The 72,089-nt window shown below is 39.8% G+C and overlaps 3 protein-coding genes across 3 annotated transcripts; all 3 read left to right on the top strand.

The window, feature by feature from the left end:
• The first annotated feature begins 19,470 nt into the window (after window positions 1–19,470).
• LOC139324870 (vomeronasal type-2 receptor 26-like) lies at window positions 19,471–30,324 on the top strand. Its single transcript, XM_070954618.1, has 6 exons — window positions 19,471–19,706; window positions 24,205–24,496; window positions 24,909–25,772; window positions 26,116–26,343; window positions 27,534–27,660; window positions 29,426–30,324. Exons 1-6 carry the CDS (start codon window positions 19,471–19,473, stop codon window positions 30,322–30,324), a joined length of 2,646 nt encoding a protein of 881 aa, XP_070810719.1.
• A 3,901-nt stretch (window positions 30,325–34,225) lies between these two features.
• LOC139324868 (vomeronasal type-2 receptor 26-like) lies at window positions 34,226–40,681 on the top strand. Its single transcript, XM_070954617.1, has 6 exons — window positions 34,226–34,419; window positions 35,011–35,302; window positions 35,698–36,561; window positions 38,864–39,091; window positions 39,525–39,651; window positions 39,783–40,681. Exons 1-6 carry the CDS (start codon window positions 34,226–34,228, stop codon window positions 40,679–40,681), a joined length of 2,604 nt encoding a protein of 867 aa, XP_070810718.1.
• A 6,325-nt stretch (window positions 40,682–47,006) lies between these two features.
• On the top strand, window positions 47,007–66,935 carry LOC139324867 (vomeronasal type-2 receptor 26-like). The gene is made up of 6 exons (XM_070954616.1): window positions 47,007–47,248; window positions 47,963–48,254; window positions 49,755–50,603; window positions 51,798–52,025; window positions 52,809–52,935; window positions 66,037–66,935. The coding sequence occupies exons 1-6, from the start codon at window positions 47,007–47,009 to the stop codon at window positions 66,933–66,935; spliced, it is 2,637 nt and encodes an 878-aa protein (XP_070810717.1).
• Window positions 66,936–72,089: the final 5,154 nt, after the last annotated feature.

Raw genomic sequence — 72,089 nt, 5'->3', positions numbered from 1 at the left:
GGCCATTGCCAGCTTTATTGTGGCTTTTCTTGCCCGTAAATTACCCAACAGCTTTAATGAAGCCAAGTTCATCACCTTCAGCATGTTGGCCTTTTGCAGTGTGTGGATCTCCTTCTTTCCAGCCTATCTGAGCACAAAAGGAAAAGCCATGGTAGCTGTGGAGGTCATCTCCATCTTGGCCTCCAGTGCTGCATTACTGGGATGCATATTCTTGCCAAAATGCTACATCATTGTTTTGCGGCCTGACCTCAACCACAGGGATCAACTGACAAAGAGAAATTAGTGCCAGTGATATTTCTGGCTCAGAGAAATTGCTATAAAAAGCAATAGAAAGAATGCTGTCTAGTCGGAAACATATACTGAATAAAACTATAGGAACATAGAAGTGTTTATTTCTGTCAAAGAACAATTTGTGTATGATATCTATGATTATTAAGATTTATTGCAATTGCCCTTTCCAAAAGAAGTTCATGTTGCTGTGTTATGACGATTTTCCAAGATTCCTTAACCAAATCCTTTCTCTTTTTCAAAACATCTATTGAATCAAATTTTGGTCATCTAGCTTTCTTATTTCTTTCTGCTGACCATCTGTTGAATAGAGTCCTCTTTAACCAATAAATCAGGTTATCTGAACCTTCATGTATGCACCTGTTTTCTTTTTCTTCCTGAGATTAATCTCCGCTCCTAAATTTATTTACTGGGGAGTGAAGTTAGAATTAAATGTTAGGCTCCATTGCCTTTTTTCTCCTTTATCTACTCCATCAACTAAATATCTGTAGTGAATACAGAAATCTTGCATATTAGTTTATGGGATTTTCACTTCTGTTGTGTTCATCAATGACAATAAAATGAAAACTGATACTGAAAGTGAGGAAGGGATGTGTGTGTGTGTGTGTGTGTGTGTGTGTGTGTGTGTGTGTGTGTGTGTGAGAGAGAGAGAGAGAGAGAGAGAGAGAGATGTCAAATAATTTTTTTTTTTTTTTTAATATCAGAACAACTTTGCTCTCTTTGGAAATTTTGAGGAGTAAATGACCACAGATTTTATTATGGAGTTAAATGTCTGCTTGAATTGGTCCACAAAGGGTTTGAAACCCACAGAAAGATCTAAGGCTTCAGTCATTCCCAAATAGAAGAAAAAAATGTATTTCCTGCTCATGGCTAACTCAAGTAAAAATGTCACCTAACCCAACATTGTGAAAACAATAGAGGTGTCCCCAGTGGTGAAATTCAATTTTTTTTACTACCGGTTCTGTGGGTGTGGCTTGGTGGGCATGATGTGGCTTGGTGGGCATGGCAGGGGAAGGATACTGCAAAATCTCCATTCCCACCCTACTCCAGGGAAAGGATACTGCAAAATCTCCATTCCCTTCCCACTACAGGGGAAGGAGAGTGCAAAATCTCCATTTCCTCCCCACTCCTGGGGGAATGATACTGCAAAATCTCCATTTCCTCCCAACTCCTGGGGGAAGGATATTGCAAAATCTCCATTCCCACCCCACTCTGGGATCAGCCAGAGGTGGTATTTGCTGGTTCTCTGAACTACTCAAAATTTCTGCTACAGGTTCTCCAAAACCTGTCAGAGCCTCCTGGATTTCACCCCTGGGTATCCCCCTCCTTTCTAGGGATCTGGAAGGAAATCATACAAAACTGCTTAAAATGAGAGCATGCCAAAATATCTATGCATCTTAATGCTATACAATGGAAGGTGAACTGCATGTATCATTCATTGTAAAAAAAAACCCAAACAAACAAATTTTTAAAAATCCAGTGTATTTTATCTTTATCTTTATTTGATTTGTATACCGCCCTACTCCCAAAGGACTCAGGGCGGTGAACAGCCAAACAGTAAAATACATAAATACAAAATTTAAAAACAGGATTGTAATTTTGTAAATTACAAATTGTAAATAACTCAATTAACTCAAATTGAGTTAGAAAATCAAGGAGTATATGAAATCCCATGCACCGCCTGCCCCACTACATACATCAGACAAACCAACAGACGAATAAGTGCACGTATTGAAGAACACAAGAACTCAGTCAGAAAAGAGGAACCAACTTCTTCCCTGGTCCAACACCTTAAAGCCACAGGACATGATATTGACTTTAAAAAGACCAGAACTATCGCCAAAACTGAACACTTTAACAACAGAATAATCAGAGAAGCCATCGAGATAGAAAAACGCCCACACAGCATGAACAAACGAGACAATACCTCCCGCCTACCAGCCATTTGGAAACCCGCCCTTATTGACAAACGAGTCCCTAACACGACGAATGACACCAAACCCACACTCACGAGAGCCACACAGGATGTCACCACCACACATCCACGCAGAAAGCAGACTCAAACCCACACTGATAATGAGCCACGACCAAGGACCAGAAGCCAGACCGCAGCTGCATCATTAGCCACTTTAAACCCCTCCAATCCATACATGAAGCAGACTGACACCCACCATGAAGAGCTCGCACGGCCACAAACACGAAGCCAAACAACAACAACGCAGCTCACCAGCTCAACCAAGCCCCCACTCAAACAGAACACACCCCCAGCCAATCAGAGCACAACCAACCCCCCATCCAATCAGAGCACAGCCAAGCCCCTAACCAATCAGAACACACCTCCACCCAATCAGAACACAGCCAAGTCCCCACCCAATCAGCTCACACCCCCACTAGCAGTTAAAAGGAAGAGACAGCTGAGATCTCACATTGCTCCTGGAAGCACGAAGCCAAGAACACCAGCCTGAAGATGACGAATGAGACTTCGTCGAAACGTCGCCAAAACACTTCCAATTTTACGTGGGAGAAGACCCGAATAACCAAAGACATACATACATACATACATACATACATACATACATACATACATACATATATATATATATATATATATATATATATATATATATATATATATCAATTACAAAGATAAACATTCGATCTTTCCTTATGCAGTGTGTCATCTGGGTACAAACATCTCTGTGCAACATTGTTCACCATTTGCCACATCATTCACATTCACATTATTTCTCTAAATTTAATATTATAATATTTAAACAGTATAAAGCTCTCCATTTTCTTCTTAATATCTTCTAATGATAATACCCTATTAACATTAAACATCATTATTTTCATATATATATATGAGTTTGAATCCAAATTAAGGGTATGGCTAGCTGATGAGAGCTAAATAGCTTGAAATAGATCTATACTATTATCCCTTTATTTCTTTATCAGCGAAATATAATTTAGATAGATAGATAGATATAGATATAGATATAGATATAGATATAGATATAGATATATGCAAGTTTTGGTGTATTCGGGTCTTTTCCCGTTTATTTATTTATTTATTTATTTATTTATTTATTTATTTATTTACTTCAAATTTATATACCGCCCTTCTCCCTAGGGACTCAGGGCGGTGTACAGCCAAATAAAAACACATAATAAATACATTAAGAACAGATTAAAAGGAAATATCTCAATTTGGCCCAAAATTTAAAAAGACAAACAAATTTAAAATCATTTAAAAGATTTGTTAGGCCAGCCCAGCTTGTTGGAAAAGGTAAGTTTTAAGGGCACGGTGGAAGGCACAGAGGTCATGGATTCTCTTTATCTCTGGGGGCAGCTGATTCCAGAGCATGGGAGCCCCCACAGAGAAGGCCCTCCCCCTGGGGGTAACCAGCCTGCATTGCTTGGCTGATGGCACCCCGAAGAGGCCCTCTCTGTGGGAGCGCATGGGTCGATGGGAGGTCGTTGGTGGCAGAAGGCGGTCTCGAAGATAACTAGGTCCTATGCCATGGAGCGCTTTAAAGGTGGTAACCAACACCTTGAAGCGCACCCGGAAGACCACTGGGAGCCAGTGCAGCTCGCGCAGGAGCATTGTTATGCGGGAGCACCATGCAACTCCCATAATTACCCGCGCGGCTACATTCTGGACCAGTTGGAGCCTCTGGGTGCTCCTCAAGGGAAGCCCCATGTAGAGAGCATTGCAGTAGTCCAGGCGAGAGGTGACTGGGCATGAGTGACTGTGCGCACGGAATCCCGATCAAGAAAGGGGCGCAACTGGCGGATCAGGCGAACCTGACAAAAGGTCCCCCTGGCAGCAGCCGTCAGATGTTCCTCCAAGGACAGCTGCATATCCAGGAGGACACCCAGATTGCGCGCCCTCTCCGCGGGGGCCAAAGACTCACCCCGATAGTCAGCGATGGAGTCAGCTGACTATATCGGGATGCCGGGAACCACAGCCACTCAGTCTTGGAAGGGTTGAGCTTGAGCTTGTTCCTCCCCATCCAGATCCGTACAGCCTCCAGGCACTGGGCCATCACTTCAAGGGCATCGCTGGGGTGGCCTGGGGTGGAGATGTACAGCTGGGTGTCATCAGCGTACTGGTGGTATCTCACCCCAAAGCCACGGATGATCTCGCCCAGCGGCGAGATTGAGAGTATCTTGGTGATGTTTCGGTGAGGTCTCGTCAAAACGAGATTATGAATATATATATATTCATAAATGACTTCATAAATATAGTAAAAGGGGAATTACATTTTATGAAGGTGTATTTAACTTGATATCAAGGGGATATCCTTTTTGGATTGGTCTGGGGTCTTTGAAATGTGAATGTTACAGAGTTTCTGAAATATTTATATAAATATATTTTAAATCATACTCACTCTCTGTTCATCTACCTATTTTCATTTAAGCTATTATTTTAATAATGCAAGAAGAATTAGTGAAGGGGAATGAAATGTATTCTTCCTTCCATCTCATCCTTTACTAGAAGTGTATGCTGGCCAATAACCATCATTAAGAGTGATTTGACTTTTCCTGTTTTAGCTTTATAACTTTTAATTCTTTTAAATAATTGTTATAGAATGGTTTTAAAAGGTAAATGTAGAGGTTCCCCTCACACATATGTATTAGTCATTCCTGACTCTAGGGGGCGATGCTCATCTCCGTTTCGAAGCCGAAGAGCCAGTGCTGTCCAAAGACATCTCCATGGTCATGTGGCCAGCATGACTAAACACCAAAGGCGCACGGAATGCTGTTACCTTCCCCCAAAGGTGGTCCCTATTTCTCTATTTGCATTTTTTACGTGGTTTCAAACGGCTAGGTTGGCAGAAGCTGGGACAAGTAACAGGAGCTCACCCCATTATGTGGCACTAGGGATTCGAACCGGTGAACGGCCGACCTTTCGATCAACAAGCTCAGCATCTTAGCCACTGAACCACCGTGTTAAAATAGTTAATGATTATCTCATGGTATTGGATTTTTGCATGCTGTCGAGAGTCAATTGCCACAAGATGTGCAACTACATAAAGTTGTTAAATTAATAAATTTGTCATTAAAAGATGTTAGATATTTTTGTGGCCTTTGGCAACTGCATGAAATAGAAACCTGGCAATATCCATTAGAAATGGGGATACGATTAAACATAGTTTTATAAAACTGGATTAACATGCAACAACCATCTTTAGAATTGATAAACAAGGTCCTGATGTTTATGTACAATTTGCATCTCAGGATCAACAACCAACAATAAATATCTATGGAGATTCTTGGTCATCCAGATCATCGTTGTCCCAAAAGTAATTTTTCAAAAAGCAACTGGACTTACTTGGTTTTTCCTTTAAGATGTTTCGCTTCTCATCCAAGGAGCTTCTTCAGTTCTGATTCTGACCAAGAACGGAAGAAGATTCTTGGATGAAAAGTAAAATGTGTTTGAGCAAAAACAAAGGAAGTCCAGTTGCCATTTAAAAAGTCACGTTTGGGACAATCAACAATAATGGAACCTGCACTCAGGAAATATGTTGCAGACTATAATTTGCTAAGGTAGCAATGAAAATTTCAGAGAAGACATTCAAATGTCCTCATGTGACAATATACATGATGATAAGGGTTCAATGGAGAACACACAACCTACTGAAACAGAGCCATGGAAATTCTGACAATCACAACCAGCAACCACCATTTTTCTTTTCTTTGAGTATCAGTTCCATATTTTCTACTCTGGTTTGTAGCTTTGGAGTTCCCTGCTCAAAAAGGATTCCTGCATTCTGTCAACATTCTGTGAAATGTCCCTGACCTGCTCTCGAGTTGCTATAGGCAAGGGGGATCAGAAAGCGAACTTTGCAGCTGCACCAAGGAGTTGGTATCTCAGTCCAAACAAAGTCATTCCTACCCATACACCAAGGTCATCTCCATGGAAACACCCAGTGTAAGGAGGAAGTGACTTTTACAACCTGCCAAATTGCTATATTGGAGAATGTGGCTGATGACACATATTGGGGGGGAGGGGGAAACAGGGTCAGAGGCAATGCATGAATTAACTGAGGTCAGAGTTGGCTCCACCTGGTCCATGCCGACATGAAGCTCGTAATAAATAACTGTGTCAACTTCCAAGCTGCCATAAGGAAGGAGAGGAGAGGCTTGAACTTTCACCTACTTAATTCCCCTGAAGAACTGTCTCCACGGAGATGGGATGGGAGGGGGACATTCCTGTGAACTGACAGGGATGGGATGAGTAGAGTGGCTTGGAAGATGGCCAATGAGACGCAGAGAATTGGGAACCGGAAAGAGAGGTTTTTTGGGGGCCAAAGTTCAGTGCTAACTGCGCATTGAGTCAGGGTCAGTTTGTTATGCTCAATAAACAGAAAAATTTCCTCAAAGATCGGGCATTTGGAAATTCATTTATTTGGAGATAACAACGAAGCTTGACAGACAGTTAGCACTGAACTTTGGCCAAAGTGGAACAACTTGCCTGCAGAAGTTGTGAATGCTCCAACACTGGAAATTTTTAAGAAAATGTTGGATAACCATTTGTCTGAAGTGGTGGAGCGATTCCTGCCAGGGCAGGGGGTTGGACTAGAAGAAGGAAGGTCCCTTCCAACTCTGTTATTCTATTCTATTCTATTCTATTCTATTCTATTCTATTCTATTCTATTCTATTCTATTCTATTCTATTCTATTCTACTCTACTCTACTCTACTCTACTCTACTCTACTCTACTCTACTCTATTCTATTATCTTAACTGACATCTTCTCAATATTAAATCATGAGACACTTATTATCTGACCAATAAAATAATTATTTCCTTAGGCCCAAACTTGCTGAGCAAAAGCAAAATTCAACAACAATCAAGATGCAAGCATCTGTTTGCGTATAAAGTACCATATTTTTCGGACTATAAGATGCACCGGAGTATAAGACGCAGTTTTTGCTTTTGAGGAGGAAAATAAGAAAAAAAAAATCTGCTTACCAGTATTCATCTGGCTAGTGTCCTTAGTCTGATCAGTTTCAACACATTACTTTGCTGGTTTTTGCTTGGGGATAAAAAACAGCTTCTAAGGCACAGCTGAGAGAAAGCAGCAATGAGAAAAGCAGGCAAAGCATGGGGTGGTGGTGGTGGAGAGATAGTTAGAAAAAAACTTCTAAAGAACAGCTGAGAATTGGAATAAAGCATGGTGATCACTTCACTTGCTAGAGCCTTGTTAAAGCAGAGAGTCAAGGGACCAGGCAAAGCTGGGAAGATCGCTCACTCGTATCTCATTAGGGCTGAAAAAAAGCTTCGAAAAAGCTACATTTGGAGTATAAGACACACCCAAATCTTCAGCCTCTTTTTTTGGGGGGGGGGAGGGGAAAGGTGTATCTTACACTCTGAAAAATACGGTATCTCTTGAATCACAGGGAAATGGGCACAAGGGGGGAAATGGGCCAGTTGGATTCATTGCTTTAGGGACCCTTCTGCCTCTCCCTTCTGCCAGAATGTCGATTCACATCCCGATGATAGCCAAGATTTGAATTGGCACTGATGGATTTTTGTCATTAAGTGCACTCTCACGCATAAACCTTAGCTCAATCATTGGAGGAATATTGGATTACTTTCCAACAGTAATTTATATTTGGACTCTAGATATTAATAAAATGTGTGTGTGTGTGTGTGTGTGTGTGTGTGTGTGTGTGTGTGTGTGTGTGTGTTGATTTCTATAAACCATTCTGATGTCCTCCAAGCAATTCAATTTTCATGTCAGCAAATTCTAGTTAAAGTTGAAATTATCTCAGCTGTGAAAAGAGCTGTGATGGTTTGTGAGAAACTCTCTTGAGGCCTGCGACTCTCAAAGGCCTGGAAGTGGTCTTGTTCTCAACACTGAGGCTGAGGAAACTTCTAAGGGCAAATTGCAGAGTCATTATTCTGAAAAATAAACAGCAGTATAATAAGATGTCTGTCGAATTGGGTGTTAGTTATCTTACTGTGGCATGCTTATGGCCAGCAGATACGAACATTTATATTTTTAGTTTCTGATTCAACCCAAGAATTAACACAAGCTCTACCAGAAGTGGCATCAGTCAGCCAGCCGGACTGTCTGTGTTGTAATTACACACCAGAGTATCACTTAGTGATGTCTATGGAGATTCTCAATCACCCAGGTTATGGTTGTCCTGAAAGTGCTTTTTCAAAAGGCAGCTAGACTTTGTTTTTCCATGAGGAAAAATGTCTCCCTTGAAAAAGCATCTTTAGGATCACTTAATCATAGAGTTATTAGCGTTCGCAGAAGAACGATTGAAGAAGAAAAGCTGAAAATGCTCACTTGGTAGTTCACCTAATCTCCCCCTTCTTCATATCTAACTTTTCTGATGAGTCAATTAGTGAGCTGCAGTCCTGCTTCTGCTTTTTAAGAAATTATCCTCTCTTTGTTTGTATTGCAGGAATTTTAGTCCTATGTTTTTGAAGTGTCAAAATTCAAACCAAAACAAACACACTAAAACTATTTGAGATTTGAATCCTGAATCATTTAATGACAGTATGTAAACCTTAAGCTGACAAATCCATACAGCATCCCTCCATTCCGTATTATGCAAAGATATATGAGCGCCCTTTTTTATTAAAATAAAATTTGAAATGCAGTCCATTCCACTCCCGAAAACACTGCACAAGCAACTGAAATCTTGATTCTTTCTGTGGGCTTTGAACTTTAATTCAAGTGTGAATTGTTCTGAATCAGAAACTGTAAATGCAGAAGAGGCTAGGATTGTGTCTCCATAGAAAGAAAAACTCAGAGCAGGCTGTGACTTCATGGTCTATCTTCTAATCTGAAAAGGAAATTCTACTTGTTGGTGGGCTATATTGGGTTTTTTTAGATTGAATTTAGGCTTAGCTTAGACTTAAAATGCTAAAAATAAATATTTAGGAAGTTTTGTATACCCGTGGTTTAAAAATTTAGGAAGTTGTGTATATGTGTGGTTCAATACTATTGGATTTTAACTATGATTGTCAGGGTTCCAAGTAATAATGCCATAGAAAGCAGAACTCCAAGGCAGGCAGGCTCCTCAAAGAACAATTTTATTGGAGATATCATATTGGCACAAACTGGTGAAAACCGACTCTGAAAGTTCCCGTGGTTTTCACCTGATTAAAAATTGAAAATCCCCCCTTTTTCCAAACAAGCAGTCCCATTCTCTAATCAAGGTCCTGGTTGCCTGGTTACTTTACTCCTCCTCTCTCCAGCCACCTGTTGAAATGTCCTTGGCTCCCACAAGAAACAAATTCTATGCCACTAGTGACTTGGAAAGTGGTCAGTCCGGTGCTACTGTGTATCACATTATTGTATCCCACTTTGGCATACAATGAGCAGGAAGGCTGATATACTCAGTTACATTAACCATGAATGCACCATTAGGAAACTTGAAAGAATAGGTTAAAGATACAGTTCTGTCCAATCTGTTTGCTGATAGTTCACATAGGATCTTAAATACTGTTCCACCACTGCATTTGCGCATTCTGCTGCCCCATTAGTGCTCGGATGAAATACCGAACTAAGTCCCTGTGAGGACCCAATGGACTTTATGAATTCCCTCCAGAACTTGACTGTGAACTGGATCCCCCTATCGGAGATGATTCTCCGAGGGACACCATGCAGCCTATAAATATGCCTTACGAACAGTTTAGCCAGTTTATGGGAGGATGGGAGACTGGGGCAAGCTATGAAGTGGACTTGTTTCGACAATCGGTTTATTATGGTCCAAATGACTGTATTTCCCCCACTGTCAGGGAACTCTATGATAAAGTCCATGGCAATCACTTCCCACAGCCAGGAATAACTCCATAGAAAGCAGAACTCCAAGGCAGGCAGATTCCTCCTCTCTCCAATATATCTCCAATAATTCTAAGAATTATTCTGTGAAATATTTAGAACATAGAATTACAGAGTTGGAAGGAAATTTGGAGGTCGTCTAGTCCAACTCTCTGCTCAAGCAGGACAATACTATACTATTTCAGATAAATGGCTGTCCAGCTCTTTTTGAAAGCCTCCAGCAATGGGACACCTACAACTTCTGAAGGCAAGCCATTCCATTGGTTGATTGTTCTCACTGTTTGGAAATTTCACCTTAGTTCTAGATTGCTTCTCTCCTTGATTAGTTTCCATCCATTGGTTCCCATCTTGCCTTCTGGTGCTTTGGAAAATAGTTTGCCCCTCTCATCTTTGTGGTAGCCCCTCAAATATTGGATCCTGCTATCATATCCCCCCTAGTTCTTCTTTTCACTAGACCAGACATGCCCAATTCCTGTCACAATTCTTCATACATTTTAGCCTCCGGTCCCCTAATCATCTTTCTTGGTATTCTCTGTGCTTTTTCTAGAGTCTCAATTTCTTGAGTTCTTGTTCCATTAGTGTTTAGATATCCTTTTAGTATATCATAAAAGGCAGATGCTATCTATTTCAACTCCTTTCAACTAACTAGTCAAGAAAATTTGCTGAGCACATTGTAAGCCGCCCTGAGTCTTCGGAGAAGGGCGGCATATAAATCAAATTAAAAAAAAATTGACTTTTTCCCCTCCCACTGTAGGATATCTAGAATTTTCATAAATGATATCATTGGAACTGTAAAATTAAAGATAGCAAGAAAGCAAGATGGAAAGATGATGAAAATATAGATAAACTGATAAAAAGACCCAATGTATAAGTCCTAGAGCAGAACAAGTATGAGTTCCAGGTGTGGTGATGGTGAATTCTCCATTCTTATTTTTTAAAAAAAAACAACAACACATACAAGATAAATGTAAAACGTGTTTTAGTTTATCTTTTCAAAGATCTTGTTTCTTCTTTTTCCCTTTGGGTGGGGGAGTGTCAATGATTTTCTTTTTAACTTTTACTTTTATCTATTTTCCAAAGGATTTTCCAATCAAGACCTGCTAATCTGTACCAGATAGTTGATGTTTGACCATTTCATTCAACATTTTGCAGGGAAATGGATTCTTGATCCATTGATCAAATTAAACTTTTGTCCTGATTTCTAGAATTAGAGCAACATTGTAGCTTCCAACTTCCCAATTCCATTTCTCCACCATTTTCAAAACAGGTGAAGTATCAGTCACTTATGATGTCACTCCAAAGAAGGAAAGTTGTTGATCAGACGTATAAAGAAAACATTGCCATGTTGCCAATGGTTCAGTGGCAATTATGTCCCTTATGAATGACTGCAATCATTCTATTATTCTAGCAGGCCACAATATCAAAAGGTCTGCACAGAAGAGAATAGAAAGTGAGAAAGGATCTATTTATATACCAAGCACAACATGGAGGAAGGAAGTCGTAATGCTGACTCTGTGAGAATCATTTCCACAAAGTTATCTTCCTTCTGTTTTATCTGCCAGATGTTCTCCTTGAAGGTAGACTCAGACATTTTCTCCATATGCAGAAAATCATAAAATTGATCCTCCTGGTGTTCTGGATTTACAAAGCAGTTACTCTGAGCTGTCCTGCAAGTGATGCTTTCCCTGTTCCACATGAGTGGTATCAGCCTGGTGACCTCGTCATTGGTGGGATGATGTCTCACTTGGTTTACCATTTCTATCAAACTCTATTCAAACAACATCCTTTTCTCAACCTTTATGATTCACCAATGTAAAGATTTTCCTTTCAATCATCTGACCTTAGACCCACATAGCAAAAAATCATTTAATAAACTGTTGGTGTAGGAAATGTAGAGTTTTTCATGTAAATGTAAGAATTCTTTGTGTTTTGAAAGTGGTGAGAGAGAAGAGGGAACTTTCTTTGTGTTTCTTTCATGAACAACATTCTCGTAAGGAAAGCATATTTGAGTGTATAGAAATTATCAAAAAGAAGAATGCTAAAAAAAATCAGCTCTGCCACATTTCACAACTCAAAAGGCAACTGAACATTATTGTTTTGGTTTTTTTAAAAAAAACATTTCATTACTTATCCAAGAAGCTTCTTGTTCTGTTTCAGTTTTGTTCAATTCTGGAAGCTTCTTGGATTAGAAGCAAAATACACTGCTCAAAAAAATAAAGGGAACATAAGCAGAAGACATCCAAGATCTGAATGAATGAAATAGCCTTATTAAATACTTTGTTCGTTACATACAGTAGTTTTGTGTTCCCTTTAGATGTTTGAGCAGTGTATAAACTACTATATATAAAGAACAAAGTATTTAATAAGGCTATTTCATTCATTCAGATCTCGGATGTCTTCTGCTTGTGTTCCCTTTATTTTTTTGAGCAGTGTATTTTCAAAGAAATATTCCAGTTGCCTTTTGGAAAAGCACTTTTGGGACAGCCATGAGGAGGATAACTGAGAATTTCCATAGACATAAATATTGGAAGTTAGTTAAATTATTTGCATTCTATTTTACTGAACAGGTAAGGAATGATAGGATAGAATAAATGTGTTTTAATATTTCTCTTGCAGCCAAAGTGGACACACACCTTAGATATTGATTCTGGGGAACTTAGAATTATGAGAAATCATAGAATATTCCTTCAGAACTGAAAAGATTCAGATGAAGATGTATGGGTTTAGAGAGAATCTCATCCTAAATCTACAATTCTTTCTAATTTAGTAAAGTTCCTAGAAAACTAAATCAACAGAGAAAATGAGCCACAACATTCTGGGTTAAACTGAAGGCTGAAGTTAAAACTCCATAAATTAACATAGTATGCTTTATGATGAGTAACTTTCTAGAAAAATATAAAGGAAAAAAATTGTATGCAAAATACATTTGGACTGATAAAAAATTATTTAATACTTCAGTCAGAAACAAGTTTTCTTGTAGTCAGTTACAAACAGTACCATACTAAAATAATTTGCATAATAATAATAATAATAATAATAATAATAATAATAATAATCCTTAATCTATTTGCAGTGTAATAACCAAATTCTACCAACACATCCTTGCCTTGGCCTTTGCTGTGAAGGAGATCAATGAGGACTTCCAGATCTTACCTAACGTCACTCTTGGGTTCCACATCTATGATAGTTATCACAATCCAAGGATGACTTATCGCACCACTCTGGACCTCCTTTTCAAAACCCAAATGATGCCCTTGATGTGATGTCCCGCTGTCTGGAGGCCGTGCGGGTCTGGATGGGGAGAAATAGGCTCAAGCTCAACCCTTCCAAGACTGAGTGGCTGTGGCTCCCGGTGTCCCGGTATAGTCAGCTGGTGCCATCGCTGACTACTGGGGGTGAATCACTGCCCCCCACAGAGAGGGCTCACAATCTGGGTGCCAGCTGCACTGGCTCCCATTGGTCTTCCGAGTGCAATTCAAGGTGTTGGTCACCACCTTTAAAGCGCTTCATGGCATAGGACCAGGATATTTATGCGACCGCCTTCTGCCACAAACAGCCTCCCACCGACCAGTTCGCTCCCACAGAGAGGGACTCCTCAGGGTGCCATCGGCCAAGTTATGTCGGCTGGCGACACCCAGGAGGAGAGCCTTCTCTGTGGGAGCTCCTGCCCTCTAGAATGAATTGCCCCCATATATTCGTAACATCTCTGACCTCCGGGTCTTTCACTGTGCCCTCAAGACCCTACTGTTCTGACAGGCGGGGCTGTCAAATTGAATGACTTTAAATTGGGTTTTAATTTTGGGTTTTAAAATTCGGCCAAAACTATTTAATGATTTTAATTAATTTTAACTAGGATATTGTATATTTGTATATTTGTATTTTAATTCTGACTGTACACCGCCCTGAGTCCTTCGGGAAAATGGGCGGTATATAAATAAAATTATTATTATTATTATTATTATTATTATTATTATTATTATTATTTAATCTTTAGTGAGATTCACAGCCTTTGAGGCTGGTTAATAGCTCAGCAGCTCGAGTCCTAACCAAGGACCTAGGAACTGTTAAGGTATCGTCGGAGGATGTAAGCTGTTCCGAGTAAGGTGGTTTTTTGTAGAGTCAAAATGTTCAAGTCCGGTAAATTTAGAATTTCTAAATAGCGGGGTAGCCCTTTGGGTATTGCTCCAAGGGCTCCAATTACAATCAGGACAACACACAATTTCTTTTTCCAGTCGCTCAACTTCAATTTGCAAATCCCGGTACTTTGTGATTTTTTCTTGCTGCTTATCTTCAATCCATGCATCACCAGGTATTGCAATGTCAATGAACCATACTTTTTTCTTTTCAACTATTGTTATGTCAGGTGTGTTGTGGACCAAGTGCCTGTCAGTCTGAATCCTAAAGTCCCACAAGATCTTGAGTTTCTCATTCTCTAACACTTTCTCAACCTGATGTTCCCAGTGGTTTTTGCTGTACTCAAATCCAAACTTCTGGCACAATTTCCAATGAATGATCTTAGCAACATGGTCATGGCGTTGTAGGTAGTCAGTTTGTGAAATTTTGCTCCACCCACTGATCAGGTGGTCGACTGTCTCATCTTTCTCATTGCAGAGGCGGCATTTGCTGTTGGTGGTAACATGTTGAATTTTTGCCTTCATGCAGTTTGTGGCTAGGGCTTGTTCTTGAGCTGCCAAAATAAAGCTTTCTGTTTCTTTTTTCAGTACTCCTGATTTTAACCAGTTCCAAGTTAGTTTCTGGTCAGCTTTGCCTTCAATACTTTTCAAGTATTGTCCATGCAGAGCTTTGTGTTTCCAATTTTCAGCTCGCTGCTCAGTTACTTCTTTCTTATATTCTGCTTTTGTTTTAGTTGTCTTTAAAAGGCCTCCTTTATTTACTTCCTTAATCATTGGTTCTTCACTTTTCTGGATGTAATCATTCAAGCTGCATTTTTCTTCTTCCACAGTCTGCTTTACTTGTAGGAGTCCTTGACCACCCTCTGCTCTTGGTAAATATAATCGGTCAACATCACTTTTAGGGTGCAAGGCATGATTCATTGTCATAAGCTTCCTTGTTTTTCTGTCCAAATTGTCTAACTCCATCTGGGTCCAGTCAATTATTCCTGCAGAGTATCTAATCACAGGTATAGCCCAGGTATTTATGGCTTTTATGATGTTTCCTCCACTCAATTTGGACATTAATATCTTATGAATTCGCCAAATGTACTTGGCTGAAGTTAATTCCTTGACTTTATTATGCATTAAGTCAGAGGCTTCTAAAATCCCCAAGTACTTGTAGCCTTCTTCTGATTTTACTGCCTTTATCATTTCTTCATTCTCTAGTTCTATTCCATCCTCTTCTATGATCTTGCCTGCTTTGGTTGCTATTGTTTCACATTTGTCAATTCCAAACTGCATACCAATGTCTTGGCTGAATTCTTTTGTGTTTTCAATTAATAAATTCAGTTCAGCTTTTGTTTTATCAAACAGCTTCAAATCATCCATGTACATCAAGTGCGAGATTTTCAATCCTTTCTTTGCAAGTTCGTATCCACAGTTCATCTTTTATTATTATTATTGTTGTTATTGTTATTGTTATTGTTATTGTTATTGTTATTGTTATTGTTATTGTTATTGTTATTGTTGATGTTGATGTTGATGTTGATGTTGATGTTGATGTTGATGTTGTTGTTGTTGTTGTTGTTGTTGTTGTTGTTGTTGTTTCCCCGCCCTATCCCTTCTTCTCATTGTGGCAACGCTGTAGCCTCTAAAATGGCCCCAGCCAGTTTCGGTTCAGAATTTTCAGTTGGACCCCCTTAACGGAAGAGAAGTTCCTAAAAAAGAAGAGAAATCACATGGAGGTTAATTAGCATTCATTCACACACACACCTCTTTCTCGCCCTGGAGGTCCCTTTGGCTTTTGAGGGTACTTCTCATGAAACTGCTTAACCAACCTGTCTGCTTTTACATCCCAGCTTTTTACCCACGTGGCTTCAGACAATGGGTATCCCTTCCACTGTATTAGATACTACAACCTCCCCTTGTACAGCCTGGAATTCTCTTGATCTCATAATGCATTTCTGTTGCACTAAAATTGGTTTTGGGGCTGCCTGATGTACTGGCTTGAGCTGGTAGTCTACCACCAGTTTTAGCAAGCTACTGCGAAAGACTGGATGCACTTTCCCTAGCAAGTGGGGGAGTCTAAACTGTACTGTTACAGGGTTAATTACTCTCACTATGGGGAAGGGCCCTATGAACTTTGATTCTAACTTTTTGCAGGGGAGCTTTAGCCTCAAGTACTTGGTTGGGAGTAAACCTTACTCCTTATTTGGAATGGGCTTTGCCCCCCCCCCCCCCAATGCTTATCGGCTTGCACTTTATGGGTTCTCGCCACTTCCTGAAGGGCTCACTTTGTATTTTCCCAGGCTTTTTTCAGGGATTCCATCCAGTCAGTCAAGGATATGGGTGAAGGTCATTCAATAGGGAGCTTGGGCAAATTCCATTCCACTAGTGACTTGGAAAGGGGTCAGTCTGGTGCTACTGTGCACCACATTGTTGTATGCCATTTTGCAAAAGGCAGCAGTTCTGCCCGATCTGTTGTGCTGAAAGTTCACATAGGATCTTAAATACTGTTCCACCATTGTGTTTGCGCATTCTGCTGCCCCATTAGTGCTGGGATGAAATGCCGAACTAAGTCCCTGGGAGGACCCAATGGACTTTATGAATTCCCTCCAGAACTTGACTGTGAACTGGATCGCCCTATCAGAGATTATTCTCTGAGGGACACCATGAAGCCTATAAATATGGTTTACGAACAGTTTAGCCAGTTTATGGGCAGATGGGAGACTGGGGCAAACTATGAAGTGGGCTTGTTTCAAGAATAGGTCTATTACGGTCCAAATGACTGTATTTCCCCCACTGTCTGGGAGCTCTATGATAAAGTCCATGGCAATCTCTTCCCACAGCCAGGAAGAACTCCATAGAATGCAGAACTCCAAGGCAGGCAGATTCCTCAAAGAAGAATTTTATTGGCAATATCATATTGGCACAAACTGGTGAAAACTGATTCTGAAAGTTCCCTGGTTTTCACCTGATTAAAAAGTGAAAGTTCCCCCTTTCCCCAAACAATCAGTCACATTGTCCAATCAAAGTGGTGGCTGGTTACCTGGTTACTTTGCTCCTCCTTTCTCCAGCCATCTGTTGAAATGTCCTTGGTTCCCACAGGAAACTATTTTGATTTGGCTACAAACACCCCATCTAACTATGCTCCCCCTCCCTATCCCTTCTTCTCATTGTGACAAGCCTGAAACCTCCAAAATGAACCCAGCCAGGTTCACTTCTGAGTTGACAATGATTTTATAATCAAGGATGAAAGGAACAAGAGATTATTCATAGAATATAATTCCAATGATTGAGTGTAGGCCCTGTCAACAGAACTTTCTTCAGTGGTCAATTCTTAACATTTCAGTGATTTGATTGATTGATTGATTGATTGATTGATTGATTGATTGATTATGTGCCACCAAGTTGTTTTCAACTCAGGAACTCCATAGATCAGTGGTCCCCAAATCTTTCTGGATGCAGTGGCAGCGTGGGAGGAGGGGATGATTTTGCATGCACAAAACCTAGATACCACACGTGCATAAATGAAGCTTTGCACACTTGCCTGCTACTTGTGCAACTGGTTCCCAACGGGCTGTTGACTGGTACAGGTACACAGCCTGGGTTGGAGACCTCTGCCATACATAGATTTTTAGCATGATGATGTCACTTTAACTTATTCTTTCAAGTTTCCCAATGGTGCATTCATGGTCAATGTACGTAACTGAGTATATCAGCCTTCCTGCTCATTGTCCTCTTTGTCTCTTTCCTTCGCTCTTTCCCAGCATTACAGCCTTTTCCAGAGGGCTGGGTTTTCATATGAGGTGTCCAAATAGAATAATTTGTGCCTGATCATTTTTGTTTCAAGTAAAACTTCTGAATTGATTTGTTTCATGATCTATCAGTTTCTTTTCTTGGCTGCCAATGGAATTCTCAGGAGTCTTCCCCAACAGCAAAGGTCAAAAGCATCAACATTCTGTTTTAAAATCCCAGTTTAGCTTCTGTAAAGTCTCAGGAAATATTATGGCAGGCATGATTCTTATCTTTGTAGGTATAGACACTTCACAGCATTTTAATACCTTTTTCCAAAGCCTTCACCTGTACTATTATTCTGTGAAATATTTAGAACATAGAATTACAGAGTTGGAAGGAACCCTGGAGGTCGTCTAGTTCAACTCTCTGCTCAAGCAGGACAATACTACACTATTTCAGATAAATGGCTGTCCAGCTCTTTTTGAAGGCCTCTAGCAATGGGGCACCTACAACTTCTGAAGGCAAGCCATTCCATTGGTTGATTGTTCTGACCGTTTGGAAATTTCTCCTTAGTTCTAGATTGCTTCTCTCCTTGATTAGTTTCCATCTATTGGTTCCCATCTTGCCTTTTGGTGCTTTGGAAAATAGTTTGCCCCTCTCATCTTTGTGGTAGCCCCTAAATATTGGAATTCTGCTATCATATCTTCCCTAGTTCTTCTTTTCACTAGACCGGACATGCCCAATTCCTGTCACAATTCTACATACATTTTAGTCTCAGGTCCCCTAATCATCTTTCTTGGTATTCTTTGTGCTTTTTCTAGAGTCTCAATTTCTTGAGTATTTATTCCATTAGTGTTTAGATATCCTTTTAGTATATCATAAAAGGCAGATGCTATCTATTTCAACTCAATTCAATTAACCAGTCAAGAAAATTTGACTTTTTCCCCTGCCACTGTAGGATATCTGGAATTTTCATAAATGATATCATTGGAACTGTAATATTAAAGATAGCAAGATGGAAAGATGATGAAAATATAGATAAACAGATAAAAAGGCCTAATATATAGGTCCTAGAGAAGAAGAAGTATGAGTCCCAGGTGGTGGTGGTGAATTCTCCATTATTATTTAAAAAAAAAAAAACAACACATACAAGATAAATGTAAAACGTGTTTTAGTTTATTTTTTCAAAGATCTTCTTTCTTCTGTCAATGATTTTCTTTTTAACTTTTACTTTTATCTATTTTCCAAAGGATTTTCCAAGCAAGACCTGCTAATCTGTACCAGATAGTTGATGTTTGACCATTTCATCCAACATTTTGCAGGGAAATGGTTTCCTGATCCATTAATTGAGCAAGTTGAGCACCATACCTGCCATTGGAGAGCATTCTGCCCCTTTTGCTCTCCGGAACATGTTATTTTAGGGAGGTATTGGGCCCTCAGTGCTGCGGGAAGGGCAGGTCGGCGGCATCGGCGGCGTGTGGGCGGCAGCTGCAAACCTTGATCGTCCAGCTTCCCTGGCTTGATGGCCTGCCAGACAGCGGCGGTTGGGGCAGTGGCGGCGGCATCGGCGGTGGCATTTTCATCGGCAGAGCCCGGATGCCCGGGTGGAGATGGCAGGCGTCAACGGGAGAAGATCAACGGGAGAAGATCAACAGTGATGGCGGCGTTGCTTGTTGGCAGTGACGAGGTGGTTGCTGAGGTTGCTGGTTCCCGGAGAATGGAAATAGCCCCCGCCCGTATCCATCCTTTATTTCCCTGGTATGCCCACCATGTGAGCCCACGTGGACTGGCCTTATTTTCCATCTTTGCTCAATTGCTGTTTGGAGAGATGCAGCATAGGGGTGTACTGAGGGAGCTGGTTTTGCACTGCATGTCCATCACCGGGTGGGGGGAGGGTGTTCCAGCTTCTCCATGGCAAGTTGGCCAACCACCATGAGAGGGTGGTTTGGAGGTTTGCCCCCCGGTGGTCGGAGCACCATGACTCCTGCCTACTGTTGTGAGAGGTCAGTGGAGACTTTGCCAGTTACACCTGGCTTCTTCTTTCCCTGGATTTGCTGGATCATCATGGTGGACACCCAGGCCATATCATACCATCATCCCAGAGCTTTGTATGTATACAAAGACTAAGCTTCTTGTACTGCGAGACTCCCCCCTCTCATAGACTTGGCCCTCCACGTTATCGAGGGCCTATCTTGATGACAGGTTTTGGAACCCCGAGAGATGGCATGCTTCAAAGAAGATATTAAGGGGGTTTTTTAATGGGTTTTTAATTAACATTTTAAGGGGTTTGGGGGCGACCAAGGGGCATTTGGGGGGTAGCCCACCAAGGTTGAAGCCAGGTCTGATGGGGGATTGCGGTATTGGGGGTTCAGGGTTGAACACCAGGGAGGGGGCTAGATCTCAATCTAATGAGGGCTGTTTGATTTGTACTGTGGGTGGGAAGGGCAGGTATGGTGGAAGCAGGGGGCCATATCAAGTTATGGGAGTGTGTACTCGCTATCTTCGAGCAATTGTGCACTCCGGCCCCCAATGCTTTTCTCGTTCCCCAGGTAGAACAGATCCTCAGGGCCTGAGCTATCAGCTGATGTAGGGGTGGGGGGTTGGCGGTTATTATTAAAGAAAGTCTATGTCCGAGCGAGGCCACTGTACCTCAGATAGCCGGTCCCTCCTTGTGAAGTGGGGTCGTGGGGGGCAGATGGGCCTGCTGATTACGTACTTGGCTCCCTGCTGCATGGCAGTGGCCCTGCCTGAGCTACCTGATGTGATAGCCGGGGTGACGGTTGATACCCCCAGGCTAATGGTTATGGGGGATTTCAACCTGCCATCTGTAGGCGAAACATTTATGGGGGCTCAGGAGTTCTTGGCTTTTATGACGGCCTTGGACCTGACCCAGTTAGTTCAAGGCCCTACTCACATGGGGGGATTTGATTTTTGTCTCTGGTCAGTGGCAGAGTGATCTGGAAATAGGGGATTTAGTCATCGAGCCCTTGTCATGGTCTGATCACTCCCTCCTTCGCATGGACTTTCGAACCGCTACACCTCTCTGCAGGGAGATGGAACTAACTAGGTGGTTCCGTCCCAGGTGCCTGATGGGCCCGGGTAGGTTCCTGATAGAGCTTGGGACATTCCGTGAGGCTCCCTGGAGCTTTGGACTGTCGCTCCGAATCTGACCTTACACTGGTGAGGTCTCATATTAAGATCTACATAGTGGCGATAAAAGCGGCAAAATTTAATTATTTTTCCGCTTTTATCGGGTCTACAGAGAACTGCCCAGCAGCCCTGTTTAGGGTGACCCACTCCCTCCTTCATCTGGGAGCAAGGGAAGACCCCTTGCAGGGCAGGGCTGAGGATTTTGTGCAATTCCTGCAGGACAAAGTCACTCAGATTCGGGAAGGTCTGGACTCTGATTGGGTAGATCCAGATGGGATGACGGAGGGGGGTCTTGAGAATGTTATCTGGGAGGGTGTTTGACCTTGTGACTCCTGAGGACGTGGACAGGATTCTGGGGAGGCTTAGCTCTGCCACAAGTTTATTGGATCTGTGTCCCTCCTGGTTGGTGCTAGCCTCCCGGGAGGTTACACGAGGCTGGCTCCAGGGGATTATTAATGCTTCCTTAAGGGAGGGTTACTTCCCCCCCTCTTTGAAAGAGACGGTGGTGAGGCCCCTCTTCAAGAAGCCCTCCCTGGACCCGGCTGTATTAGCGAATTATCGCCCAGTCTCCAACCTTTGCTTCGTGGCGAAGGTTGTTGAGAGTGTGGTGGCGCAACAACTTCTCCAGTACCTGGATGAAGCCAATTATCTAGATCCGTTCCAGTCGGGCTTCAGGCTGGGGCACAGCATGGAAACGGCATTGGTCGCATTGGTTGATGATCTCTGGAGGGCTCGGGACAGGGGTTGCTCCTCTGTCCTGGTCCTATTAGATCTCTCAGCGGCTTTTGATACCATCAACCATGGTATCATGCTGCGAAGATTGGAGGGGTTGGGAGTGGGGGGCACCATGTTGCAGTGGTTCTCCTCCTTCCTCTCTGACCGTGTGCAGTTTGTGTTGGCGGGGGGGCACTGAGTTGCACTGGCTCCCAGTGGTCTTCCGGGTGCGATTCAAGGTGTTGGTTATCACCTTTAAAGCACTCCATGGCTTAGGACCGGGGTATATACGAGACCGCCTTCTGCCATCAACAACCTCCCACCGGTCAACACACTCCCACAGAGAGGGACTCCTCAGGGTGCCGTTGGCCAAACAATGCCGACTGGTGACACCCAGGGGGAGAGACTTCTCTGTGGGGGCACCAGCCCTCTGGAATAAGCTGCCCCTAGATCTTCATCTTAGCCCCGACCTGCGTACTTTTTGCCGTGCCCTTAACACCCTTCTTTTCCAGCAAGCCGGACTGGCCTAGTACGAATTTTAAAATGGGTGTATGTGTGTTTTAATTCGCAGGCCAAATTTTTTATACTCGATTTTAATTGGTTTTAAATTTTATAAATCTATGTGTTTTAATATGGCTGTACACCTCCCTGAGTCCTTCGGGAGAAGGGCGGTATAGAAATCTAATAAACTTAAACTTAAACTTAAACTTAATTAATATTAAACCTTTGTCCTGATTTCTAGAATTAGAGCAACGTTGTAGCTTCCAACTTCCAACTTCCATTTCTCCACCATTTTCAAAACAGGTTAAGCATCAGTCACTTATAATGTCACTCCAAAGTAGGAAAGTTGTTGATCAGACATATAAAGAAAACATTGCCATGTTGCCAATGGTTCAATGGCAATTATGTCCCTTATGAATGACTGCAATCATTCTATTATTCTAGCAGGCCACAATATCAAACCTTCTGCACAGAAGGGAATAGAGAGTGAGAAAGGATCCATATAAATATTTCAAGAGCCACACGGAGGAAGGAAGTGATCATGCTGACTCTGTGAGATTCATTTCCACAAAGTTCTCTTCCTTCTGTTTTAAATGCCAGGAGTTCTCCTTGAAGATAGACTTGGACATTTCCTCCATACACAGAGAATCATAAAATTGATCCTCCTGGTGTTCCGGATGCACAAAGCAGTTACTCTGAGCTGTCCTGCAAGTGATGCTTTCCCTGTTCCACACGAGTGGTATCAGCCTGGTGACCTCGTCATCGGTGGGATGATGTCTCACTTGATTTACCATTTCTGTCAAACTCTATTCAAGCAACATCCTTTTCTCAACCTTTATGATTCACCAGTGTAAATGTTTTCCTTTGAATCATCTGACCTTAGACAAACGTAGCAAAGAATCATTTATATGGCTGTTTGTGTAGGAAATGTAGAGTTTTTCATGTAAATGTAAGAATTCTTTGTCTTTTAAAAGTTTTCTAGTGGTGAGAGAAGAGGGAACTTCATTTGTGTTTGTTTCATTAACAACATTCTCGTAAGTAAAGCATATTTGATTGTGAGGAAATTGTCAAAAAAAATTGCTAAAAAAAATCAGCTCTGCCACATTTCGCAACACAAAAATAAAGGTGGTTTTCCAAAAAGCAACTGGACATTATTGTTTTTTTCTTTGAAAATGTTTTCTCCAAAATGCTTCTTGTTCTGTCTCAGTTCTGGCTCAATTCTGGAGGCTTCTTGAATGAGAAGCAAAATATTTTCAAAGGAAAAAAAAATAAGAAAGTCCATTTGCCTTTTGGAAAAGCACTTTTGGGTCAACCATGACCAGGATGACTGAGAATCTCCATAGACATGAATATTGGAAGTTAGTTAAATTATTGGCATTCTGTTTTGCTGAACAGGTGAGGAATGATAGGAGAAGAGTAAATGTGTTTTAATATTTCTCTTGCAGCCAAAGTGGACACACACCTTAGATTTTGTCTCTGGGAGAACTTAGAATTATGAGAAATCATAGAATATTCCTTCAGAATTGAAAAGATTCAGATGAAGAAGATGCATGGGTTTAGAGAGAATCTCACCCTTAATCTATAATTCTTTCTAACTCAGTAATGTTCCTAGAAAACTAACAGAGAAAACAAGCCACGGCATTCTAGGTTAAACTGAGGGCTGAAGTTAAAACTACAGAAATTAATATAATATGCTTTATGATGAGTAACTTTCTAGAAAAATATAAAGGGAAAAATTGGATGCAAGATACATTTGGACTGATTACAAAATTGTTTAATACATCAGTCAGAAACATGTTTTCCAGTTACAAAAAGTACCATACTAAAATAATTTGCAAATGATGATGACGATGATGATGATGATGAAAAGGTGTACTTAATCTATTTGCAGTGTAATAACCAAATTCTACCAACACATCCTTGCCTTGGCCTTTGCTGTGAGGGAGATCAATGAAGACGCCCAGATCTTACCTAACGTCACTCTTGGGTTCCACATCTATGACAGTTACCTGAATCCAAGGATGACCTATCGCACCACTCTGGACCTCCTTTTCAAATCCCAGGAATTTGTTCCTAACTACAAATGTGATAAACAGAAGAATCTGATGGCCATCATTGGAGGATTAGGTTCTGATACTTCATCTAATATAGCTGAACTTGAAGGTTTTTACAAGATTCCACAGGTCAGCATAGAGCAGATGAGCAGAAAAATTCTATACTTTGTTCTTATGGCATAATTACTGAAAATCAGATATTAGATTTGTATTAAGACATTCTACAGACCTTAAAGTATAATACGAGAGTAGCACTCTTTTATTAAGCTACAATGCCAATCATAGAAGTGAGTATCTAGAGTCATTCCATTCCATTCCATTCCATTCCATAGATTTGAATTTAGCACACTCTCATCTTGTTCAAACAAATGAACTATTATAATGTTTTTGAAATAATTCCTAGAAATTCCGTTCTATATTAATATTTCAAAAGAAATAGAGGAAAAATTCCTTCTTTGGATATTTTTTACAGGAAAACTAGATCCAGAAAGATCGGATTTGAGCTAATGACTCAACAGAGTATTATTCTGCTTTATTTTAGCTGACATATGGCTCATTAGCCCAAGAGGAGTTTCAGACTAGCAAACACTCTTCACTTTATTTCATGGTCCCAAAAGAGGACCATCAATACATTGGAATTATTCAACTGCTTCATCATTTCAGATGGACATGGATTGGGATTTTTACTATGGATAACAACAACGGAGAACGTTTCCTACAGAAAATACAGCCCATACTTTCACAAAATGGAATCTGTTCATCATTCATACAAAGGCTTCCACAACTAATCCACATAGAAAACATTGGAGAACTTGATCACATGGTCTCAGGTATTTCCACTAATTTGAGGAATAGCAACACCACCACATTTCTCGTCTATGGAGAATCAGGGACAATTATGTGGCTCAGGGCTATCATGTTTCTAGCAGATCCTGAAAACAAGGAAACTGCATTACTTAGAAAGGTGTGGATCATGACTGCACAGATTGATTTTGTGCTGTCCAGCTTTCAAATCAGTTGGGATCTCCAGATGTTCCATGGGGCTATTTCCTTCACTGTTCATTCAAGAGCAGATGTAGGTTTCAAAGAGTTTCTTCAGACCATCAAACCTCATTCAGGCTGCAGAGATGGGTTTCTGCAGGACGTTTGGGAACAATCATTTGATTGTTCATTCTCAAAATCAGAATTACAAGAAATGTCCAATAGGCAGTGCCCAGTGGAAAAGAAACTGGAGGATCTTCCTGGGCCTGTGTTTGAAATGGAAATGACTGGCCAAAGCTACAGTGTCTACAATGCTGTTTATTCTGTGGCTCATGCTTTGCAAGCACTACTCATGTCAGGGTTCAATAAGAAAAAAACTATGATGCATAAAAATACTGACCTCCCACCTCTGCAGCCTTGGCAGGTATTCTCTCTTCATTGGACACTTCTTTTATTTCAATGAGCAATTTGATCTAGAATTACCACTTGAAGCTATAGAAGAAAGTCTTAATATTTTTTCCTTATGAAATCCAGTTAGGTATGAACATCAGGAAACTATTGTATTGTTAAGTAATAGAGTTGTAATGGGAACCTGGCTTCCCCCTTGACTTTGCTTGTCAAAATGTGGCAAAGCTCATAAATTTGAAAACTGAACATAAATCACATTTTTCAGTGTGTTTGCAACTTGTCACTAAACAAGCTGTTGCAACTAGAGGACTACCTATATTATCCATCCAACTCTCATTTTTTTATTCTCTTTTACATAGCTCCATCCATTTCTACATGGCATTTCTTTTAACAATTCAGCTGGAGAGAAAGTTTCCCTGAATGAAAAAGGGGAAGTAATGGGTGGATTTGATATCATCAACCTCATCACATTTCCAAATAGGTCTTTTCAAAGAGTTAGAATTGGAAGAATAGATCCGAGTTCTCCAACAGGCAAAGAATTATTCATTGTTGAAGATCTGATTGTCTGGCACCCAGCTTTTAATCAGGCATGGACTCATTACATGGACTATATCTTGGGCTATTATGATCCCAAATAGGGGCTCTTAAACCATATTGAGCAAAGCCTCTTTAGAAATCTAATTTCTTTTCTTTTTTTCTTTTTTTTTAATATACTTTATTAAATTTTTCCATTATAAAAGAAAATATACAATCTCTATTTCCTTCAGAGGTACAGTGTTTGTACAATTTACGGAATCATACGTTAAATAAACTTCATCCTTAGCTGTTCAATATTCTATGCAATATAGCTCATATTTCGAGTACTTAACAAATCATATCCTAAAATCATGTTTTTGTCTTGTTCTTCAACCAATTATACCAATTTCCCCATACTTCATAATATTTAGATTTCTCCTCATTATTTATCTCACTCGTCAATTTTGCCATTTCTGCGCACTCTAGGATTTTGTTTATTAGTATTTCTTCTGAGGGTATGGATTTATTTTTCCAGTGTTTCGCAAAAGCTAGTCTAGCCGCAGTTGTAATCTGGATTATGAGTTGAGTTTTGTTGTTATTGAAGCCGTCTCCGATTATACCCAGAAGGAAGATTTCTGGAGATAGAACTATCTCCTGTCCCGTTATTTCACAAAGCCAATATCAAATTTTTGACCAGAACCTTTTGGTCTCTGGACAGGTCCACCATAGATGATAGAAGGTGCCGACCGTTTTTCCACAATCTAATTTCTATGTTTGCAAGAAAAAATGGCATACTAGGAACAAATATGGCCCATGATCAATCACTAATCGAATGGACAAAATGATTTTGCAATGTAAAAGTCAGATTTTCTTTTTGGTTGCAATTACCTTTCAAATTACGGACGTTGCCTTATTTCCGTAAAATTTTAATCCCTCATATTTATTTACTCAACTTGCCTTTTTCAAAGAGGCCGTTTTCCTCATCACTGTAATTTCAACAAATTTTAATGCATAATATAAATCCAGCTAGATAATATTCACTAGCCCTTTGGAGAAGTAAAGAATTCTTTACCCCAATAAAAGGTGATGATTAATAACTCACGAATGAAGGTGTCCCAGAATAATGTTGAAGAATCTACTTTAAGTCAGTCACTGGTCCACCTTTGGTCCCAGTGACTGTTCCAGATTAGATCCTGCAGGATTAATAAATGTTTTTTTCTTAAAACCTCCCTTTGCAAGAATCTTTTATGTTTATCAACAGGTACTTCCAATTTCTCTTTGTAATGACCATTGCTCCCCTGGATACTGGAAGAAGGAGATTGAAGGAAAACAATTCTGTTGCTATGACTGTGTTCCATGTCCAGAAGGGAAGATTTCAAATCAAAAAGGTAGGTTAGACATTCCAGGAAGTTTTCATTAGGTTGATTTAAGCAAACAAAGAGGAGCAGTGGTTCAATATCTTAATGATGCTAGAGAAGGTCATTAAGCTCCAACAGTTTGAGTCCTAGCACTGTGTGGTGTGGTGATTTTCCGTTACAAATCTCAGCTTCTGGCGATCTAGCAGTTCGAAAGTATGTTATATGCAAGTAGATAAATAGGTACCACTTCGGTGGGGAGATGAGCTGCCACTTCATGTGGACAGTTAGAATCTTGCTGGCACTGCATTTCCCATTTGTGATGTTCATTTGTGAGGCAGCTTTAGTGTAGAGACAGGGCCTGTATGATGCTGCTGTCAGGGTTCTGACCGATGCCCTAATAAAAGCAGGAGCCTCAAATCAAGTTTCAAGAAAAATCCAGTTGTTTATTAGAAGCACCATGTTGGCATGAACCAAGTGAAGATCTGACGTCATTCAATTCGTACCTTGCCTCTGACTCTGTTTCCCCCTCCTCCCAAGGTGTGTCATAAGTCACATTCCCCAACGAAGCAATTTTGCGGGTCATGAAAGTCATTCCCTCCAGCCATTACTGGTTTCTGTGGAGATGACCTTGACTTTGGCCAGCTAGGATGTGTTTTCTTATGCAAATTCCTCAATGCAGCTGCGAGGGTTGATTCCCCATCCCCTTGCCTATGCAACTTGGGAGCAGGTCATTTGCACCTGAGTAGTGCAAATGGTATGGAGCCTTCTTGAAACTGCTGAAAGGACTATGTTGTGGAGCTGTGCTTTGAGCAGCTGTGTTCCTTTTTGCCCTGTGTCCCTTCACTGTGGAAGAGAGACACAGGCTGTTGGGGATGAGTCTGTGTTGTCTGCTTCTCAAACTGTAGCACTAATGGTTTCTGTACTCTGCAATCTTTTTCCGGAAAATCCATTCATACTTCCACCCCATTTGAAGGGTATTCATCCCAAAGCACATAGCTAAATGTCAATGGAGGTTCTCATTCATCCAGGTCATGGTTCTCCCAAAGTTGCTTTTTAATGAGCAGCTGTCTGCAAGGAATATAAATCCTTCCATTCCCCACCACCCAGTCAGATCTAAAGAAGCTTTTTGGAGGAGAAGCGAAAGATATTCAAAGAAAAAACAAGAAAGTCAAGTTGCCTCTTGAAAAAGCATCTTTGGGACAACCACGACCTGGGTGACTGAGAATCTCCATAGACAAACAGAGCTGGCAGTCTTAGGGCAGCCAAGTACTAGTCTGTATAAGCATTATAGTCTCCTGGCTAATGTAACATCACCATATACTAAATAAATAAGTAGTTTTTTTATTTTACTTTAATAAGCAAAGTGTAATTTGCACACCTTAGTATGCAAATAACTAATACTTTTAGTTATTAGTGAATATTCATTTTTATAGCTGTGACTCACAATCTGTTGTTCAGGTCAATACACTCTGTTACTAGAGACTTACATATATCTTTACGGTTTTCTTTTCCATGTTTGGGAAAAAATGGCGAAAGTCCAAATGGCCTACATTGCAATAAAATTTAAAATGATACAAAGGGTTGCATTTCAAAGAATAATATTCCTTCCATTTCTGCTTCGTTTTAAGCCAGTCCTCAAATTTTCCATTTGAGGAAAAACTGAATTTTCATAGAAACGTGATCAATCTGGTAAACGGTGGAAAGAACTCAAAGTTATAACAACTCTCACCCATTCAGAAAGTAATTTGAATACTATAGGATACCTAGATGATAAATTCCTTGATTTTCTTTCCAGATATGGATGACTGTTTTGAATGTTCGGAAGATCATTATCCCAATAAAGAAAAGAATGGATGTATCCTGAAATTGCTGCTCTTTCTAAGCTTTGAAGAAACCTTAGGAATTGGTTTGGCCTCAGTAGCTCTTTGTTTCTTCTTCTTGACATCTTGGGTACTTGGAACTTTTATTAAGCACAGGGATACTCCCATTGTGAAAGCCAACAACCGGTCCCTCACCTACACTCTGCTTGTCTCTCTTCAGCTCTGTTTTCTCTCCTCTTTGCTCTTCCTCAGCCAACCTAACAAGGTGACCTGCCTTCTCCGACAACCAACTTTTGGCATCACTTTCTCAGTGGCCATTTCTAGTGTTCTGGCTAAAACTATCACCGTGGTTGTGGCTTTCATGGCCACTAAACCTGGTTCTCAGATGAGGAAGTGGGTGGGGAAAAGATTGGCCTTTTCTATTTTCCTCTCATGTTCTCTATTCCAAATAATGATTTGTATTCTTTGGTTGTTCACTTATCCCCCATTCCCTGAGTTGGACATGCACTCAGAGCTCCAAGAAATCATTTTACAGTGCAATGAGGGGTCAGCTTTCTTCTTCTACTGTGTCTTGGGCTATATGGGTATCTTGGCCATCGCCAGCTTTATTGTGGCTTTTCTTGCCCGTAAATTACCTGACAGCTTTAACGAAGCCAAGTTCATCACCTTCAGCATGTTGGCCTTTTGCAGTGTGTGGATCTCCTTCTTTCCAGCCTATCTGAGCACAAAAGGAAAAGCCATGGTAGCTGTGGAGGTCTTCTCCATCTTGTCCTCTAGTGCTGCTTTACTGGGATGCATATTCCTGCCAAAATGCTACATCATTGTTTTGCGACCTGAGCTAAACCACAGAGAGCAACTCACAAAAAGAAATTAGTACATTATGTGTTCTTTCTGGCTCCCCTAATTAAAAGATGAAAGGTGGTTTGTATGCCATTTAAGGGAAAGAACTTGATATTTGGTGCCTTTGCAATCCATCCTCTTTTTTTCATTGAGGTTTCTCTATAATTTCTAGATTTAATGGGATTTTAGTGTGGTCTAGAGGGTAAGGAACTGTGGTAGAAACCAAGGGGCAATGAATTCAAGCCCTGCCTTGGCCATGAAACCCAGCTGGGTAACTTTGGACCAAACACTGTTTCTCACAGGGTTGTTGCTATGTGGAAAAAATAAGGGAGATGGTATATTGGATATGTTTGCTGCCTTTGGTAGTTTGTAAAATAATAAAGTGGTATATATTGTAAAAAAAATAAAATAATAAATGAAATGAAATGAAGTACTAATATGAAATGAAATGAAATGAATTAAAGTAATAAAATGAAACAAACCTGCTATGGCAAGTGAAAGGGATTGAAAGATGTAAAATGTACGATGACATCATTAACTAAATTCCACCCAGTTTGTAAAAGTATAGTGAGCTGCACAAAAGGATGTCATTTCCACACCACAAAGAGTATGTTTAATGTTATGTATTATTATAATTTATTATAAATAGATAGCTAGATAGCTAAGTAGCTAGATATCCAGATATCCATAAAGGAGGGGTGGAGGGAGAGAAATAGATAAAGCAAGATAGAGAGATGGATGGATGGATGGATGGATGGATGGATGGACGGATGGACGGACAGACAGACTGATTGATTCTATGGACAGTGCAAGTAGCTGAAATTATAATGAAAGTGCAACCCTAATTCAGATAGAAACTAGTGACTCTGTACTCTGCAAGTAATGCTTCCCCTGTTCTCATAAGTGGTGGCATGATGTCCCAAATAGTTTACCAGTTTTAGAAATTAAAATTTAAGGAACATCCTTGAATAACACCTTATGACATACATTGTAGCAAGTTCTTTTTTATCTATCTATTTAAGAGAATTTATATGGTCCCACACTCACTATCAGTGTCTCTGAGCTGCTTAAAAAATATACAAGGAATAAAAACACACCACTGGGGATAACAATCAATTGGTTGAGCCACTTTATAGGTTCCAACCCCTTCTGAGTTCGACAGGCCTATTGACAAAACCAGGTGCTCAGGGCTTTAAAAAAGAGGGACCAATCTAATGTCAGCATGGATGATGTTCCAGAGGGAGGGAGCCATCATGAAATAGACGTTTCTTCTGTGTCCCACCAGATGTCCTGACTTAAGAGAGAGGACACACAACTATCCCTGCCCCCTGCCTCCACTGGATCACATGGATGTGATCAGGAGGAGACAGTTCTTCAAATAACCTGATTCCAAGCAACGTTTAAAGGTGACAACCAGCACCTTGAATTGTACCCAGAAGCAAATTGTCAGTCAATACAACTACCACAGGAAAGGTGACACAACTGAGTCTGCACAAAACCATACTGAAGTGGTTCGGGAATAACGAGAGGCACAACCAAGCAAGTGACAACAGCTCTTTAATTTACAGTGAGACTTCAGCAAAAACTCAGAGGCTGCAGCCCTCCTTATATACAATCCAGGAGGGACTGTCAGCCAATCAGAAACATAGGCAGGTTTGAAACTCCCGCTTAAAAGTATCAATACATAACACATACGGGTGGCTGATTTCGAAACTTTAATTTAATTTAATTTAATTTCCAATTTATATACCGCCCTTCTCCCTGAGGACTCAGGGCGGTGTACAGCCAAGATAAAAAACATAGAATACAAATATTAAAACATTTAAAATATATATAAATTTTGGCCCGAAGTTAAGAATCACAAACTAATTAAAAGAATTTAAAAATTTGTTCTAAGCCAACCCGGCTTGCTGAAAAAGATAGGTTTTCAGGGAACGACGGAAGGCATTGAGGTCATGGATTCTTCTTATCTCCGGGGGCAACTGATTCCAGAGGGTGGGAGCCCCCACAGAGAAGGCCCTCCCCCTGGGGGCCACCAGCCTACATTGTTTGGCTGATGGCACCCCGAGGAGGCCCTCTCTGTGGGAGCGCAAGGGTCGATGGGAGGTCGTCGGAAACAATGGGAGCTTATGGATACTTTTAAAGGACAGCCCCATGTAGAGTCCCTGTTAGAGAAAATTTATTTCTCTATAGCTGTGCCTATTAATGGCTTTTGGAATGGACAGATACATAAGCCAATCAGAGGGCAGCTAATAGGTTTGAATCTCCAGGGTCCTACCCTAACGGTCATAGTTAGCAGTATAAAAGGAGATTCTTGTCAGAAACTCTTTGCTCTTCGATCTTCACTCATTTTAGCTATTTGGTCTTAGGTCTTGGGTCTTAACTCTTCTAGGATCTTCCGTTAAACAACTGTGAGCAGTTTGGAAGTCTGTTAGAAGAGCAGTTCTGGTGGTTTATAATAATATGTCTTCTGAGGAAGAATAGTCATAGATAACATAGCTTAGAGAGAATAGATATAGATATATAGCTGACAGGATAATTAATCTAAGTAACTAACTGCTGTTTATTAATTGCATAGATATTGTTATGTTTTTATTACTGTTAAATGATTTAAAGGCTCATTTGTTAAAGTAGAAATTCATAGAGACAAAGGTTCACAGTTCATTGATTTTATTAACCTCCACAACAGTCCCAGGTAGAGCTGATGATCTCCTAATTGGTGGCCTGGTGTCCCACATAGTTTATCACTTTTATGAATTGAAATTTAAGGAAATTTAAGGAACATCCTTGTATAAAACCTTATGGCATCCCATTGTAAAAGGTGTTTTCCCCCTCCTTTTATAATCTTTCCCAGTTCCCCCAAATTTTCTTATATGAGTAAAAGGTGTTTCAGCAAAAATGTAGGCTTCATTTTTAATCTATAACGTCTCTGTTTTTGAAATGTTTCTAATTGTAGGAAAAGAAATAATATTCTTTAGAATTTTTTAAAGCAGGGGTGTCAAACTCAATTTCATTGAGGGCCGCATCAGGGCTGTGCCTCAGGGGGCCAGCCAGGCATGGCCAACTGAGTGGGTGTGGCCAACTGAGTGGGTGTGGCCATCTTTATGCCACTCCTCAAACTGCTGGCATTTTTCCTCTTTTTGCATTGGGTAGGCTGGGCCAAAGCCCGTGTCCTTGTATTTGACACCCCTGTGTTATATTATTTGTGAGATAATGTATGAAAAGTTGGTGCAAGTAATTACTTGAAGAGATTTAGAGAACTTAGAGTCACTTTTTAAAAAACGTTCTACATAGTTGTTCCTCAGAAAAGAAATGTATAATAAATGACTGACACCTGCTGGATTTGTTCATATTTGATTTTGTGAAAAATTAGTCAAAAATAAATGTGTCATCTTGGGAAAAAAAAGCTTTGTATTTATTTCTACAATTATAACAATTAAATATATATTCTCTTGCATATGTCCCTTATATTACTTTTGTTGGCATTTGCACCTTTAAAAAAAATAGCTGAACTATCAGCTACTTATTATCACATCAAAATAAGACAATTATATCCTAGAGGAATTACTATAGGCCAAAACATCAAAGGCTTCCCAGAAGGCTATTGAAATTCAACAACAATGAAGATTTCTGTTTGCCTATAAAATAAGTCTTGAGTCACAAAGAGTTTGTTACAAGGGGTAATAACAGCTCTGTAAGATTCATTGTTTCAAGTATCCACCTCTGTTCTCTTCTGCCAGGGTATCTGTTCAAAACCTTGTGATATTCAAGATAAAAATTTGTACTCACATGGATCTTCAAGCAGAAAATGATAGATTTTCTCCTTAGATGTATTCTCAAATATAATCCTTACATCTACCTTTAGATGAAGTATTGGATTATATATGCTTCCCTATGGGAAGGAAAAACATTTTCAAAATAACAAGATCACCAAGATGTTTCTCCTGATGTTTTTGGTGAATAAAGTAGGTACTTTGAGCTGCCCTGCAAGTGATGCTTTCCTTGTTCCACATGAGTGGTACCAGCCTGGAGACCTCATCATTGGTGGGATGGCATCTCATTTCCTTTACCACTTATATGAAATGAAATTTGTTGAATACCATGCTTTAACACCTTACGAGGTACCAATGTAAGAATTTTATTTTCTTTATCAAATCTTACGGAAACTTTCAAAAATCTTTTATATGAATAAAAGCTGTTTGTGCATAAATGTAACATTTTTAATGTAATCTATGCCTTGTTTTTCTTTCAACTGTATCTGGTTATGAGAGAAGAAATAACCTTCTTTACATTCTTTTAAAGTCTTTCACATGAAATGTACACAATTTCAGATCAAGAAGTCTATTTGAACAATTACTGAGGTAAAGATAATATTTAAAAAGATTTGGCACTGTCTCTCCCCACAAAACATACATACAGTAAATGAGTGACGCCTGTGCAATCTGTTCATATACATTTCCTGGAAATCTCATAGACAATAAATATAGTACTTTGAAAAAAGTCACTACTTGTATTTGTTGAAGTAGATATTTGTTGGAAGTCACGGAAATGATGTTTAAAATAAATTTGAATACTGTATTATGAATCATTGTACCAAAGCTATAATCTTCCTACTACAGTCAGAGAACAAAAAAACTTTCTTATTCATATAGAAATTATGCCAACGTACAAGGTTGTAGAATTATTTTTTTTTCAATGGGGACATTTAACCTATTTGCAGTGTATTCGCCAAATTTCATCAACACGTCCTTGCCTTGGCCTTTGCTGTGAAGGAGATCAATGAGGACTCCCAGATCTTACCTAATGTCACTCTTGGGTTCCACATCTATGATAGTTACTACAACCCAAGGATGACCTATCGCACCACTCTGGACCTACTTTTTAAGTCCCAGGAATTTGTCCCTAACTACAAATGTGATAGTCAGAAGAATCTCATGGCTATCATTGGGGGGCTGGATTTTGTCACATCATCTCATATTGCTGAAATTACAAGTTTCTTCAAGATTCCACAAGTAAGTTGTGAAAGGATTAAACAAAAAAAAATTATATTCTGGTGCCATTATTGTTACTGAATAATTAAGGAGCATTAAAATTTAGTCTCAGGTTTGTGTTAAGATGTTCTTCCTGGCTTAAGGTCTATTAGTTAGCATAATTTTGAAACTATTATGCCAAATACAGGAAATATGAATTCCATACCAGATGGAAGATTTGAACTCTTTGCTTCTATGAAAATAATTGATCAATTATATGTCTTTGAAATAATTCCAAGTAATTCCTTTCCATATTAATACCTAGAAGAATTTCAGGAAAACAATTCCTTCCTTGCATATATTTTCTATGAAAACTAGATCTGGACAATTGCATTTAATCTAACAACTCAAGAGAATACTATTCCACTTTCTTGCAGCTGACATATGGCTCATTACCCCAAGAAGAATTTGAGACCAGTAAGCACTCTTCACTTTATTTCATGGTCCCCAAAGAAGACCATCAGTACATTGGGATTATCCAACTGCTTCATCATTTCAGGTGGACATGGATTGGGATTTTTACTCTTGATAACAACAATGGAGAAAAGTTCTTACAGAAAATGCAGCCCTTACTTTCACAGAATGGAATCTGCTCAGCGTTTATAGAAAGGCTTTCACAACTGCCCCACTTTGAAGAATTCCAATATTTTTTTCAAAGAATCTCAATGATTTCCATTCATTTGATGAATAACAAAGTCAATGCAGTTCTTGTCTATGGAGAATCATTGATAATTTTGTGGTTAAGAGTTGCATTGTTTCCAGTAAATCCTGGGAGCAAGAAAATTACTTTATTTGGAAAGGTGTGGATCATGACGGCACAGATTGATTTCATATTGTCAGGATTACAAATCAACTGGGACCTCCAGATGTTCCATGGGGCAATTTCCTTCACTGTTCATTCAACAGAAATTGTAGGTTTCACGGAATTTCTTCAGACCATCAATCCACTTTCAGACTACAGAGATGGGTTTCTGCAGGAAGTTTGGGAACAAGCATTTGACTGTTCATTTCCAAAACCAGAGTTACAAGAAATGCAGAGTAGAAAATGCACTGGGGAGATGAAGCTAGAGGATCTTCCTGGATCTGCCTTTGAAATGGAAATGACTGGCCAGAGCTACAGTATCTACAATGCTGTTTATTCTGTGGCTCATGCTTTGCAGGATCTATACATGTTGAAGTTCAATAGGAAGACAACTACGATGCGTAAAAAAAATGATCTTCCAAATCTGCAGGCTTGGCAGGTATTTCCTTTGCATTGGACAATTCTTTTATTTCAATCAGCAGCTTGGCATAAAATGATTTTTTGAACCCAATGTGGAAAGTCTTAATATTTTCTGCATGTGCAATCAAGTATAAGAAACAACATAGAAATAAGAGAGAATTTCCTGACAATGAGAACAATGAATTAGTGGAACAGCTTGCCTTTAGATGTTGTATTTGCTCCATCACTAAAGATTTTTATGAAAAGATTGGGCAGCCATTTCTGTGAAGTGGTATAGGGTCACCTCCTTGAATAGGGTTAAGTAGAAGACTTCCAAGGTTCCTTGCAACCTTGTTATACTGTGATGTATAAAATAGATACAGATTGCTTAAAGATTAATAGAATTGGAAGAGACCTTGTAGGTCATCTAGTACAACACCCTGCCCAAACAGGAGACCCTACACCATTTCTGACAGTCCAGTCTCTTCTTGAAAGCCTCAAGTGATGAAGCTCCCACAATCTGCGAAGGCAACTTCTGTTCCATTGGTTGATTGTTCTCATTGTCAGAAAATCTCTCCTTATTTCCAGGTTAAATCTCTCCTTGTTCAGTTTCCATTCATTATTCCTTCTCTGGCCCTCCGGTGCTTTGGAAAATAGTTTGAGCCCCTCCTCCCTGTGGCATCCCCTCAAATATTGGAAGACTGCTATCATGTCTCCCCTGGTACTCTTCTTCACTAGACTAGCCATGCCCAGTTCCTCTAAATTTTCATGGTATGTTTTAGCCTCCAGTTCCCTAATCATCTTGGTTGCTCTTCTCTGCACTCTTTCTAGAGTCTCAACATCTTTTTTATAGTGTGGTGACCAAAACTGGATGCAGTACTCTAGGTGTGGTCTTACTAAGGCTTTATAGAGTAGTATTAGTACCTCACTTGATCTTGACTGTATTCCTCTGTTAATGCAATTTAGGATTGCATTGGCTTTTTTGGATGCCGCCACACTGTTGGCTCATATTTAATTGGTTGTCCATTAAGAACCCTCTCACAGCTACTGCTATTAAGCCTGGTTTCCCCCAGTCTATATGTGTACTTTTGGTTTTCTTGCCTCAGTGTAAGACTTTACTTTTCTTTACATTGAATTTTTAGAGGAAATGGAGCCTATCTTCTAGAGTGTTAGCTATTCCTGCAAATTTGGCAAGCTCCCCTTCTATTCCCTCATCTAAGTCATTTATGAAGATATTTAAGTGTACAGGGCCTAAGATGGAATCTTGTGGTACTCCACTGCTTACTTCCCTCCATGTAGATGTAGACCAATTAAGGACTACTTGTTGAATATGATTTGTCAGCCAGTTGCGAATCCATCTGTTGGTGATGCTATCTATCCCACTTTTTTCAAGTTTACCAAGAAGTAAGTTGTGGTCTACTTTGTTGAATGCCTTGCTGAAGTTTAAGTATATTATTCCACAGTATTTCACTGGTCTTCTAATTTAGTCAATATATTGACTTCATTCTTCATTGAAGAATGAAATAATATTGGTTTGGCATGATCTGTTTTCAACAAACCCATGCTGATACAGAAAACTGATTTCTCTTGTTATTCTGTTTTGCTATTACTCTGTTATTCTGTTATTCTGATCCTCCAGAAGCTACTATATAAATTATGGTTTAAATGTCAGTAGGAGTTATTAAATAAATAACCATAGCTTGCACAGTAAGATATAGTTAAAATGATAATTTAGATTACTTTTCATTGTCTCTTCCAAAAACAATCTATTCTCCAAGTACTTTCTGGGTAGCTAATGAAATTTTCATGGGTGAAAAGCAAAGTTTTCTGTCTCTATCAGAGTTTTACAAGAATAAAATAAAAGTGGTCCTTTTTACATGTGGCATCCAGAGTATCAAACAAACCTATCTTTGAAATAATCACTTCCTCTCATCTATGTGTCAATGAATGCTTGAGTCTCAGGTTCCAAAATCTGGCGAAAGGAAATTAGTCAAACCTTAGACTCTCAAATAGCTTTGTACCAACGAGGAAATATTATATATGCTCTATCTTGAATTAATTGTTTAAGTAGTGGACCTAAAACATAATTGAAGAAAGTTACATAATTCCAAGAGCTTACTTTCATTCTGCTTCAGTTCATGCTTACCTTTTGTTAAAATAATATCAGATAAATAATAGAGTGGACATGTACATTTCCATGCAATATTGATCATCAAATTTCTAAATGTATATATTCAATAACAGTTATTGGAATATGAAGAATTATTGAATGAAACTTGATTATGATGTTCTCTTTTCTATTATGTTGCTATCAACTCCCTCTCCTATTCTCTTTCAAGTAGCTCCATTCATTTCTTAAAGGCATTTCTTTCAACAATTCAGCTGGGGAGAGAGTGTTCCTGAATGAGAAAGGGGAAGCAACAGGTGGATTCGACATCACCAACTTGATCACTTTTCCAAACAGATCCTTTCAGAGAGTCAAAGTTGGAAAGATGGATCTCAAGGCACCAAAGGGGAAGGAATTACTCATTGGTGAAGATGTGATTATCTGGCACCCAGCTTTTAACCAGGTATTGAATTATTGAATCAAAAATGCCTTAATCCATTACGATCCCAAAATGAATGTATTCTCTTTAGAAACCTAATTTCTGTTTCTTTTAAATAAACAATAGCATATTCTTTTAAATGTTGTTGATGATCAAGCATTCCTCAAATTGACAAAATGATAATGTAAAAGCCATGTTTGCATATTTGGTTTCCATTTCTGTTTGAAATCATATGAATGGACCTGTTTTCCTGAGATTGTCACCATGTGTTATTATTTACTCACCTTGACCTTCAAACAGGACCATTTCTACATTATTCTGATTAGTACATTTTTAAGATGTTGATGAAGTTGATAAACTCTTGTGGAAGTCAAGAATAATTTTCCTCCATAAAGAAAAACATCACAAACTCTTTTACATTTCTCCTTTTTCAAAACCTTTTAATGATTATCACCAGGTTCTTCCACTTTCCAGATGTAATGACCCTTGTTTCCCTGGATCCTGGAAGAAAAGAATTGAGGGAAATCAATTCTGCTGCTTTGACTGTGTTCCATGCCCAGAAGGGAAGATTTCAAACCAAAATGGTAGGGAGGTATTCTACCAATTTTCTTTGAACGTAAGGAACCTTTATTAAACCAATTTAGGATGCATATTATTAAGGGAGTTTCAATGGGACAGAATTACTACAATGACAATTCCTTGATTTTTCTTCCAGATATGGATGACTGTTTCGAATGTTCAGAAGATCATTATCCAAATGAAGAAAACAATGGATGTATCCTGAAACCGGTGGTGTTTCTAACTTTAGAAGAAACCTCAGGAATTGGTTTGGCCTCAGTTGCTCTTTGTTTCTTATTCTTGACAGCTTGGGTACTTGGAACTTTTATACAGCACAGGGATACTCCCATTGTCAAAGCCAACAACCGGTCCCTCACCTACACCCTGCTTGTCTCTCTTCTGCTCTGTTTTCTCTCTTCTTTGCTCTTCCTCAGCCAACCTGGCAAAGTGACCTGCCTTCTCAGACAATCAATGTTTGGTGTCACTTTCTCAGTGGCTATTTCTAATGTACTGGCCAAAACCATCACTGTGGTTGTGGCGTTCAAGGCCACTAAACCAGGATCTCAGATGAGGAGATGGGTGGGGAAAAAATTGGCTCTTTCTACTGTCCTTTCCTGCTCTCTCTTACAAGTATGTATTTGTATTCTTTGGTTGTCAACATCTCCCCCATTCCCTGAGTTGGACATGCACTCAGAGCTCCAAGAAATGATTTTACAATGCAATGAGGGTTCAGCTTTCTTCTTCTATTGTGTCTTGGGCTACATGGGTATCTTGGCCATTGCCAGCTTTATTGTGGCTTTCCTCGCCCGTAAATTACCCGACAGCTTTAATGAAGCCAAGTTCATCACCTTTAGCATGTTGGCCTTTTGCAGTGTGTGGATCTCCTTCTTTCCAGCCTATCTGAGCACAAAAGGAAAAGCCATGGTAGTTGTGGAGATCTTCTCCATCTTGTCCTCCAGTGCTGCTTTACTGGGATGCATATTCCTGCCAAAGTGCTACCTCATTATTTTCAGGCCTGATCTAAACCAAAGGGAACAACTGACAAAGAGAAATTAGTACCCCATGTGATCTTCCTTGCTTGAAGAAATTGTTGACAAAAAAAGAAGAAGAAGAAGAGAAAGATTGCTTTTAGTCTACAGGGAGTATAAAAATAACACTAATGTTTATTATAGTTGCTGATTCCAAGAGAAGTACTAGGGTCAGTGGTGAAATGTAAAATTTGTTACTACCAGTTATGTGGGCGTGGCTTGGTGGTGGTGGGGTAATATGACTGAGTGGGCGTGGGCAATTTTTTTTTAAACTTTTAAAACCATTTTTTCTACAACCTCTTTGGCTGAAGAGGTTCTTAAAAAATGCTTTTAAAGCCTCTGACGATCCCAGCTGACTTGCCCGATTGGCAGAGGCTTTCTTTTTTTAAAAAAAGCCTCTGATGATCTCAGTTGACCCGCATGATCATCAGAGGCTTTTTTTTTTTTTACTTTTAAAAGCATTTTTTTGTCCAAAGAGGTTGTAGAAAAAAATGCTTTTAAAAATAAAAAAAAAAGCCTCTGATGATTGCGCGGCTCAGCTGGGCAAGGGGGGGTGCAGGGATTTTTGCTACCAGTTCTCCGAATCACCTGCCTCCATCGCTACCAGATCGGGCGATCCGGTCCGAACCGGGAGCATTTCACTTCTGACTTGGGTGCTGTATTTTCAACCATTTCCCAGGTTTTTGAATATAACACTTTGTCCCTTTCAACACTCTATTTCAGCAGTGTCAAACTTGATTTCATTGAGGGCTGCAATAGTGTTGTGTTTGACTTTGGTGGGCCAGTAGGTGTGGCTAGGGTGGCGTGGGTGGTGTCGGCATGGACAGGGTAGGTATGGCCAGCTCAACGTCACTCATGTCAGGGGCACCTATGTGTCCTGGCAGAGCTCAGGTGATCCATTGTCTCCAGCAGAGGAAGACGAGATCAGGGAGAGCGGCTGTGACAGCCTCCTCCAGCGCTTTGCCAGCAAAAACAGAGCTTGGGAAGAGTGCATGCAGGATGTCAATCTGGTGGCCCATGGGCCAGATGCATCACATCAAGGCCACACCCACCCCAGTTCGACGAATGGGAAAAATGTCGCAAAAATCATGCAAAGTCAATGTGATGTGGCAAGTTTGACATCCATGGTTTAGAACAGATGCTTAGATGTTGCCTGCAACCCCTCCCCCCAGAAACAGAAAAGGACCAGCCTGTGGTGCTTCTGCCAGTGAAAACAGAGCTCATGAAAGCTGCACACAGCCATCCCCAGCTCCATTTTCACTGTCAGAGGGTTGCAGGAGGGCATCCCAGCTGAAAATGGAGCTCACGAGGGTCACGCATGGTCCCCCATTTTCATTGGCAAGCTCCATTTTCATTGGCAGAGACTTGCAGGAGGCCATCCCAGTTGAAAACTGAGCTCAGGAACCCATTTTTACTGGCAGAGCACTCAGGCCACTACAGGAAGCCCCTAACACAAGTGACGTCATGTTGGCCATGCCTACCCTGCACCCCCAAAGGTCAGACACAACTCTAATGTGGCCCTCAATGAAATTGAGTTTGACATCCCTGGTTTAGAATAAGAAGTCTGGCATTTTTCATGAAAATCAGCTGAAATTCAGCTCAAATCCTAGAAAAAAAAATGTATACTCCTCTCTGATAGAGGGATGGACGAAAATTTTGAATGTTCACTAGATAGATAGATAGATAGATAGATAGATAGATAGATAGATAGATAGATAGATAGGTGGGTGGGTGGGTGGGTGGGTGGGTGGGTGGGTGGATAGGTAGGTAGGTAGGTAGGTAGGCAGGCAGGCAGGCAGGCAGGCAGGCAGGCAGGCAGGCAGACAGACAGACAGACAGACAGACAGACGATAGATGCTATGGATAGGGAAAATGGACCAAATTATAATGAAAGTGAAACCCTAATTCAGATAGAAACTAGTTACTCTGTACTCTGCAAGGGATGCTTCCCCTGTTCTCATCATTGGTGGCATGATGTCCCACATAGTTTACCAGCTTTATCAATTGAAATTTAAGGAAAATCCTTGAATAAACCTTATGACATACATTGGAAGGAGTTTTATTTATTTATTCATACATTTAAGAAAACGTATATGGACACCCTATCACTTTCAGTGTTTCTGAGCTGCTTAAATTTTTTAAAAAAATATAGAAAGAATAAAAACACACCACTTGGGATAACAATTAATTGGTTGAGCCATTTCATAGGTTCCAACCCATTTTGGGTTCCACAAACCTATTGACAAAACCAGGTACTTAGAGCTTTGCAAAAGAGGGTCAAAGTGGGGACCAATCTAATCTCAGTGTGGATGATGTTCCAGAGGGAGGGAGCCATCATGAAGAAGAGACTTCTTCTGGGTCCCACCAGATGTCCTGACTTAAGAGGGAGGACTCACAATGTTCCCTGCCTCCCTGCTCTACTGGATCACATGGATGCGATCAGGAAGAGTCAATTCTTCAAATAACCTGGTCCCAAGCCATGTAGCATTGAAAGGGGAGAACCAGCACCTTTAATTGTATCCAGAAGCAGATTGTCAGACAATGCAACTCCCACAGCAAAGGTGACACCTGTGCCAAAGGTGCTTTATTTTTTAAGAGGCAATGGGACTTTCTCGTTTTACTTTGAAGACGTTTTGAATCTCATCCAAGAAAATTCTTCAGCTCTGACTGGATTGGTGGGGAATGGAATGATTTATACTCCTTGCCAAAAAAAAAAAGGGGGGGGGCTTGGAACAACCATCATCTGGATGTTTGAGAATCTCCATAAATATGACATCTGTGCACAGCTGAATCTGCACCAAACCGTATTGACTGGCTGCATTTTGAACCAATTGGAGCTTCTGGGTACTTTTCAAGGGCAGCCCCATTGAAAAGGGTCCCAGGTATTATAATGATTTATTAATTGGTGTCATACATAATTTATCACTTTTATGAATGGAAATAAAAGGAACACCCCTGTATAAAACCATACAATATAAAAAGTTATAAAATGTTTTTTTTTTTAAATAATCTTAGCCAGTTCCCCCAAAATTGCTTGCATGACTAAAAAGTCTTTCAGCATAAATGTAGGCTTCTAATCTGTAACTTCTCTGTGTTTCAAATGTTTTTTTGTTGTGGGAGAAGAAATAATATTCTTTAGATTATGTTAAAGTCTTTGTCAAAAAATGTATAAAACTTTGGTTCAAGAAAAAAACATTAACTTCCAGCCCAGTAAAAAAATAACATTACAAGCTGAAGTTTTATTTTTACACATTAGTACATACTTGCCGTTTCTATAACAACAATCTATCTAATCAGCAAAACCAAAGTCAAAGTTTCATTTTTTTCATCACAAGCACAATATCCAGAAGTAATTTCCAAATAAAAAAAACATGATTAAGTAGATTTTCCTCTTTGAATAAAGCAACCAATTTAACCATTTCTGCTTTTTCTTCCTTGCTTTGGAAATAATATATATTTCTGTTTGCACTTAATAATCTTTATATATTACCACTAATTTTATTAACAAAATTCACTGTATTCTTTCAAATTCTTTCATCTTAAAGGGAAAATACTTTTTATCCATTTTAAAATATAAAACATTTTTTTAAAAAAATTCTAAAACTAAAAAGTTCTAATACATCTTTTTAAAAAATTTCTTCTTAACATACAAACTTTAAAATTTGCTTTTAGTCAAACTAATAAAATTCCAAGTCACTCCAATTAACTCATTAAATTTAAACCATTCCCTCCAAGTTAGCCTCATAAAATAATAGCTTGCTTCTTGTATACTTCCTTTTTAAAACTCTAAACTTTTCTTTAAGCTAATACATCTTTTTCTTTAACGTTCTCTTAAGATAGATCATTCAAATACACTTTCAGTAATATTTTACAAGCTTTAGGAATTACTTAAGCATTATATATAAAGGGGAAAAAATGCATTTCCAAATCCACTTTACATTAAAACTTTCTTTATTACAAATATCACACTGATGAAAATCCATCCTAATTCCAATTTGCTCATTATGTTTAAATCACTCCTTCCAGCTTATCTTCATAAAATAAAATCTTTTTCTTTTCTCAAATGTTTATTAAGCAGTCATAAACTTCTCCGGGATTTCTCAATTTTTCATAGTATCCATGAAAAACGGTCCCAAACTTGTCCTTTTAAAAGCTGCAGATTTTGGGGAAACTCTTCTTGCAATCTTGTTGGGAGGTTTATGTTTAAACCATCATAATACAGTTTGGTGTCAGGTTTGTATTCCAAAATTGAAATTGACTCCTCTACATTGTCAGCTATTTGTTGAATTGCCTTGGTGATTTTGTATCTTTCTACACATAATTGTATCCCTGAAGTAGTTTGAGTAGATTTTTTGACGTAGTTGGAGCATAGCTGGTCTATGAACTGGTGGGTTTTATTTCAGGATTTTTCAAATGCATCTCTAATAATTTGCTCCTCTTTAACTCCCTCTTTAGTCAAAGAGTAGCTTTTTTGTAAGACACTTAAGAATTACTGGCCAATCAGGAATCATAAAAATCAGAATGTTTGAGCCATCAACAGCAAAGCAGACCATGCTACAAAAAATAAACAAGAACCACAACTTTCTGCCCTTATATTTCTCTCTCTCTATTTTTTTTTAAAAGATACCCCATACTTCCTTATTTTAGCTTGCCTTCAGCAGTCTTTTTCCTTGTGGATTAACAATAAAGAAATCCCCAAAATGGTTCAGATCTTCAAAAAGGAATAAGAGGTCGCAGCTAAAGAGAGACTTTCTTAGTTTAATAAAGATCGATAGTCTTTAAAAGTGATTGAGAAATTAAAGACACAACCCAATGTCCATTTGGAAAATAAATTCCAAAACAGCTGCTTTTTCAACAATGAAGTGATTACAGCCATGCCCTCCAGCTGTCGGTATACAGGCTGCTTTGAAGCACAGCTCCTAAGCTCCTTGGAGACGGTGGCTTTATGGAGAATCTTGTGGGATGATTCCAGGACTCTCCCTAACCCAGGAGAGTCCTATAAACTGAAAGAATGCTGGTTCTTTCTGTTGCTAAGTTGAAACTCTCTCTCATCCCAACCCACCTTTTTGCTGTTGTGGGGAAAATAGGAATAACAGAGTTGGAAGGGACCTGAGGTCTTCTAGTCCCACCCCCTGCTCAAGCACAAAACCCTACACCATTTCAGACAAAGGGTTGTCCTATCTCTTCTTAAAAACCTCCAGTGATGGACCCCTCACAACTTCTGGAGGCAAGTCATCCCACTGAAAGTTTTCCATAGTTCTAGATTGCTTCTCTGCTTGATTAGTTTCCATCTATTGCTTCGTGTCCTGCCTTCAAATGCTTTGGAGAATAGCTTGACTCCCCTCTTCTTTGTGGCAACTTCTTAGATATTGGAAAACACCTATAATATCTATCCTATCCTATCCTATCCTATCCTATCCTATCCTATCCTATCCTATCCTATCCTATCCTATCCTATGATATCTATCATATCATATCACACCATATTATATCATATCATATACCATATTATATCGTATCTATCATATGATATAATAGGAGGAGGAAGGTGTGTTAGATATCTTCTCTGCCTTGAGTTATTTATAAAAATAATGCAAGTCAGGATACTAATAAAATAAATAAATAAATAGCTAAAGATTTGGATGGGTAGATTATTAAACTCAAGCCAATGGCGAATGCTACTTGCCAAATATCAGCATAAATGTTGTTATCATTTCATTCTTCAACATTCTTTGACTGAAAATGTGGATTAAACCTCCAAAGAAATTACTGGTTTATTAATCAGACCTTAACATGTAAAAAATGTTGCCTCTTCTCTACTAAACAATTCTATTCATTTCGTATGGAAAATGGGAATCCTGCTCCATTGTAAGGAATGAACATGAATGTCAACACTTGAGGCTGTTTTTAATTGCCAATGTCCCTTAGATTATTCTTATCACCATTTGCTGATTTGAAAAAAAAAAGTTGAACCTTCAGTTGAATCACTTATTCTCTCATCAAAAACAAAATAATTATCTCCTACAGGAATCACCGTATTATTTTTAGCTAGGCCAAAACATCAAGGACTGTGCATAAAAGTATTTAAATCCAACAACAATGAAGGTATCAATCTGGTTATAACGTAACTCTTGAACCTGAGGGAGTTTGGCACAAAGGGATAGTAATGGCTCCATCAGATTCATTGTTACAAGTTTCCTCCCTCCTTTCTACTTTTCAGGAACAATCACATGGATCAATTTGCACTCACATGGATCTTCATATAGAAAATGATAGGATTTCCGATTAGGTGCATTGTCAGATATAAACCTTGGCTTCATCATTGAATGAACCCCTGAAATAGAAACTTCCTTATGGACAGGAGACACAAATATTTTCAGTATGACAAATGCCTGAAGATATTGTTCCTTCTGATGCTCTTGGTGCAGAAAGCAGTTACTCTGAGCTGCCCTGCAAGTGATACTTTCCCGATTACCCATGAGTGGTATCAGCCTGGTGATCTCATCGTGGGTGGGATGGTGTCTCAGATCATTCACTCCTTTTTTGAGATTGAATTTAAGGAACATCCTTCTCTAAAACGTTACTTTTTAACACTGTAAGGATTTTTTTTTCTTTCCATTCATTTTCTAATCTTAGTCGGATCTCCCAAAATTGCTTCTATGACTAGTAGCTCTTTGAGAATAAATGCATGGTTTTGTATATAAACTTACTCCTGCTTCCTTGTCTTTCAAACTTATCTGATTGTGGGAAAACAAATCATTTTTTTAAAAAAACAATTATTTTATATGCCGCCCTTCTCCGGAAACTCAGGGCAGCTTACAAAGCATTAAGCAATAGCCTTCATACTTTTGTATATTTTATACAAAGGCAGCTTATTGCCCCCACAATTCAGGTCCTCATTTTACCTACCCTAGAAAGGATGGAAGGCTGAGTCAACCTTGTGACTTTTCATTGTGTTAAAATCTTAATCACAAAATGTGTGAAACTATTTTGCAAGAAGTCCCTTTGGAGAACATTTAGTGAGTATAAATATCTAGTCTGCGCTGTCACTCCTAGCATAACTTACATAGATTAAAAGAGTGATACTTCCTGGTTGTATTCTATTTTGTGCCAAACTGATAGAAATAAATGTGATAGCTTGAACACTTTACATTGTTGAAAACTATACAAATTATTGAGTGTTTTACAAAGATTCTCATCTTCTTACTTACAACAGAGACAGAAATGGTTGTTACTCATATATCAATGCTTTCACCATAAAAAAAAGTCAACTTATTTTGTTCAATGGGGGTGTTTAACTTATTTGCAGGATAATAACCAAATTCTACCAGCATGCCCTCGCCTTGGCCTTTGCTGTGAAGGAGATCAATGAGGATTCCCAGATCTTACCTAACGTCACTCTCGGGTTCCACATCTATGACAGTTACAACAACCCAAGGATGACCTATCGCACCATCCTGGACCTGCTTTTCAAATCCCAGGAATTTGTCCCTAACTACAAATGTGATAGCCAGAAGAACCTCATGGCCATCATTGGGGGACTAGGTCCTGATACATCATCCTTTATGGCAGAAAGCGTACATGTCTACAAAATTCCACAGGTAGTTTGGGATGGAGTGAGAGAGAAAATTCTTTTGTAATTGATAGTAGATACTAGTTGCTTGCTATACCTTTCTCCAGGAATTCAATTAAATACACTTTTATCACCCCTCTTCTGTTTTTCCCACAACTCAATAGATTGACTCAAGATAATCCAATTAAATCAAAATCTTTTATTACAATCATAGAGGTGTTTTGGCTGCAAGCTAGCAACAGGTCACAAGTCTTCTTACTACAATTTGCTTGGTGTATGATAAAAGTACTTCACTGTAAAACTCTACTGTTTTATTTAGGAATTGTTGAAGTATTGGTGCTCTAGGGTTAGTTAGTATTTTGCTATGCCTTTATGCAGGACTTCAGTTTTGCTCTCTTTGCTCTCCTTTCTCCAATTATTCAATATGTTGGCTGACAATAATCAGACAATAGAATCTAAATCTTTTATTGCAATCATAGATCAGAAAATTTTAAATTTAAGTCACAAATTACATTATAAAATTCATCTCATTTGAGAGGGTAACTTGATGGTTTGACCAGTATCTGTGGTGAAATCTGAAGCTGTGTCAAGAGGAGATAGAAAAGGCACATAGAAGATAGAATAATAGAAGGGATCTTGGAGATATTCTAGTCCAACCCACTCTTCAAGCAGGAGACCCAATATCATTTCAGATACATCACTGTCCAGTCTCTTTTTGAAAGCCTCCAGTGATGGAGCACCCACAACTTCTGAAAGCAAGCTGTTCCATTGGTTAATTGTTTTCACAGTTATGAACTTTCTCCCTAGTTCTTTCCTTGGTTAGTTTCCATCCAGTGTTTCTTGTCTTGCCTTCTGCTACTTTGGACAATAGTTTGACACCCTTGTCTTTGTAGGAGCCCCTCAAATATTGGAACACTGTTATCGTATCTCATGGTTTTAGGGAAGATTGCCTTTCAGCCACTTCCTGCCCATCCCCAACTCAAACAGCATTTTCACTGATGTCCTCAACTCAGCTCCAGATTCCACCAAGCTATCCAACAATAGGTTACAACTTTCCTTGTTATGTCTTGGTTAGGTGTGTTAATAATAACTGAATTTAAAACTCATCTGATTTGCCTGGAAATTGTTGAAGGATTGGGGATATGTGGTACTTTTGGAGATCTCCATAATAATTGTAGTAAATGAAGACATGATTAATCCTTTCTATTCCTTCAGAATCTCATGGGCATAGTCTTTTATTTATAAGTATAAGATAGTTAGCAATTTTCCAGATGTTCTAAGGGGATGAACATACTGGAACTCTGAGTTAGGAAACTGAGTGTGATTGTAAACTAGTTATATTTCAGATGACAAAATATTTCATCAAGGAATTTTAGTTGCTATTGTTTTTCATCGATATTGTCATAATCTACAAAGAATTGGACAAATGTTCAATGTAGGGAGACCTTCATTAAGTTTCTCACAAGCAGTCTTCACATTTCTCCCATGATTTTCATGAAGAAGAAATTTATCTTTTTCGTTTGTTTAGTTGACTTATGGTTCCTTTGCCCAAGAGGACTTTCAGATTACTGAGTTCTTTCCACTTTATTGCATGGTCCCAAAAGAGGAGCATCAGTACACTGGACTTATACAACTTCTTCTCCATTTTGGATGGACATGGATTGGACTCTTTGTTTCTGAAAATAAGGAAGAACGTTTTTTGCAGAAACTGCAGCCGTTGCTTTCACAGAACGGGGTCTGTTTAGCTTTCACACAAAACATTCCACAACATCTCAACTTGGAAGATTTGTCAGAATTGTTAGAGTCAATCTCAATTATTTCTGATAAATTGATGGATCAAAAATTGAACGTTTTTCTTGTCCACGGAGAATCCATCACAATAGCGTGGCTCAGAAGAGTCATGTTTCTACGTGATTCCGAAAATAAAGAGAGTGCATTATTTAGGAAGGTTTGGATCCTGATGAATTCAATTGATTTCATCCTGCTGGGAATTCAAAAGAATTGGGATCTCCAGTTGTTCCATGGGGCTCTTTCCTTTACTGTGCATACAAGAGACATTCAAGGCTTTAAAGAATATCTTCAAGTCATCAAACCTTCAACACACAAAGATGGATTTCTCCAAGAGGTTTGGGAGCAATTGTTTGATTGTTCATTTTCAAAGACAGAATTATCTTCAACGATCACTGAAACCTGTACTGGAGACGAGAATTTGGAGAATCTACCTGGTACTCTGTTTGAGTTGCAGATGACTGGCCAAAGCTACAGTATCTACAATGCTGTTTATGCAGTGGCACATTCTTTGCATGAGTCAGTGAGATCAAAATTCCAACCAAGAGAGATTCAAAGGGTTGAATTTCCTAATCTGCTGCCTTGGCAGGTAATCTTTCCATGCCACACCTATCTTGTATTTCAACGATTATCCACAATCATCCACAATCTAATATAGTTTATTTACCCTGGTCTATGGCTACAAATCTATAGAGAAACTGAGGCAGCAAAGCTATTACTTTTATAAAATAAGAGGATGGACATAAACCATGTCTTTCCAAATTTCAGGATAGTGAATGGGATTTACTGTATGCATATATTTTCATTGTATAAATAACTTTTCACCTCCACGTAGAATTGGCCTGTCTTGTGAATTTATCAAATCTGGTTCCAAGAAGAATTCAATTGCATTGTGTGTGAAGGCAGTCTTTCTTCTTTTTGTGCCCCAAAAAACATTTCTGAAATGTAGATATTTCACTTTTCTTATTAGCTTGTGAAGAATGATTCTCACCAGAGCCATGGTGGTGCAGTGGTTAGAAAGCAGTCCTGCGGGCTACTTGTACTGGCTGCCAGTTGCCAGCAGTTTGGCAGTTTGATGCCCATTGGCTCAAGGTTGATTCAGTCTTCCATCCTTCCGAGGTTGGTAAAATGAGGAGCCAGATTGTTGGGGGCAAATGTAAACCACTTAGAGAGGGTTGCAAAACACTGTGAAACACTATATAAGTCTAAAAGCTATTGCTATTCAAAATTATCCTCAGCCAGTTCTCTAATCTACTTCTCCTTGGCTCATGAACCTTTCAGAGTTGGGATGCAGAGCATTCTCTCTTTATCAATGTTCAAGAAGAATGGACCAAATGTCAGTCCTTTTCAGCTCTGGCTGCCACCCTCTGAAACAACTCTATGTTTGAAAGATTCTCTCTCTCTCCCTCCCTCCCTCCCTCCCTCCCTCCCTCCCTCTCTCTCTCTCTCTCTCTCTCTCTCTCAACAGTTGAGTCTCAGGTGATAAAATCTGGCTAAAGGAAATTTGTCAGGTCTCAGGATGTCAAATACCTTTGTACTAACAAAGAAGAAATAATGTAGGATGAGTTTAGATATGGTCCATTTCATTTCATTTTCCACCCTAGAAGTAACATTAAATTAATACAAATGTGTGTCTTTCTCTGAAATGTAGATTATCTATATTCTAAGTGTACTTATTTGATATTTGTTAGAGCAATAGAAGGAATGACTAAGAGAAACTTAAATATACTAACCACTACTTCATTATTCTTCTTCCAACTCTCTTCTATTCTCTTTCAATTAGCTCCATTCATTTCTTCAAGGCATTTCTTTCAACAATTCAGCTGGGGAGAGAGTGTTCCTGAATGCAAAAGGGGAAGCAACAGGTGGATTCGACATCACCAACTTGATCACTTTTCCAAACAGATCCTTTCAGAGAGTCAAAGTTGGAAAGATGAATCCTCATATTCCCAATGCAAAGGAATTAATCATTGATGAAGGTGTCATTGTGTGGCACCCAGCTTTTAACCAGGTGTGGACTCATTTAATCAAGTATTCCTTGATCCATTATGATCCAATATTGAACACAGTCTCTTTAGAAATCTAATTTGTAATTTTTGAAATGGCATATTCTGTACAAACATTGTCAATGATCAATCTTTCATCAAATTGTCAAAATGACATTACAATTTAAAAGATAGGTATTCACATTTGGGTTGCATTTCCATTTGAAATCATAAGATACTGTTTCCGTAATATTGTAATCAAATATATTTGTTTATTCACATTGCCATTCTCCAAACACACCCTTTGCTCATTCTTATAGTGTCAACATTTTAATGGATAGTTAAAAAATGTGATGGCTCAGTGGTTAAACACTGAGCCATCACATAAACACTCAGGCCTGTCACCTGTAAAGCTGCCAGCCCGGGTTTGAGACCTGAGCACTATGCAATAGGGTGAGCTCCCATTCCTGCCTCAGCTCCCGTCCACCTAGGAATTCAAAAGCCTGTAAATGTGAGTAGATTCATAGGTACCACTTTGGTGGGAAGGTAACAATGTTCCTTGTCATATAGCCATGCTGGCTACATGACCATGGAAAATATCTTTGGACAATGCTGGCTCCCTCAGTCAAGAAACACTGTGAGCTCTGTGTCCTAGAGTTGAACACAGCTGGACTGGGAAACCTTTACCTTATAAATACATCTGGAATAAGCCTTTGAGAATTCAAATATTCTTCCTTCCACCATCAAGGAGAACAATACAAACTACTTAAAAATTTCTCTTTGCAAAAATCTTTTATGTTTAATACCAGGTTCTTCCAATTTCTCTATGTAATGACCATTGCTCCCCTGGATACTGGAAGAAAGGGTTGGAAGGAAAGCAATTCTGTTGCTACGACTGTGTTCTGTGTCCAGAAGGGAAGATTTCCAATCAAAAGGGTAGGTTAGACATTCCAGCAAGTCCTCAATAGAAGCAAATTGTAATACACTACTTTAGTGTAGCAAGTAGTTTTGTGAGTTCTTCAAGTTGGGTATTCATTTCCATACCTGTGAATCACAATGCCCATGAGAGCTGAGCTTTTATATCCACCCCTACAAATTTCTTCTCTGTGTTTTGGAAAAATGGGAAACATCAAAAGGGTCTAAATTTTAATAATTTTGAAAATTTATTAGACAGGATTGAATAATTGCCCTTTCCGTTGTACTTATTTTATGGTGGTCCCAGCTGATACAATGATTTCCCTAGAAACTGCATTTCCCTAGAAACATGATCCAACTGGTAGCCAATAGAAAAAAAACTTGAGAGGGATAACAGTTGGCACCTATAAAGTATATTATTTTCAAAAATGTGGAATGTATAAAATCATGCCTTGATTTCCCTTCCAGATATGGATGACTGTTTTCAATGTTCAGAAGATCATTATCCAAATAAAGAAAAGAAAGGATGTATCCTGAAACTGCTGGTCTTTCTAACTTTTGAAGAAACCTTAGGAATTGGTTTATCCTCAGCAGCTCTTTGTTTCTTCCTCTTGACTTCTTGGGTACTTGGAACTTTTATTAAGCACAGGGATACTCCCATTGTCAAAGCCAACAACCGGTCCCTCACCTACACCCTCCTTGTCTCTCTTCTGCTCTGTTTTCTCTCCTCTTTGCTCTTCCTCAGCCACCCTGGCAAAGTGACCTGCCTTCTCCGGCAACCAACTTTTGGCATCACCTTCTCAGTGGCCATTGCCAGTGTACTGGCCAAAACCATCACCGTGGTTGTGGCTTTCATGGCCACTAAACCAGGATCTCAGATGAGAAAATGGGTGGGAAAAAAATTGGCCTTTTCTATTGTCCTTTTTTGCTCCCTCTTCCAAGTATGTATTTGTACTATTTGGTTGTTCTCATTCCCTCCATTACCTGAGTTGGACATGCACTCAGAGTCCCAAAAAATGATTTTACAATGCAACGAGGGGTCAGTTTTCTTCTTCTACTGTGTCTTGGGCTACATGGGTATCTTGGCCATTGCCAGTTTTATTGTGGCTTTTCTTGCCCGTAAATTACCTGACAGCTTTAATGAAGCCAAGTTCATCACCTTCAGCATGTTGGCCTTTTGCAGTGTGTGGATCTCCTTCTTTCCAGCCTATCTGAGCACAAAAGGAAAAGCCATGGTAGCTGTGGAGGTCTTCTCCATCTTGTCCTCCAGCGCTGCATTATTGGGATGCATATTTTTGCCAAAATGCTACATCATTGTTTTCAGTCCTGAGCTAAACCACCGCGAACAACTTATAAAGAGAATGTAGGACATCATGTGTTCTTTCTGGCTATGGAAATGATTAACAGAACAGAAAGAGTAGAGTGCTGCTATCTACAGGAAATTATAGATGTCATTGTTTCTATCAAACAAGCTTTTGTGTAAAATTGGGATTATTATTAAAATTCATTGTTGCCTATTCCAAATGAAATGCTCATTTAGCTACATTTTCAGCAGTCCTCCAAGGTTGCTTAACCTAATCCTTTTTTCCTTTGAATACATCAAAGTTTTTTTGAGATTTTGAGCATCTATCTCTTTATATTCTTAGGAGATTGGAGAGATTTATTTTAAGGACGCCTAAAGGTTTGCAGCTTCCAGTTCTTGAAATGAAAAAGTTAGAAAATCTTTGAACATGTAACAGACGTTTAACTGTGTTTTTGGAAATGTTTTCATGAATGATTGCTCTCCATCCACTAATGTATATCTACTGTACCTAACTATCTAATTTTAATAATGTTGCAATTTAGGGACATTATATAAAACATAATCTTCCTTCTAACTCATCCCATTAGAAGTATATGCTGACCATTGACCATAATAAATTTTGATTTAATTTGGTTTGATTTGAGTGTGTCTTCCACTAGTCTTTTGGATGAGACCCTTTCCATTATGCATTGGCTAATAAAATACATCATCAGGCTAGAAAGCAGGAGACCCTGAGTTCCAGTCCTGCCTTAGCTATGAAAGTCATCTGGCTTGTTGTTATTTGGGAAAAATAGAAAGATGAAAGTGTGTTAGATATTTTCAATGCCTTGAGTTATTTGTAAAAATAATAAAACCTATATGTGTGTGTGTGTGTGCGTGTGCGTGCGTGTGTGTATATGTATGTGTGTGTATTTGTATTTTAATTCCATGATGTCAGTATTGCTGACATTAGCATTCTCTGACTGGAAATGTGGATGAATTCCTCGTCCAAATGGCTATCTGGTTTAATTCCTTGATAGGTTAAAAAAAAGTTTTGTCTTCTCTATTAAATTACTCTGTTTATTTTATGTGGTTAATGGGAGTCCTGCTTCATTGTAAGAAATGAACCTGAATTTTAACAATGAAGCCTATTTTTATTGTCATTCTCCCTTGGATCATCATTCCTGACAGTGAGAACAATTAATAAGTGGAACAACTTGCCTGCAGAAGTTGTGAATGCTCCAACACTGGAAATTTTTAAGAAGATGTTGGATAACCATTTGCCTGAAGTGGTGGAGAGATTCCTGCCTGGGAAGGGGGTTGGACTAGAAGACCTCCAAGGTCCCTTCCAACTCTGTCTATTCTATTCTATTCTATTCTATTCTATTCTATTCTATTCTATTCTATTCTATTCTATTCTATTCTATTCTATTCTAGTAACTGACATCTTCTCAGTATTAAATCATGAGACACTTATTATTTGACCAATACCAAAGTAATTATTTTCTTAGGCCCAAACTTGCTGAGCAAAAGCAAAATTCAACAACAATCAAGATGTAAGCATCTGTTTGCTTATAAAGTACCGTATTTTTCAGAGTATAAGATGCACTGGAGTATAAGATGCAGCTTAGTTTTTGAGGAAGAAAATAGGGGAAAAAAATCTGCCTACAAGGTATTCATCTGGCTAGCATTCTTAGTCTGGTCAGCTTCAACACATTAGTTTGCTGGTTTTTGCTTGGGGATAAAAAACAGCTTCTAAGGCACATCTGAGAGGAAGCAGCAATGAGAAAGGCAGGCAAAGCACGGGGGGTGGGGAGAGATCGCTTCACTCGGCTAGCGCCTAGTTAGGGCTGAAAGAAAACTTCTAAAGAACAGCAGAGAGTTGGAACAAAGCATGGTGATCGCTTCACTCACTAGAGCCTCATTAAAGCAGAGAGTTAAGGGACCAGGCAAAGCTGGGAAGATCGCTCACTAGTGCCTCGTTAGTGCTTCATTAGGGCTGAAAAAAAGGTTCGAAAAAGCTACATTCGAAGTATAAGATGCACCCAAATTTTCAGCCTCTTTTAAGGGGGGAGAGGTGTGCCTTACACTCCGAAAAATACGGTATCTCTTGAATCATAGGAAAATGGTCAAAAGAGGTGAAATGGTCCAGTTGGATTCATTGCTATAGGGATCCTTCTGCCTCTCCCTTCTGACAGAATGTCTATTCACACCCCGATGATAGCCAAGATTTGAATTGGCACTCACATGGATCTTCAAATAGATACTGATGGATTTTTGTCCTTAAGTGCACTCTCACACATAAACCTTAGCTCAATCATTGGAGGAATATTGGATTACTTTCCTACAGGGGTGAAATTATTATTATTATTACTATTATTACTATTACTATTATTATTATTATTATTATTATTATTATTATTATTATTATTAATTATTATTATTATTATTATTTATTAGATTTCTATACCGCCCTACTCCCGAAGGACTCAGGGCGGTGCACAGCCAAACAATAAAAACACATACAATACAAAATTTAAAAAATAGAATAAAATCAAATTAAATAATCAGTTAAATTAAATTGATTTAATCAGTTAAATCAAATTAAATCAGTTGTGGGTTGCTCCCTGTTCAGTCTGATTCTTGCGAACCAGTAGTAACTGAGGCGGGAGGCTTTGCCCACCCACCTGGATGTCATCCTGAACAATCAGCACATGAGCCAAAGCTTCTGAGCATTCGCAGAAGTGTGCATATGTGCTCACTCCCATTATGAACCAGTAGTGGAGGTAAGTAGAAATCCAGCAGGTTCTGGAGAACCGGTAGTGGAAATTTTGAGTAGTTTGGAAAACTGGCAAATACCACTTTGTTGGCCCCAGAGTGGGGTTGGAATGGGGATTTTGCAATATCGTTCCGTTGGAGTGGGGTGGGAATGAAGATTTTGCAGTATCCTTCTCCTGACATGCCCACCAAGCCACACCCACCAAGCCATACCATGCCTACCAAGCCACGCCCACTGAACCAGTAGTAAAAACATTTGAATTTCACCACTGCTTTCCTATAATTTGATAAAAGAGATGGACATTTTCACCGTAACTAAAGAGTCAAAATATTGTTCCTTTGACATTCTTGGGGCACAAACAAATACCCCTGAGCTGCCCTACAAGAGATGCTTTCCTTGTTCCACATTAGTGGTACCAGCCCAGTGACTTTATCCTCAATGGGATAGTGTCTCAATTTTTCTACCATTTTTATGAAATTGAATTTAAGGAACATTCATCTCTAATACACTATGATTTACCATTGTAAGGATTTTATTTCATAATCTTAACTACAATCCCGAAAAATACTTATAAGAGTGAAAGCATTTTGATCCTAAATGAAAGGTTTTGTATAAAATCTATAGCTTCTCTGTATTTCAAATATATCTCGTTTCTTGCTTCTTTGCATTTCAAATGAATCCTTTCTGCGCTCTGGAAAGAGTGCAGAAAAGAGGAACAAAAATGATTAGGGGCCTGGAGGTTAAACCATATGAAGAAAGGTTGCAGGAATTGGGTATGTCTAGTCTAGTGAAAAGAAGGATTAGGGGTGATCTCGCGGGTGGGGTGGCCAGCTGGATGCACTATTTGGCCACCCTCCCACTTTATCCCACCATCTGTCTTTGCCTGCCCACAGCCACGACGGGGAAGGGGGGTGTATGATACGACCAGAGAGCCAGCTCATCTTCATCCTCCCATGCCTCTACTCCTGCCTGCTGCCATTGCTGCTGTGATGTGGCAAGGCAAGGCAGGTGGCAGAGTAGGGATGGCACCCCTGCATGCTTGATCCCCACTATCCAACCACAGAGGCATGGGTGGAGGCACTCAATCTGGCTTGCTGTAGGCGCTGCACAGCTGCCTGCCTGGTCATGGCCATGGACAAGCAAAGACAGACTATGGGAAAGAGTGGGTGGCTGTCCACACAGCTCATCTGGCAGGTTGGAGCATATGCCTCCCTCCCGTACCTATGGCTCCGCCTGCTGCTGGGAGGGCCAGCCTGGCAGTCACAGTGCTCAGACTCACCTATGCTGTGTGGGCTGCACAACCCAAGAGTGCCCTTGCTAGGGATACCGGTGCCAGACACCATTATCCCCCACGTGCATTGGGAAGGGTGGCCAGTCAGGCTGGGCCGGGACCTGGGCAATTGGGGTCTGATCCCTTGCTATCTCCGGTGAGGGCCCATAGGCCAGATATGGGACCATCCAGCCAGTGGACATTGCTTTTGACATGTTTGTTGTATATGTAAAAAATAAGACATCACCTGTAAATAAGCCCTAATCCATCTTTTGGAGCAAAAATTAATATAAGACCCTGTCTTATTTTTGGGGAAACACGGTATTATTTGAGTCCCATTATTTTAAATATATAACTCTGAAAGTGTCAACCATAGCTCTAGTTGCTCATTTTCAGCAGCAGGAACATTTACATTGGGACTCTAGATATGAATAAAATGTGTGTGTGTTGACTACTATAAACCATTCTGATGTCCTCCAAGCAATTCAGTTTTCATGCCAGCAAATTCTAGTTAAAGTTGAAATTATCTCAGCTGTGAAAAGAGCTGAGATGGTTTGTGACAAAGTCTCTTGAGGCCTGCAACTCTCAAAGGCCTGGAAGCAGTCTTGTTCTCAACACTGAGGCTGAGGAAATATCTAAAGGCAAATTGCAGAGTCATTATTCTGAAAAATAAACAACAGCATAATAAGATATCTGTCGAATTGGGCATTAGTTATCCTACTGTGGCATGCTTATAGCCAGCAGATATGAACATTTATATTTGTAGTTTCTGATTCAACCCAAGAATTAAGACAAGCCCTAGCAGGAGTGCTGTCAGTCAGCCAGCCAGTCTTACTGTGTTGTAATTACAAACCAGAGTATCACTTAGTGATGTCTATGGAGATTCTCAATCTTCCAGGTTATGGTTGTTCTGAAAATGCTTTTTCAATAGGCAGCTGGACTTTGTTTTTCCATGAGGAAAAATGTCTCCCTTGAAAAAGCATCTTTAGGATCACTTAATTATAGAGTTATTAGCGTTCGCAGAAGAACGGCTGAAGAAGAAAAGCTGAAATGCTCACTTGGTAGTTCTCCTAATCTCCCCCTTCTTCATATCTAACTTTTCTGATGAGGCAATTAGTGAGCTGCAGTCCTCCTTCTGCTTTTTAAGAAATTATCCTCTCTGTGATTATGTTGCAGAAATTTTAGTCCTGTGTTTTTGAAGTGTCAAAATTCAAACCAATACAAACACACTAAAACTATTTGCGATTTGTTTCCTGGATCATTTAATGACAGTATGTGAACCTTAAACTGACAAATCCATACAGCTCCCCTCCATTCCATATTATGCAAAGATATATCAGCACACTTTTTTATTAAAATAAAATTTGAAATGCAATGAAAAATAAAAAGATAATATCATAAAATAAAAAGCAAATCCCTAGCATTTAGCATTGCCTTTATTTTTGAGAATATCACATGGGTCTTCCATTCCCCACCATCCAGTCAGAACTGAAGAAGCTTCTTGAAGAAGTGAAACATATTCAAAGAAAAACTCGAAAGTTCAATTGCTTCCTTTGGGACAACCATGACCTGAATGACTGTGAAGCTTCATAGACATTGGTTGCATTAGTACACAGATTAAATAACTTGCAGCAAAATTAACAGAATAAGTGAATTGGTAGGGACTTTGAAGGTCTTCTAGTCCAACTCCCTGGTCAAGCAGGAAACTCTATTCCATTTCAGACAAATGGTTTTATGTCATTTAATGTCAAAAGATTTAGGCACCCCTGTTCAGATGGCAGATTACGATGACTCTTTAAGTCAAAAGAAAGGAAGCAATAACTTTTACTTGAGATGCAGTTAAGGATGATATCTTTCATTCAATGTAACTCTATTTTTATTAGGCCCAAATGAACTTTTGCATGTAAATGGACCTAAAGTTTGAATCCTGGTCATAACAAATGGCTCTCTCTTCCATTGTTCGGCAGCCTTGATTAGAGATTTATCCAAAATAAGTGTTAAAGTAATGAAGCCAAATTTCCTTTCTCTTCTGCCACATCTTAATTTGGTAGCATATCATCTAAAGTTAAGTACAGCTCCACTCCCGAAAACACTGCACAAGCAACTGAAGTCTTGATTCTTCCTGTGGGGTTTGAACTTTAATTCAAGTGTGAATTGTTCTGAATCAGAAATTGTAAATGCAGAAGAGGCTAGGATTGTGTCTCCATAGAAAGAAAAACTCAGAGTAGGCTGTGACTTCATGGTCTATCTTCTAATCTGAAAAGGAAATACTACTTGTTGGTGGGCTATATTGGGGTTTTTTAGACTGGATTTAGACTTAGCTTAGACTTAAAATGCTAAAAATAAATATTTAGGAAGTTGTGTATACCCATGGTTTAAAAACTTAGGAAGTTGTGTATACGTGTGGTTCAATACTATTGGATTTTAACTATGATTGTCAGGGTTTCCAAGAAATAACGCCATAGAAAGAAGAACTCCAAGGCAGGCAGGTTCCTCAAAAAACAATTTTATTGGAGATATCATATTGGCACAAACTGGTGAAAACCGATTCTGAAAGTTCCCGTGGTTTTCACCTGATTAAAAAGTGAAAACCCCCCTTTCTCCAAACAATCAGTCCCATTGTCTAATCGAGGTCCTGGTTGCCTGGTTACTTTACTACTCCTCTCTCCAGCCACCTGTTGGAATGTCCTTGGCTCCCACAAGAAACAAATTCTATGCCACTAGTGACTTGGAAAGTGGTCAGTCTGGTGCTACTGTGCACCACATTATTGTATCCCACTTTGGCATACAATGAGCAGGAAGGCTGATATACTCAGTTACATTAACCATGAATGCACCATTAGGAAACTTGAAAGAATAGGTTAAAGATACAGTTCTGCCCAATCTGTTTGCTGATAGTTCACATAGGATCTTAAATACTGTTCCACCACTGCGTTTGCGCATTCTGCTGCCCCATTAGTGCTCGGATGAAATACCAAACTAAGTCCCTGTGAGGACCCAATGGACTTTATGAATTCCCTCCAGAACTTGACTGTGAACTGGATCCCCCTATCGGAGATGATTCTCCGAGGGACACCATGCAGCCTATAAATATGCCTTATGAACAGTTTAGCCAGTTTATTGGCGGATGGGAGACTGGGGCAAGCTATGAAGTGGACTTGTTTCGACAATCGGTTTATTATGGTCCAAATGACTGTATTTCCCCCACTGTCAGGGAACTCTATGATAAAGTCCATGGCAATCACTTCCCACAGCCAGGAATAACTCCATAGAAAGCAGAACTCCAAGGCAGGCAGATTCCTCCTCTCTCCAATATATCTCCAATAATTCTAAGAATTATTCTGTGAAATATTTAGAACATAGAATTACAGAGTTGGAAGGAAATTTGGAGGTCATCTAGTCCAAACCTCTGCTCAAGCAGGACAATACTATACTATTTCAGATAAATGGCTGTCCAGCTCTTTTTGAAAGCCTCCAGCAATGGGACACCTACAACTTCTGAAGGCAAGCCATTCCATTGGTTGATTGTTCTCACTGTTTGGAAATTTCACCTTAGTTCTAGATTGCTTCTCTCCTTGATTAGTTTCCATCCATTGGTTCCCATCTTGCCTTCTGGTGCTTTGGAAAATAGTTTGCCCCTCTCATCTTTGTGGTAGCCCCTCAAATATTGGATCCTGCTATCATATCCTCCCTAGTTCTTCTTTTCACTAGACCAGACATGCCCAATTCCTGTCACAATTCTTCATACATTTTAGCCTCCGGTCCCCTAATCATCTTTCTTGGTATTCTCTGTGCTTTTTCTAGAGTCTCAATTTCTTGAGTTCTTGTTCCATTAGTGTTTAGATATCCTTTTAGTATATCATAAAAGGCAGATGCTATCTATTTCAACTCCTTTCAACTAACTAGTCAAGAAAATTTGCTGAGCACATTGTAAGCCGCCCTGAGTCTTCGGAGAAGGGCGGCATATAAATCAAATTAAAAAAAAAATTGACTTTTTCCCCTCCCACTGTAGGATATCTAGAATTTTCATAAATGATATCATTGGAACTGTAAAATTAAAGATAGCAAGAAAGCAAGATGGAAAGATGATGAAAATATAGATAAACTGATAAAAAGACCCAATGTATAAGTCCTAGAGCAGAACAAGTATGAGTTCCAGGTGTGGTGATGGTGAATTCTCCATTCTTATTTTTTTAAAAAAAACAACAACACATACAAGATAAATGTAAAACGTGTTTTAGTTTATCTTTTCAAAGATCTTGTTTCTTCTTTTTCCCTTTGGGTGGGGGAGTGTCAATGATTTTCTTTTTAACTTTTACTTTTATCTATTTTCCAAAGGATTTTCCAATCAAGACCTGCTAATCTGTACCAGATAGTTGATGTTTGACCATTTCATTCAACATTTTGCAGGGAAATGGATTCTTGATCCATTGATCAAATTAAACTTTTGTCCTGATTTCTAGAATTAGAGCAACATTGTAGCTTCCAACTTCCCAATTCCATTTCTCCACCATTTTCAAAACAGGTGAAGTATCAGTCACTTATGATGTCACTCCAAAGAAGGAAAGTTGTTGATCAGACGTATAAAGAAAACATTGCCATGTTGCCAATGGTTCAGTGGCAATTATGTCCCTTATGAATGACTGCAATCATTCTATTATTCTAGCAGGCCACAATATCAAAAGGTCTGCACAGAAGAGAATAGAAAGTGAGAAAGGATCTATTTATATACCAAGCACAACATGGAGGAGGGAAGTCGTAATGCTGACTCTGTGAGAATCATTTCCACAAAGTTATCTTCCTTCTGTTTTATCTGCCAGATGTTCTCCTTGAAGGTAGACTCAGACATTTTCTCCATATGCAGAAAATCATAAAATTGATCCTCCTGGTGTTCTGGATTTACAAAGCAGTTACTCTGAGCTGTCCTGCAAGTGATGCTTTCCCTGTTCCACATGAGTGGTATCAGCCTGGTGACCTCGTCATTGGTGGGATGATGATTTATTTATTGATGAAGATTTGATTGTCTGGCACCCAGCTTTTAACCAGGCATGGAATTATTTCATGGACTGTATTATGGACAGCTATTATAATTCCAGATAGAGTCCCTGATATCTTAAACCATATTGATCAAAGCCTCTTTAGAAATTTAATTTCTATGTTTGTAAGAAAAAATGGCATACTATGAACAAATATGGCCCAGGATCAAGCATTAATCAAATTGACAAAATGATCTTACAATGTCAAAGTCAGGTTTTCCTTTTGGTTGCAATTATCTTTGAAATTATATTGCCTTATTTCCATAACATTTTCATCCCGCATATTTATTTACTCTCCTTGCCTTCCTCATCACTGTAATTTCAACAACTTTTAATGTATAATATAAATCCAGCTAGGAAATATTCAGTAGCCCTTTGGGAAGTAAACAAAAGTTTACCCCAATAAAAGAGGGTGATTAATAACTCACGAATGAAGATGTCCCAAGGTAATTTTGATGAATCTACTCTGAGTCAGTCACTGGTCCACCTTTGCAAGAATCTTTTATGTTATTTAATTAGTTTTAAAATTTTTTAACTTTTGTATTTTTATTTATTTATTTATTTTTATTTGATTTATATGCTGCCCTTCTCCGGAGACTCAGGGTGGCTTACGATGTGCTAAGCAATAGCCTTCACCCTTTTGTATATTTATACAAAGTCAGCTTATTGCCCCCACAACTGGGTCCTCAATTTACCTACCTTAGAAAGGATGAAAGGCTAAGTTAACCTTGAGCCTGGTGAGAATCGAACCTGCAGTAATTGCAGGCATCTGGTCTTAATAACAGGGTGCTTTTAACCACTGTACTTCCAAGTATTGATGTTTTTATTGTTGGCTGTACACCGCCCTGAGTCCTTCGGGAGAAGGGCGGTATAAAAGTTCAAAAAATAAATAAAAAGTAAAAAAAAAAAAATGTTTATTACCAGGTTCTTCCAATTTCTCTGTGTAACGACCATTGCTCCCCTGGATACTGGAAGAAGGAGATTGAAGGAAAACAATTCTGTTGCTATGACTTTGTTCCATGTCCAGAAGGGAAGATTTCAAATCAAAAGGGTAGGTTAGACATTCCAGGAAGTTTTCATTAGGTTGATTTAAGCAAACAAAGAGGATCAGTGGTTCAATAACTTAATGATGCTAGAGAAGGTCATTAAGCTCCAACGGTTTGAATCCTAGCACGGTGTGGTGTGGTGAGTTTCCGTCACTCGTCTCAGCTTCTGCTGATCTAGCAGTTTGAAAGCATGTTATAGGGAAGTAGATAAATAGGCCACTTGGAGGTTTGTCTGAGTCCTCGGGGTCACCTGAGTAGTGCAAATGGTATGGAGCCTTCTTGGAACTGCTGAAAGGATTGTGTTGTGGAGCTGTGCTTTCTGCAGCTGTGTTCCTTTCTACCCTGCGTCCCTTCACTGTGGAAGACAGATGCAGTCTGTTGGGGATGAGTCTGTGTTGTCTGCTTCTCAAACTGAAGCACACATGGTTCCTGTAGTCTGCCATTTTTTTGCTGGAAATCCGTTCATACTTCCACACCATTTGAAGGGTATTCATCCCAAAGTGCATAGCTAAATGTCAATGGAAGTTCTCAGTCATGGTTCTCCCAAAGTTGCTTTTTAATGTCCAGCTGTCTTCAAGGAATATAAACCCTTCCATTCCCCACCACCCAGTCAGATCTAAAGAAGCTTCTTGGAGGAGAGGCGAAAAATATTCAAAGAAAAAACAAGAAAGTCAAGTTGCCTCTTGAAAAAGCATCTTTGGGACAACCAACACGGTTTAGGTCCAGGGTACTTGCAGGACCCTCTCCTGCCTGCCTCCCACCGTCCTGTCCACTCCCACAGGGCTACTCTCCTCAGGGTACCATCAACCAGGCAATGTCATCAGGTGACGTCCAGGGGTAGGGCGTTCTCTGTGGGCGCCCCTGCCCTCTGGAACGAGTTACCCACCGAGTTCCAGACGGCACCTGATCTCCGTTCCTTCCGTCGGGGCCTGAAGACTTGGCTATTCCAACAAATGGGCTGATTTAGATTCTTGGGTGTTATTATTTATTATCATTCTATCTTAACTGGTTTTAATTGGGTTTTTATTGTATGTTTTTATCTGTTTATTTGTTTTTACCTGTGTTTGCCGCCCTGAGTCTTTTTGGGAGAAGGGCGGCATATAAATACTTGCAAATAAAATAAATAAATAAACTATGACCTGGGTGCCTGAGAATCTTTAAAGACAAACAGAGCTAGCAGTTTTAGGCAGCCAAAGTACTAGTCTGTATTAGCATTATAGTCTCCTGGCTAATGTAACATCACCATATACTGAATAAATAAGTAAATTTAAGGAAACTGTAATACACTACCTTAGTGTGCAAATAACCAATACTTTTAGTTATTAGTGAATATTCATTTTTATAGCTGTGACTCACAATCTGTTGTTCGGGTCAATATACTGTTACTAGAGACTTACATATATCTTTACGGTTTTCTTTTCCATGTTTTGGAAAAAAAAATGGGGAAAGTCCAAATGGCCCACATTGCAATAAAATTTAAAATGATACAAAAGGTTGCATTTCAAATATTAATATTCCTTCCATTTCTGCTTCGTTTCATGCCAATCCTAAATTTTCCATTTGAGGAAAAACTGCATTTTCATAGAAACATGATCCATCTGGTAACCAGTGGAAAGAATTCAAAAGGAATTAACAACTGGCACCTATTCAGAGGGCAATGTGAATAATATGGAAGGCCTAGATGACAAATTGCTTGATTTTCCTTCCAGATATTGATGATTGTTTCAAATGTTCAGAAGATCATTATCCAAATAAAGAAAAGAATGGATGTATCCTGAAACTGCTGGTCTTTCTAACTTTTGAAGAAACCTTAGGAATTGGTTTAGCCTCAGCAGCTCTTTGTTTCTTCTTCTTGACATCTTGGGTACTTGGAACTTTTATGAAGCACAGGGATACTCCCATTGTCAAAGCCAACAACCGGTCCCTCACCTACACCCTGCTTGTCTCTCTTCAGCTCTGTTTTCTCTCCTCTTTGCTCTTCCTCAGCCAACCTGGCAAAGTGACTTGCTTTGTCCGACAGTCATTGTTTGGTGTCACTTTCTCTGTGGCCATTTCTAGTGTCCTGGCCAAAACTATCACCGTGGTTGTGGCTTTCATGGCCACTAAACCTGGTTCTCAGATGAGGAAGTGGGTGGGGAAAAGATTGGCTTTTGCTGTTGTCCTCTCATGCTCTCTCTTACAATTATGCATTTGTATTGTTTGGTTGTCGACATTTCCTCCATTCCCTGAGTTGGACATGCACTCAGCGCTCCAAGAAATGATTTTACAGTGCAATGAAGGGTCAGCTTCATTCTTCTACTGTGTCTTGGGCTACATGGGTATCTTGGCCATCACCAGCTTTTTTGTGGCTTTCCTTGCCCGTAATTTACCAGACAGCTTTAATGAAGCCAGGTTCATCACCTTCAGCATGTTGGCCTTTTGCAGTGTGTGGATCTCCTTTTTTCCAGCCTATCTGAGCACAAAAGGCAAAGCCATGGTAGCTGTGGAGGTCTTCTCCATCTTGGCCTCCAGTGGTGCATTACTGGGATGCATATTCCTGCCAAAATGCTACATCATTGTTTTCCGACCTGACCGCAATCACAGGGAACAACTCACAAAGAGAAATTAGTATATCATGTGTTCTTTCTGGCTCCCCTAATTAAATGATCAAAGGTGGTTTGTACACAATTTCAGGGAAAGAACCTGATATTTGGTGCCTTTGCAATCCATCCTCTTTCTTTCATTGAGGTTTCTCTATAATTTCTAGGTTTCAAGGGATTTTAGCCTGGTCTAGTGGTTAAGGAACTGCAATAGAAAGCAAGGGACCATGAGTTCAAGCCCTGCCTTGGCCCTCAAAGCCAGCTGGATAACTTTGGACCAAACACTGTTTCTCAGACCAGTATACCTCAAAGGGTTGTTGCTATGTGGAAAAAATAAGGAGGACGGTATATTGGATATGTTTGCTGCCTTTGCTTGTTTGTAAAAATAATAAAGTGGTATATATTGTAAAAAAAATAAAATAATAAATGAAATGAAATAAAGTAATAAAATGAAGCAAACCTGCTATGGCAAGTGAAAGGGATTGAAAGATGTAAAATATACGATGACATCATTAACTAAATTCCACCCAGTTTGTAAATGCATAATGAGCTGCACAAAAGGATGTCATTTCCACACCACAAAGAGTATGTTTACTGTTATGTTTTATTATAATTTATTATAAATAGATAGCTAAATAGCTAAGTAGCTAGATATCCAGATATCCATAAAGTAGGGGTGGAGGGAGAGGAATAGATAAAGTGAGATAGAGAGATGGATGGATGGATAGATGGATGGATGGATGGATGGATGGATGGATGGATGGATGGACGGACGGACGGACGGACGGACAGACAGACAGACAGACAGACAGACAGACAGACAGATTGATTCTATGAACAGGACAAGTAGCCGAAATTATAATGAAAGTGCAACCCTAATTCAGATAGAAACTAGTTACTCTGTACTCTGCAAGTAATGCTTCCCCTGTTCTCATCATTGGTGGCATGATGTCCCAAATAGTTTACCAGTTTTGGAAATTAAAATTTAAGGAACATCCTTGAATAACACCTTATGACATACATTGTAGCAAGTTCTTTTTTATTTATCTATCTAAGAATTTATATGGTCCCACACTCACTATCAGTGTCTCTGAGCTGCTTAAAAAATATACAAGGAATAAAAACACACCGCTGGGGATAACAATCAATTGGTTGAGCCACTTTATAGGTTCCAACCCCTTCTCAGTTCCACAGGCCTATTGACAAAACCAGGTGCTCAGGGCTTTAAAAAAGAGGGACCAATCTAATCTCAGCATGGATGATGTTCCAGAGGGAGGGAGCCATCACAAAGTAGACACTTCTTCTGTGTCCCACCAGATGTCCTGACTTAAGAGAGAGGACACACAACTATCCCTTCTCCCTGCCTCCACTGGATCACATGGATGTGATCAGGAGGAGACAGGTCTTCAAATAACCTTATTCCAAGCAATGTTTAAAGGTGACAACCAGCACCTTGAATTGTACCCAGAAGTAAATTGTCAGCCAATACAACTACCACAGGAAAGGCGACACAACGGAGTCTGCACAAAACCATACGGGTGGCTGAATTTGGAAACAATTGGAGCTTATGGATACTTTTAAAGGACAGCCCCATGTAGAGTCCCAGGGAGAGCTGATGATCCCATAATTGGTGGCCTGGTGTCCCACATAGTTTATCACTTTTATGAATTGAAATTTAAGGAATTTTAAGAAACATCCTTGTATAAAACCTTATGGAATCCCATTGTAAAAGGTGTCCCCCCTTTTTATATAATCTTTGCCAGTTCCCCCAAATTTTCTTATATGAGTAAAAGGTGTTTCAGCAAAAATGTAGGCTTCATTTTTAATCTATATCTGTTTTTGACATGTTTCTAATTGTAGGAAAAGAAATAATATTCTTTAGAATTTTTTTAAAGCAGGGGTGTCAAACTCAATTTCATTGTGGGCTGCATCAGGGCTGTGGTTCACCTCGGGAAGCCGGCTGGGCATGGCCAACTGAGTGGGGGTGGCCAGCTTTATGCCACTCCCCAAACTGCTGGCATGTTGTTGTGGCCTACCACATGCCAGCGGCCTGCACAGATTTTGGCTGATCCCGATGACAAGGAGGCTGGTGTGGTGTTGTGCCAGCAGCTTGTGCAACCAGCACTTGAGTCGGACAGTGAGGAGGCTGAAGAGGATGTGGTGCCAGAGGCAGAGACTCAGCCAGGGCTTTCAGAACCTCCAAAGGCTCCTTCAAGTGAAGAGAGTGAAGTGGAGGAGCCTCTTCTCAATGCTCGAGCATGCAGGGCTGCCAAAAGACAGGAGTGGCTACTCAGGAGAAGGTCTCCTCGAGAGTAAGGCTTGGGGTTAATTGGCCACTCCCTTAGCCTATTTAAGTTTGCACACAGATAGCAAATGTTGCTGGAAACAACATTTGGTCCTGCGCAGAGCATTTTGAGAGTGAGTTTTTTGTTACAACTTGGTTTCTGGGCTGATTGCCAACCTGTTGTAGCGCAGGAATAACGAGAGGCACAAGCAAGCTAGTGACAACAGCTCTTTAATTCAGGGTGAGACTCCAGCAAATAACCACAGGCAACAGCCCTCCTTATATACAGTACTGAAACACCAATTAGCCAATCACAAAGCATTGTTGCATTTGAATTTCCCACACAAAATAGATACATACATAACACCCCTCCATTCCCAGAAAGCCCCTATCCTATCTATTTACATATTTACATACAAAATCACGCAGGTGACCAGGGTGTGACTTTACTCTGGTTGATCTGTGCAGTTCAGTTGCTGGAGAGGCGTCGAGCCGGTCAGAGGGACCTCCCATCTCTCCTGGCTCTGCCAATGGAACCTCCTGGATTTCTCCAGAGGCGTGGCCATCCCTGGCTGGGAGTGTCAACTTGCTGGGGCGGCGCTGGAACTCAGGCTTGCCCGATAAGTATTCCGGTTTACTCGGGCTTGAGATAGCTGTTTCGGGGAAACTTTGGTAGTTAGGTTTTACAGTGTTGGGGTTTTCACAGGTTTCACAATGCAAGTGTTTACGCAATTGATCTATGTGCCTTCTCCAAATTTTACTATGCCCTATGTTCACTGTATAAGATTTTGGACCGGTGATCCCTACAATAACTCCCTTGATCCACAGTGGGCCATTTGCATAATTCCTAGCGAATACTGGGGTTCCGATTTGGAATTGTCTTAATCCTCCCTCTTCCCCCTTGTAATTGTCTGTGGAGTAATTTGGGTGTAAGTGATCGAGAATGCACCTGAGTTTACGGTCCATTAAAAGCTCGGCTGGGCTGCACCCTGTGGAAGCGCACGGGGTTGCGTGTTGTATTGCTAAGAATTGATCAATCCTAGCTTTCTAGTCTCCCGCATTGAGCCGGGACAGTGCTTCGTACAAATCTCTCTACAAGGCCATTCGAAGCCGGATGAAAAGGAGCAGATAATGCGTGTCGTATGCCTAACTCAGCCAGATAGCCTTTGAATTAGGTTGCTGTGAATTGGGGCCCATTATCCGAGACCAGGGTGTCTGGCAATCCATGAGTTGTGAAAAGTTTCCTGAGGATTTTAATTACGGCCTCAGAAGTGATCGAGGGCATCAAAACAATTTCTAGCCACTTTGAAATAGCATCTACAATTATGAGAAAATTCTGGCCGTGGAAGGGGCCTGCAAAATCGATATGGATCCTCCCCCATGGTCCCTTTGGCTTTTCCCACTCTCTAACGGGAGCTACAGGGGGATCCGGGCGGGACTCCTGGCAGGGCCTGCATTTCCCCACCCACTCAGTGACGTCTTGGTCGAGATGTGGCCACCGCACATAGCTTTGAGCTAGATTTTTCATTCTAACAATACAAGGGTGCCCTTCGTGTAGCAATTCCAACACCTGATGACTTAAGCAAGAAGGAATAACAACCATGTCACCCCACAGCAAACAACCCCCCAACATTGACAGTTCATTTTTTTTTGCTGAAAAACAATTGAAAATCCCCACTGTCCACCTTAGTAGGCCAACCCCGCATTACCCAGCCCATCACAGTATGTAACACAGAGTCTTTGGCAGAAGCCTTTGCCACTTCGCCAGAAGAAAGGGGCCTCAGGGACACAACATCAATTACTAAGACAGGGACTTCTGGAGTTGAGTTCTCCAAGATCTTGGGCAAGGGGCATCGGCTGAGGGTGTCAGCATGGCCTAGGGTTTCGGCCTGGTCGGTGGAACAGTCTGTACGAATAAGCAGCCAGGAAAATAGACCATCTGGTCATCCGGGGGGAGAGAGCTGCCGGGGTCGGCTTGTCACCAGCCAAAAGTCCCAATAATGGCTGATGGTCTGTGATAAGTTCAAAAATCCGACCAAACAAATTTTTTGACCCCTGCTACAGCCGCTAATGCCTCCCTGTCCAGCTGGCTGTAATTTCATTCTGCACTAGACAAGGTGCAAGAGTAATAAGCAATGAGCGCCTCTAACCCATTTGGTAGTCTATGGCTTAACACAGTGCCCACACCAAAAGGTGACGCATCACAAACAAGCACAAGTGGCAGTTCGGAGTTGTATTGTATGAGAAAACTGTCCTTGGATAAAAGTTTCTTTACTGCCCTAAATGCAGCCGCTTCTGATTTGCCCCACACCCAGGGAACATTTTTTCCTAGAAGTCTATGCAATGGTTCCACAATGGTGGCATTGTCTTTTAGAAACATGGTGTAGAAATTAAGAAGTCCCAAGAAAGCCTGCAGTTTGGGCTTTGATTTGGGCGTGGGTGCATTCTGAATGGCCCTTACTTTGCTTTCCGTGAGGTGAATGCCCGTGCCGTCAATTTGGTAGCCCAAAAATTCTACGGAGGGTACCGCTATTTTATATTTGGACTTCTTAAGTTTAAGTCCTGCTTCTCTAAACCTGGTTAGGACTTGTCTAACCCTATCCCCAAGCTGCACCTCATTTTGGCCACTAATGAGGACATCGTCAAAATATGGGACGACCCCCGGGAGTCCTTGTAGAAGGCGCTCCATGGTGCTCTGGAAGAGCCCTGGAGCGATGCTAACCCCAAACTGTAGTCTAGTGCATTTGAACTCACCTCTGTGCGTTACTATAGTCTGTGATTCTGCCGTAGCGTCATCTACTGGCAGTTGCTGGTACGCCTGCGTAAGGTCTAACTTGTCAAATAACTTGCCAGGGCCCAGGGAGTGAAGTAGATGGTGGACAATCGGCACGGGATAGGC

The sequence above is a fragment of the Pituophis catenifer genome, unplaced genomic scaffold (assembly GCF_029215685.1).
Source record: "Pituophis catenifer annectens isolate HBS135680 unplaced genomic scaffold, rPitCat1.0.hap2 SCAF_15, whole genome shotgun sequence".
Lineage (NCBI taxonomy): Eukaryota > Metazoa > Chordata > Lepidosauria > Squamata > Colubridae > Pituophis > Pituophis catenifer.
Note: the sequence above shows the minus strand (reverse complement) of the source record. Positions and strands in the feature narration are given on the sequence as shown.

Coding starts and splice junctions, on each gene's coding strand:
- LOC139324867 (XM_070954616.1), top strand. CDS start 47,007: ATGGACAGGAGACACAAATATTTTCAGTATGACAAATGCCTGAAGATA. Junction 50,604..51,797: donor CTAATCTGCTGCCTTGGCAG/GTAATCTTTCCA, acceptor TCTTTCAATTAG/CTCCATTCATTTCTTCAAGG. Junction 52,026..52,808: donor GGCACCCAGCTTTTAACCAG/GTGTGGACTCAT, acceptor GTTTAATACCAG/GTTCTTCCAATTTCTCTATG.
- LOC139324870 (XM_070954618.1), top strand. CDS start 19,471: ATGGCCTGCCAGACAGCGGCGGTTGGGGCAGTGGCGGCGGCATCGGCG. Junction 19,707..24,204: donor ATCCATCCTTTATTTCCCTG/GTATGCCCACCA, acceptor ATCTATTTGCAG/TGTAATAACCAAATTCTACC. Junction 24,497..24,908: donor GTTTTTACAAGATTCCACAG/GTCAGCATAGAG, acceptor GCTTTATTTTAG/CTGACATATGGCTCATTAGC.
- LOC139324868 (XM_070954617.1), top strand. CDS start 34,226: ATGTTTCTCCTGATGTTTTTGGTGAATAAAGTAGGTACTTTGAGCTGC. Junction 35,303..35,697: donor GTTTCTTCAAGATTCCACAA/GTAAGTTGTGAA, acceptor ACTTTCTTGCAG/CTGACATATGGCTCATTACC. Junction 39,652..39,782: donor GAAGATTTCAAACCAAAATG/GTAGGGAGGTAT, acceptor TTTTTCTTCCAG/ATATGGATGACTGTTTCGAA.